Here is a 72,089-nt window from a genome sequence, read left to right as displayed (position 1 = left end):
ATTACATTTCTAGAGTAGCTCATAAAACTGAGAGAAACAGGTACTTATTAGATCTCTTATTATAAAAGGATAGTAACAGCTAGATGGATCAGGTAAGACATGTGGTAAAGTGTTGATTCTTCCATACCACCCTAAGTATGCTGCTGCTGCTGCTGCTAAGTCGCTTCAGTCATGTTCGACTCTGTGTGACCCCATAGATGGCAGCCCACCAGGCTCCCCCGTCCCTGGGATTCTCCAGGCAAGAACACTGGAGTGGGTTGCCATCTCCTTCTCCAATGCATGAAAGTGAAAAGTGAAAGTGAAGTCACTCAGTCATGTGTGACTCTTCGTGAACCCGTGGACTGCAGCCTACCAGGCTTTTCCGCCCATGGGATTTTCCAGCAAGAGTACTGGAGTGGGATGCCATTGCCTTCTCCATCTAAGTATGCTATGCTCCTGTATCTCAATGTGTTCACCATATCAAAAGCTGTCTATAAACCATCCTTTGGGGTTTCTACGGAGGTTTCATTACAGAGGCAAATTGATCAAATCATTGACTATAGGTTCAGTTTAACTTTAGTCTCTATTCTCTCCCTGGATGTCAAGGGAAATACCGAAAGTTCCAACCCGTCAATCACATAATTGTGTTCACTGACAATCAGTGCCCATTTTTAGGTTATATAGGGCTTTCTAAAATTTCAATAACTAGAAAAAGGTATCGATTGCTTTCAACACTTAGGAAATTCCAAGGTTTTAGGAACTCTGTGCCAAGGTCTGTAGATGGAAAGATCAAGAGCTACTGAAAAGAAGTCATCTACCAGCATTGTTACAAAACACAAATCCATGCCTGATGCACACAGAGGCCAAAGAAACAGAAATGTCAGAGTATGGAGAAGAGAAAGATTTATGCATGGCCAAGCAACAGGAACAGGAGGTTCATGCTTAAGACCCCCAAACTATCTCACAGTTTTGGGGGAAATTTTTTTATCGGCAAAAGTTGGGAGAGCGGTCTGTGACTCTCTTCGGATTGGTTGGTGGTAAGGTACTGTAATAGGAGAGAAAGTGGCAGGACAAAACTTTCGAAAGAATGACATCACCCAAGGACACAACATAAACCAATTAGATTCCAATGGGACCAAGGTGACAGACAAGACTAGACCTTGATCCTCAATCAGCAAGCTAAATGACACTCAGAGGGGCCATGAGAGTTCCAAGGCACTGTCAAAAGACCAAGGAGTGGGCCATTGCCCAATTCCTGGAAATCTCCACTCCTTCCCCCCAATAGATGGAATAACCCTCCCACTCATTAGCATATGAAGTTAGCCAGCCTGTAAAAATTAACCGTTGAACATTTTGCAGCTATACTTGCCCTCTGTGATTATCCACACTCTGTGGAGTGTGCTCCTTTCAGAATCTGAATAAATCCACTTCTTACCTATCACTTTGTCTTTCACTGAATTCTTTCTGTGATGAATCTGAGCTTCATTAGGTCATGAAATCAGGTACCATGGGTTTTGGCTGGGTTCGAATCTCAGAGTATGGGTTCAAATCCCAATCTGAGATACACAATTTCAGCAACGGTGGTGTTCTAGGAATTTTGTGCTCAAGCTGAAGTTACATTCTCCATCTAGATGGAGAAGAAAGGCAATGCCAAAGAATACTCAAAATATCAAACAATTGAGCTCATTTCACATGCTAGCAAGGTAATGTTCAAAATCTTCAATCTAGGCTTCAGCAGTATGTAAACCAAGAAATTCCAGTGGCAGATTTTATTTTTTGGGGCTCCAAAATCACTGTAGATGGTGGCTTCAGCCATGAAATTAAAAGACAATTGCTCCTTGGAAGAAAAACTATGACAATCCTAGACAGTATATTTAAAAGCAGAGACCTTTGCTGACAAAGGTCCATATAGTCAAAGATACAGTTTTTTCAGTAGTCATGTACAGATGTGAGAGTTGGACCATAAAGAAGGTTGAATGCTGAAGAACTGATGCTTTCAAATTATGGTGCTGGAGAAGACTTGAGGGTCACTGAAACGGCAAGGATATCAAGCCTGTGAACTTCAAGGGAATCAACCCTGAAGACTCATTGTAAGGACTGATGCTAAAGCTGAAACTCCAGTACTTTGGCCACTGACTCACTGGGAAAAACTCTGATGCTAGGAAAGACAGAAAGCAAAGCGAGAAGAGAGTGGCAGAGGACGAGATGGTTGGATGGCATCACTGACTCAATGGACATAAATCTGAGCAAACTCCAGGAGATAATGAAGAAGAGGGAAGTCTGGCATGCTGCAGTCCATGAGGTCGAAAAGAGTTAGGACACAACTTAGGGACTGAACGATGACAACAACCATGACGACCTAGGTTGGGCCTTATTTTCTTCAGAAAAATTCAAAGATTTTGTTATGTATATTCCTTGAGGAGGAATCAGGACTCTTCCCTAAGTCTGTACTATTGTTTCTTAATTTGACCTCTGTTTCTGCATTCTCTCTTTTCCCTGATTAGCAACTGTTTGAATCTGCTTTTTGGAACTGAGAGAGGGTCAAGGAGCTGAAAAAAAAAAAAATGTAATTAGTATGACAAGAAAGATAGATAGACTTTGGGACAGATAGATTTTCACGCCCAGGATGGTCTCATAGGTCCTGCTTAGTTTCAGTGCCCCCTTTTCTTTGCTGCTTCTCAATGTTGAGGAGAACATGTGTTGGGCAAGAAAGGAAATAACATATTGGTATAGAAGTTACTAAGAAAAGAAACAGAAAACTCAGGTGTAGGAAGACTTGGTTTCAGTTCTCTCTTGTCTTTCAAATTTCCTTAAATCTTTCAGGGAACTGGGAATACAGCCACTCTGGGTACTTCCTGCTAAAATGGGGCATAGTCTTGCCTCGGTTTGGGGAATGGACACTGAGTTAGAAATATTCCCAAGTTCTAGGTCCTGAATCTGAGGCTGGTATGGCTAAGCATCTATCCCTTTGTCCAGTAGTTTGGTGCAACAGACCCCATTCAAACTAACTTTAATAGGTAAAACAGATCTCATTCCCAGAAGAATTCAGGAGAATACATTTAAAGCCTAGTCTGAAGCCAGCACCTTGGGAAGACAAAGCCTTGTCTGTATCCAGCACCTTAGGGAGACATAGCCAGTGTTTTACCTAAGTAGATTTTTAACTTTTAATGTGGTATTAGCATATACAATAGTAGGAGTTATTGGCCACCACACGTTTTCTTTTTTTCCTGTTTACATCTGCTACAGACTCTTATTATTTAAAAGCATAATTGTTACAAGAAGAAACCTTCAACCCATGGGGTAGCAGCTACCAGCTGCCAGCAGACACTGCTTTGAGAATGGCTAGTGGCAACCCCTAGTCCAATACAGATCAGAAAACTCAGCAATACAGGAACATGTCCGAAATTACATCCAAAATGACCATCTAGTATTACCTTGTATGTCTGAACCATAGTTTCTCTATTTTGAGCTGTTATTACCTTGTATGTCTGAACCACAGTTTCTCTATTTTGACCTCAAATGAATTTCTTTCCTCAGCGACCAAAGCAGATGTACAATGCCTGTCTGAAAGGTCGCAAAACAGGCCACTTTGGTCAGTAAAGGTTAAATTAAGCCATGAATAACCCCAAATGATTTCCCCATACTTCAATATGTACAGGTTTTCCCATCTTGTCCTTTTTTAATTGCATGATTCTCAGTTGAAAACATTAATGATCAAAATATCCATCCTTCAATGCCAGAGTGAGTCAGCCTTTTTTCTTTGGTGTAGTCCATGTTCCTTGGTGCTAGGCCTCCTTTATATTTACCTAGTTATTCACATTAGGAGGAAACTGATAAGATATTGTGAAGAAACTCAGAGATATGTTCATAGCTGAACATTTTTGAGACTATAAATTGTATCTATTATATGCATTTGTCACACAAGCATTGTACATGTGTTTTTAGCAACAGACTATAAAAAAACAATGTCATACATAGTTATTTATACCGTTATGTAAAGTCAGGTCCATCTTGCTCACCACTCAAAAGTCAAGAAAGTGGCACAGTTGATGGAAAGAAGAACTTGCTGTATTTCAGATGCCAGCAACTGGGGGGACAGCAGACTCCTGTCCAAAGGCCAATCTCCTCGCTGAAAACTCAGTGGGAAAGAGCTTTTTAGGCAAAAGGTGAGAGCCATATGTAGAAACAGCACAATCAGTTCTGATTTCAAAGTCATCTTGAAATTGGTCATGTGGTGGTCTGACCAGCGTCATTTGGGTTGTTTTAACTATGGTTAATTTTCAGTTCCAGGCTTAGTTTGTTCTATTTCCTTGAGGCCAGTTCTCAAAATTGTGGCAGCTTTTGTCATAGTTACAGTCGGTCATCATGTAGTTAACCTCTTCCACCAAGTGAGGACTTCAGTATCTTTAAGACAGCTCAAAGGATATGGCTCAGAATATTATCTATAACCCTTGAGGAGGAACTAAATGTCCCTGACTATGCTTATTGGCCAATGTATTACCATTCAGTCTCCTTGAACTGTTTCCCTTCTGCAATTTATCACTTCTCTGTTTAAACTCCTTTTTTGGCTAAAGTTTTTCTACAGACAAAAGGCATGTGGAGGACATGGGTGATGGTGAGGGGGAAGGACCATAGGACCCTGCTCTGTTTCAATACTCCATGATAAAGCTACTAGGTAATTTTCTTTTTCTTCTGAATATTAGGGCAAAAGTGTGGCTACCACAAGAACGTCAACAGAACTGGGATTTAATATATATTGAAACATAATATTTTTCTTCTAATTATCTTCATCTCCATCAAACACAACTAAATCAACACTAAGTTGTTTCTCAAATAAGTCTGGTCTATGTCTATTGGCCACACGAGCTCTTGCACACTGGCTGTGGTGGAACTCCTCAGGAGTCTCAGACTGATTTCCCCAAAAGACCTCTCATGGTCAGAAAATCCATGTCCTGCCATCAGATTCTTCCTTGATGCAATTCTCTCCACTAGAGTTCCCCCAAATAGCAGTATTCCTGCACACGCCCACAGTAGTCCTTCCCATTCATTTGAAAAGGCTGCTCAGAACCCAATCATCCAGTTTCTGGAGGGACCAGGCAGAGAGAAAAGAATAACATTTCAATTCTACCCATAGAAGTGGTGATTTACCCAATTGTTGTAAGTCATAATAGCTTGAGGGGAAGGGCTTCCCTATATCTTGAACACTTAGATCAACATGAGTAATACTTCAGACAAAAAGCCATGAACCTTATAGCCATATTCACCAGTTTACCCAATAACTAATCCTTTCATTGCTAAGTCTGTTCAGTTGTGTCCAACTCTTTGCGACCCTATGGACTGCAGTCCACCAGACACCTCTATCCATGGGATTCTCCAGGAATGAATGCTGGAGTGGGTTACCATGCCCTACTCCAGGGGATCTTCCTGTCTCTGGGATTGAACCCACATATCTTATATCTCCTACATTGGCAGGCAGGTCTTTTACTACTAGTGCCACCTGAGAAGACTAATCCTTTCTTTAGCATCTTATAAAGCTACCAGGTTTTCCATTAGGATTCTTTAGTTTCTTGCCTAGTTTTGTATTATAATTTAAAATTTATTCAAAACATGTACTTGTCGAATTTCCTTCCTTCTTGAACATGAAGCACTTTGACAACAAGCATCAGAGTACAGTAATTGTCTTTAAATGACAAAGAGATTTAAAAACTTAAATACTTGATTGCAGTGCAATCCATAAAGATACTTGACTACAACATCCAGAATCATGACTGGTAACATCTCATCAGGACATACCAGATTTTTAGGAATTTCATGTAATTTTTAGAATATCTGTGTTAATAGCATTTACTCATACAGTATAACCTGAGCAGGCTTATCATTCATTTGATAATGTTTCCCTTGTCATATGGGCTTCCCTGGTAGCTCAACTGGTAAAGAATCTCCCTGCAATGCAGGAGACGCTGGTTTGATTCCTTGGTCAACAAGATCTACTGCAGAAGGGATAGGCTGCCCACATCAGTATTCTTCGGCTTCCCTTGTGGCTTAGAGGGTAAAGAAACTGTCTGCAATGCTGGAGACTTGGGTTTGGTACCTGAGTTGGGAGGATCCCCTGGTGGAGGGCATGGCAACCCACTCCAGTATTCTTGTCTGGAGAATCCCCATGGACAGAGGAGCCTGGCTGAAGCATTTCAGTTAGCCAGAGGTCAATTTTAGAATCTGCAAATGATACTTATTCACTTAATCAAAGTGAAAAGATTTCGAAAGCAAATACAGATCACTTAAAGGCAAGGAAACTCATACAATCTTTTCTCAAAAGCAGCTTTCTGAGAAAACTGTTCTTTTAACAAGAAACCAAATCCAATATTGTGTCAGACAACTATCAACAAAATCCATTTATCCAACTAAACTGAATCGAATCCTAGAGAGTCTTGGTCATGCACTCCTTGTCAGTGTTCCATTTCACGAACATTCTACAACTTTCTCTACCCATGTCACTTTGCCCCTTTGTTACTTTTTTCCATTCAGGAGCAACCAGCTCTAGGACGAAACCGTCTTTTGCCCCTTTAACCAAATGTAATGTAATTCCTTTCCTCATACCTTCGTTTATACTTTCCTTGCATACTGAAATGTTTCCCTTACTTAATACCTTTATTTAAATGTTTAAATTAGATTCCTCAACTTTGCAATGAGTACTAAGAAGTGAGCAATTATGATCTGTCTCTCACATTAACATTCTGTAGATTGCTAAACATAAATACCAACAGCAGTTTCTGAAACGTGTACTTTCTTATAAAGAATATCTCAGGATGACAACAAACATATACATTAAGAGTCCCTTATTTTCTCTGCAAGGAGAAACCAATTTTTGTTAATTAATGTTTCAGTATGTTATTTTCTTTGGGAGTGATCTATCTATTCAATAAACTCCTAGACAGTAAAATTACTTGCTGTCTTCATACAACTTACCCTGTCTTTTACAGCAACAACAAGAGCCTTTCTTCTTCTTTGAGCTCTAAATCATCTTTATACAGGAAGTCATGCCTATTTACTTATATGCAGAGTACATCATGAGAAACGCTGGGCTGAAAGAAGCACAAGTTGGAATAAAGATTGCCAGGAGAAATATCAATAACCTCACATATGCAGATGACACCACCTTTATGGCAGAAAGTGAAGAGGAACTAAAAAGCCTCTTGATCAAAGTAAAAGAGGAAAGTGAAAAAGTTGGCTTAAAGCTCAACATTCAGAAAACGAAGATCATGGCATCCGGTCCCATCACTTCATGGGAAATAGATGGGGAAACAGTGGAAACAGTGTCAGACTTTATTTTTGGGGGCTCCAAAATCACTGCAGATGGTGATTGCAGCCATGAAATTAAAAGATGTTTACTCCTTGGAAGGAAAGTTATGACCACCTCTGTCAAAAGCAGAGACATTACTTTGCCAACAAAGGTCGGTCTAGTCAAGGCTATGGTTTTTTCAGTGATCATGTATGGATGTGAGAGTTGGACTGTGAAGAAAGCTGAGCACCAAAGAATTGATGCTTTTGAACTGTGGTGTTGGAGAAGACTCTTGAGAGTCCCTTAGACTGCAAGGAGATCCAACCAGTCCATTCTAAAGGAGATCAGCCCTGGGTGTTCTTTGGAAGGAATGATGCTAAAGCTGAAACTCCAGTACTCTGGCCACCTCATGAGAAGAGTTGACTCACTGGAAAAGACTCTGATGCTGGGAGGGATTGGGGTCAGGAGGAGAAGGGGGCGACAGAGGATGAGATGGCTGGATGGCATCACTGATGTGAAGGACGTGAGTTTGAGTGAACTCCGGGAGTTGGTGATGGACAGGGAAGCCTGATGTGCTGTGATTCATGGGGTCACAAAGAGTCGGACACGACTGAGCGACTGAACTGCACTGATGCCTATTTACCATCATTTCTCTTGTCCAAATCTAAGTTCTTGACCAGGGCTCTGAAACATTTGTTTTTGACTTGCCTGCTAAAAATGGGTAAACTCTGATGGAGTGTCCTTCCTGATCCCCATGATACATGGCATTCCATGCAACATGACATAGGTACATGGGTACATTGCTCATGTATGACTAAGACTCAATTTTTAAAATACTTACCTTACCACACAGCTCCAAAATTTCAAGTTACAAACTATGTGGAGAGGTTGTTTTAGATAGACATTCCAAAACATAATTATTCTTATAGAGTTTACCTAGAAGCTCTTGCATCATTTGCATTGATTTAGTATCATCGTAGGGCTTCTCAGGTGGTGCTAGTGGTACTATGTGTAAGAGATGCAGGTTTGCTCCCTAGGTCAGGAAAATCCCCTGGAGGAGGGCATGGAAACCCACTCCAGTATTCTTGCCTGGAGAATCCTGTGGACAGTGGAGCCTGGTGAGTTCCAGTCCATGAGGTCATAAAGAGTTAGACATGATTGAGGCAACTTAGCATGCACTCACAGTATCATCATAGAAAGAAAGAAAGAAAGAAGGAAAGAAAGAAAGAAAGTGAAGTAGCTCAGTCGTGTCTGACTTTTTGCGACCCCATGGACTATAGCCTACTAAGCTCCTCTGTCCATGGGATTCTCCAGGCAAGAATACTGGAGTGGGTTGCCATTTCCTCTCCAGAGGATCTTCCCTACCCAGGAATTGAACCTGGGTCTCCCACATTGTAGGCAGACGCTTTACTGTCTGAGCCACCAGGGAAGCCAGTATCATCATAACAGGTTATTCTTCTGATAAGTTTGCAACAGATATAAGGTCTAATAAAGCTAGGTACAACAGCAGAATTATATTGGGTTGGCTAAGTAGTCATTTTTTTTTTGTCCATAAGATGGCTCAGATAGCACTTAGTTATCTTTAACTTCATTTGAAACAATTTTGCTAGATTGTAATGTGACAATATATCACAATCAATCATATCAGTGTGTATTAAAAAATCTTATCAAAATTGGTGAAGTTTTGTGTAGTCATTGAATATTAAAGATGGAAAAAAATGGTTTTTGTCATATTATACTTTATTACTTCAAGAAAGATAATACAACTGAAAAAAAAGAGAAAGATTTGTGCAGTATATGGATAAGGTGCTGTGACTGACTGAATGTGTCAAAAGCGGTTTGTAAAGTTTCATGCTGGAGATTTTTCACTGGATAATGCTCCACAGTTTGGCAGACCATTTGAAATAGATAGTGATCAAATTGAGACATTAATTGAGGACAATAAATGTTATTCAACCTGGGAGATAGCCAGCATACTCAAAATATCCAAGTGAAGCTCTGAAAATCATTTGGGTCAGCTTGGCTATGTTAATTGTTTTGACATTTGGATTCCACATCAGTTAAGTGAAAGAAAATTCTTGACTGTATTTCTGCATGTGATTCTCTATGTTGCAGCAATGAAAATATTTTGTTTTTTAAAAAAACTGTGATGGGTGATGACAAATGAATACTGTACAACAGTGTGGAATGCAAAAGTTTATGAGACCAGTGTAATGATCCACCATAATCAACAAAGCTGTTCATCCAAATTAAGTGATGCTGTGTATCTGGTGGGATTGGAAGGGAGTCCTCTACTATAAACTTCTTCTGGAAAACCAAACAATTAATTACAACAAGTACTGATCCCAGTTATATCAACTGAAAGCAACACTCTACAAAAAGCATCCAGAAATAGTCAACAGGAAACACATAATCTTCCATCAGGATAACACAAGACTGCTTGTTTCTTTAATGACCAGGTAAAACCTGCTACAGCTTGCCTGGAAAGTTCCAATTTATCTTCTGTATTCAACAGACCCTGTACCTTCAGATTTCCATTTATTTTGATCTTTACAAAATTCCTCTAATGGAAAAATTCAATTCCCTGGAAGACTGTAAAAGGCACCTAGAACAGTTCTTTGTTTAAAAAGATAGAAGTTTTAGGAAGATGGAACTATGAATTTGCCTAAAAAATGGCAAATAGTAGTGGAACAAAATGAATATGTTGTTTAATAAAGGTCTTGGTAAAAATGAAAAAAAAAAGTGTCTCTTATTTTTACTTGAAAACTGCAGGGACTTTTTGGCTAATCTGGTACTTAACATCAATAATTCTAAAGACATGACTATATTAATTGAACAAGTTTAAGCATGTTTCTATACAAGAACTGATTTAGTACTGAATACTTCCCAGATCCCATGGATCTGAATTCATCCTCATCAATTTTCTAAATATTCAGAGGCATTTAATTTGCAAGTGCTTACTTTTAAGTTCATTAACTAGAGTTTGATTGTGAGTTAATTTTCACATGAAGACAGAACCAGAGATCACATAGCTTTTCTGCCTGAGTTATAAAAAACCTCCCTGCACTCTATCATTTTTTTCCTTGAGTCTTAGGAATTAGAGATGATGTGCAAAAGTGTTCCTGAGAGCTCTGATAGAACATTTACATCAAGGCACAAAGGGAGAGAAATACCAACTCCTTTTCCTGGGAGTGTAGCTGAAGATCTCTTTGATTTTTGCAAGAATATCTTATAAGATGAAACAGAGCTCTAATCACCCACACTAAATTATTCACAGCCAAATAACAAATCAAAGCAATGCAGAAAGGTCTCTGAGAGTTGCAGTTCTCTAGTCCCTGAAAGGGATATTCCCAATGAATGCCCCATCAGAGACAAAGCTGAATGAATGAATGAATGATCAAGGCTAGTCCAAAAGGGAAAATCCCAACCAATGCTTTGGCGCATGTGAAGCCCAATGCAAAAGAGAGCTCTGTTACTAAACAAACTCATCTCAACTGGCCAGTGCAAATACTGATACACACACACACACACAAACAGCAAACATGGTAACAAATAAGCTACTGTCATACAGACAGAAAATCAGAGGACATGTAGTCTCAGGAGTCTACTTTCACACCCAGATGGAGACCTCAAATAGATTGGCCCATTTCTTGAAAAAGAAAATACCCAGAATGGCTCTCAGGGAGACCTGAGTGGCTCAGTTCCTGTCAGGGAAATAGCCCAGATGGAGTGGAGGGATTTCCCAGTGCTAGCTGGAGCAACTTAACCTCAAGTGGCACTGAAAGTGGACTGTAGTTTCAAATGTTTCCTGAATCCAAACAGCCTTTGTTGTGGGATGACTGATACCTATCATAGAGAGTCCCTTCCAATTTTCTGAGCAAAGTGAGCCCCAACATCTGCTAGGGACTCAGGGAAGGGGTTACTTCTAGTTGACCGGCCATGGGCACAGACTCCTGGCTGTCTCGCCAAAAATGTTACTGCACCTAAGTCCAGGTGCCTGAAGCACAGTGGGGCCAAACAAACTGAAATAGACTCTGGAGCAGAGCGAGGTTTTTGCAAGGCCAAGCAAGGAGAGCAGGTGGCTCATGCTCAGAAATCCCAAACTCCATGATAGTTTTGGTAAAAGTTTTTATAAGCAAAATTTTGGGAGAGTGCTGGAGGATGTGACTTTTTTCTGCTTAGTGATGAAGTAACAAGGTGATGTTTCAGACTCTTAGGCTCAGTCTGAAGTTGCCATCCTCCATTTAAGTTGGTAGCCTTATTTCCTGTGGAAGACTCAAAGATTTTGTTATGTCCATTCTTTGAGAAGGAACCAGTACCCTTCCCCAAGGCTGCCCTATTGTTTCTTGATTGCCTCTTCTTTTTTTCTGCGTTCCCTCCCTTCCCTGATTAGCAACTGTTTGGATCTGCTTTTTGGAACTCAGGAAGGTAAAAGAGGCTGAATGAAGTCTATTTCCTACAAATAAGGGACAGGGGACCGAAAAGCTTTTGTGCCCAGGAGGGTATCAATGTCCTGCTCAGTTTCAGTAGAAAATGTAATTTTCAAAATAAAAAAATTCCTATGGTTTAAGACAATTTTGCTCATATTACAAACTGTGATATTTATCACATTTAATTCTGAGATTTGGGCCAGATAGAGCAGTGCTTTAAATATCTGCATGAACATGATTATCAACACACACATACACACACTAATACACACACACTCACACAAGAATGGATAATGTGAGGTTAGAGAAATGAAGCAAGAGCGATGAGACAAGAAAGAGGGGCCATTGAGATTTATGGGCACAAAGTCCAGGATGGCTTGCCAAAATTGTTACCAAATGCAAGTTCATGTGCCTGAAGCAAATTAGGGCAAATGTAAGACTTTGAAGCAGAGGAAGCTTTAAACAAGGCCAAGCAAAGAGAATCAGTGGCTAGTACTCAAAAAAGTCAAACTCTTTGATGGTTTGGGGGAAAAGATTTTATAGGCAATATCTGGGGGGAGGATGGCAGGGTGTGTGACTTTCCTGTTTGGGGGTGAGGTAACAGGACAATGTTCCTGAAATCTTGTGTTCAGACTGGAGTAACCATCCTCCATCTGTGGTGATGGCCTTATTTCCTGAAGATGAACTCCAAGATTGCTTTGTAGCCTCTTTGAAGAGGAACTCTTCCAAAGGCTGCTCTAATGTTTCTTGATTGCTTCTTCTTTCTGTATTCCGTCCTTCCATGATTGATGTTGTTGTTCAGTTTCTAAGTCTTGTCTGACTCTTTGTGACCTCATGGACTTCAGCATGCCAGGCTCCTCTGTCCTCCACTATCTCTTAGAGTTTGTGCAAATCCATGACCACTGAGTCAGTGATGCTATCTAACCATCTCATTCTCTGTTGCCCCCTTCTCCTTTTGTTTTCAATATTTCTCAGCATCAGGGTCTTTCCCAATGTGTTGGATCTTCATATCAGGTGGCCAAAGCTTTAGTTTCAGCATCAGTCCTTTCAATGTATATTCAAGGTTGATTTCCTTTATAACCACTTGGTTTGATCTCTTTGCAGTCCGAGGGACTCTCAAGAGTCTCCTCCAGCACCACAGTTCAAAACCAGAAATTCTTCAGCACTCAGCCTTCTTTATGGTCCAACTCATATCTGTACATGACTACTGGAAAGATCATAGCTTTGACTATAGGGACCTTTGTTGGCAAAGTGATGTCTTTGCTTTTTAATATGCTGTCTAGGTTTATTATACTTTTTCTTTCAAGCAACAAGCATCTATTACTTTCCCTCATTAGTAACTGTTTGAATCTACCTGTTGAAAGTCAGGAAACAGAAAGGAGGCGACATGAAACCTATTTCCTATAATCAAGGAACAAGAGACAGAAAAGCTTCTGTGCCTAAGAGAATATCACAGTGTCCTGCTAGGTTTAATAGTAAATATAATTTTGATCTAAAAAATTACTATGGTATAAGACAATTTTGCTTAGATTATAAACTGCAGTATGTATTAAATTTAATTCTGGAATTTGATTCCTAGCAAAAAGAAATGTTTTAAATGAGTTTCCTGCATGTAAATAATTGTTGACACACAAACATATACACATTGACACAGACACAGACACACACAGACACACACACACACTCTAACACACAAAGGAGAATGCAAGGTTAGATGAGGCAAGAGAGATGTGATAAGAAAGAGGGATCATTTAGACACTTGCAGGAGATAATGACAAAGTGCCAGAGGAGATGGACTGTGGGGAGGGCAGTTAAATTGGATGGATAAACCAATGTAACTCTTCTAGATTAAAACAGAGTGGAAGCTGAGCAACTGTTTAATATTACTCTCTTATTTCACAGATGTGGAAATAAAGGGTTGGGGAGGTGAAATAACCTTTCAACATCACATGGTAGCTTTTCCAAGGTAATAAATATGAAAAAAGCTGAGTTCAAGGAGAACAGCTGAAAGTCAGAGACATGAAAATAAAATCTACAAGTGAAGGACTAGAGTGGAAATGAGAGGCAGGCTGGGAGCCCAAATGAGCGGGAGGAAAGTTTTTCTGCGATGTGCAATGTAGGTCAGAGATTTGTCAGTTGGAAGAGAGAGGAAGTTATTATAAGTGTAGTGAGAAAAAGTTTGCTGAATTAGAGATCAAACGCCAATTCTGAGAGTCAGAAGCTCTACTTCCCATTGAAATGCTGCTTCTGCCGCTTCTATTGCTAGCAGTTATCGTCCCAGGTGGTGACAATGAGGATGGTAAGAGTAACTCTCATATTCCCAGCCCAGGTGAGGAGCTCTGGACAAAAACATGCTGCATCAGCAATAAGGGTCTGGGCTCTCCTGTCTCCCGCCCTCTCCCCCATTCTGGAGGTTGTGGCTGGAGCCAGGAATGTTTAAGCCTCTATGTTGTTATTCAGACTCTGGGTTCTTTTCCATTCTAATTCTCTCTTCCTCCTCACTCTTCCTATCCTTTCACCACCACAGCATTCCAGGGGCCTACCTCCTTCCATCTCATCCAGATTTCGACGTTTGCCAACAGCACCTGGACTCAAAATCAAGGCTCAGGCTGGTTGGACGATTTGCAGATTCATGGCTGGGACAGTGACTCAGGCACTGCCATATTTTTGAAGCCATGGTCGAAGGGCAACTTCAGTGATGAGGAGGTGGCTGAGCTGGAGGAACTATTCCGAGTTTACTTCATTGAGTTCACTCGGGGAGTGCAGGATATTGTAAGTGAATTCCAGTTTGAATGTGAGTACAGTCCTCTGAACTGGGGAGATTCATGATGACTTTTCTCTTTCTTGGTTCAGACTTCCTCTGATCATGTCCTCTCCTTCCCTTTTTACCCAAGTGCGTGCATATACCCCATCCAGAGTATTCTCCCACTCTGACTCTACCTCCACCAAGTATCCCAGATTCTTCCTGTTTCTTGCACTCTTCTGTGATAGAGGAAATTCCTCTTTTGTAGCCACCTCCTGGTTGGTTTGTGCATAGCTTGCTTCTCTCAGATCCTAAGGAAAAAGCCCCTTTTCCTACCTTGTGCCTGAGTGAACTAAAGTGTGACTTCTCCAATCCATTGCTCAAGCAACTGTTGCCTGATCTCTTCTCTCAGTGTAACTCTCCCCTTCACCCTGGAGTGCTGCACTCCTGACTCCATCACGCATTGCTCCTCTTCTGCCCTCTTGCCCACCCAACTTCCTTACAAGAGCCCGTCTCCACCGTTTACCACATGCATACATTTCTGGAATGCTCATCTTTCTGGAAAGTCTCTGAGTACGGCAACTGGGTTTTGGGTCATCATTTCGTATCTTTGACTTTTCTCTCTATCCAAATCCGAAGTCCCATGTCCTTTCCCCATCTCCTTCTTTCTTGTGTGTTTTAAAATCACCATGTCTCTGTTTTCTTTCTTTATAGACCCATTTGTGATTCAGGGCATAGCAGGTTGTGAGCTGCATTCTGGAAAGGCCATACAAAGCTTCTTGAGAGCAGGTTTTGAAGGACTGGATTTCGTGAGCATCAAGAATCACTCATGTGTGCCTGAGCCAGAGGGAGGCAGCGAGGCACAGTGGTTTTGTGTTTTCATTACTCAGTACCAAGGCATCTTGGCTATTACAGACAGGCTCCTCTCAAAAACCTGCCCCCGATATCTCCTGGGTGTCCTCGATGCAGGGAAGGCGGAACTGCACAGGCAAGGTTAATCCTGTTTTCTCCCCAAGACTTTCCTATTTCACCTCCCACCACTTTTAAATTTAAGAGTAGGAGGTACCTATGAAGAGAGGGGTTTAATCAATACATTATTTGGTTTCCAAAGAAGTAGAAGAGATCACTGTCCGCACTTGTGGGTTTCTGACTCTGTATGCTCTAGATTAGAGACATAACTTGGTACTCTTTCTACCCCTTCCTACCCCAGTGAAGCCTGAAGCCTGGCTGTCCAGTGGCCCCACTCCTGGCCCTGGCCGCCTACTGCTGGTGTGCCATGTCTCAGGATTCTACCCAAAACCTGTGTGGGTGATGTGGATGAGGGGTGAGCAGGAGCAGCCTGGTACTCAGCGAGGAAACATCATACTCAATGCTGATTGGACTTGGTATCTCCGAGTAACCCTGGATGTGGCGGCCGGGGAGGCAGCTGGCCTGAGTTGTCGAGTGAAGCACAGCAGTCTAGGAGACCAGGATATCATCCTGTACTGGGGTGAGAAGGAACGGGGAATGTGGGAAGATGGTCCTCAAGAACAGAGAGAGGGCCTGGGGAAGGGGAGGGATTTGATGGGTGAGATATGGAGAGATGGAGGGAGATGGGGAAGAAAGAGAGACAGAGGGAGAGATAGGAAGGGAGAGGCAAAGAGAGAGATAGAAGTTGAGGTTTATTTCTGGGACTCCAGTGCTGAAGGAATGAAAATTGTGATCTAAGGTATAGAATAGGTAAGAATGAAGGACTATAGACTGGGTGCAATGCGGCAAGGAGAGACTAAGGGTGGCTGTGACTATATGACATCTGGGAATAAGAGGAAGGGAACCAACAATGTCTGTAAGCAGGTAATGGTGGTGCTGGCACTCAGGTGGGCAAGGAGGCCAGGAGAACTAGTGAATGGGTTTGAAGTGACATCCTTGTGTCCTCTCCATATTGCCAGGACACCCCACGTACATTGGCTTGATATTTGTGGCAATAATAGTGCCCTCCTTGATCCTCTTGATATGTCTTGCATTATGGTTTTGGAGGCGCTGGTGAGTTTTTATTTTTAGTCTTTCCTTTCTGTCCATTCTCTCACTCTTTCCCTCCATTTAGTCTACTACATCATTTTAGTCTCAGCATTTCCATCAGAACTTTTCCCCTTTCTGCCCAACTCACGTTTTTATGTAAATCTATTTTTTTTAAGTTACGGTAAAATATACATGACATAAAACTTACCACATTAGTCATTTTAAACATAGAGTTTAGTAGGATTGAGTACATTCACGTTGTACGCAACCAATCTCTAGAACTCTTTTCATTTTGAAAAACTGAATGTCTATGCCCATTAAGTCCCATTCCTCATTCATTGCTCTTCCATCCCTTGGCAACTTTCATTTTACTTTCTGTCTATAGAAATCTGACTACTTTAAGTAATTCTTATAAGTGGACTCATCACTATTTTTCTTTTTGTGACTGCCTTATTCCACACAGCACAGTGGCCTCATCATTCATTCATGTAGCAACACATATTAGAATTTCTTTCCTTTTTAAGACTGTATAACAAATTTTATCTATTTATCTCCAATGGAAGCTTGAGTTGATTCTACTTTTTGGCTGTGTGAATACTGCTGCCATGAACATAGCTATATAAGTATCTATGTAGAGTAATTTTGTTTGCTTCTGTTCTTTTTTATTTAATTAAAAAAAATTTTTTTTGGTCAGAATATAGTTATATAAATATTGTGTTACTTTCTGGTGTACAGCAAAATGAATCAGTTATACATATATCCACTCTTTTTAGAATAGAATATGTGGGAATAGAAATTCCCACATAGATCATTACAGAGTATTGACTAGAATTCCCTGTGATACATAGTAGGTCCCCTGTTAATTATCTCTTTTATATATATTTGTGCATATATGTCAATTCCAATCTCCCAATTTATCCTTCACTCTCCCTCCCCTAGTAACCATAAGATTGTTGTATAAAACTGTAACTCTATTTCTACTTTGCAGGTAAGTTTATTTGTATCATTTTTTAAATTCCACATGTAAGCAATGTCATAATTTGTCCTTTATTGTCTGACTGCTTGTGTTCTTAACAGGTCATATCAGACTATCTTATGATCCCTGACCATGTCTCCTTTCCCATTTGGAGCAATTACCCAGGAGCCCAGAAACTCAGGTTGACAGTCCAGGAGTCAATTTCACTATATTTCATCAAATAACCATCATATTTGATCAAATCAGTGTTCTGATAAGCTTTAGATAAATCATAATTTATATACTGGTGGAAAAATGATAAAGTGTACATTATAAGACAATATCATTAGTAGAATCCACACAGATTTCAGATGTGAAGTGTGAGAAAGAATGTATCTCAGACTAAATGAAATGATGTGCAGGACTAAATTGTGACATCCCTTTGGCTTCTTATTTTATAACATTTTTTTCACTCCTTCTACTGAAATATCATTTGTCAAAGTGAGCTAACTGTAACTATGTCAAGATAATTGTATTTGCAGAGATGACCAGCATTTTAACTTAATTTCGTTGTATCTGCTTGGATGATTTTCTATCTTGGAGAAGCTGAGCTCCTTCTTCCTCCAGGGAGCCTTCCTTGGTCCTACAGTAGAAGTAACCATCCCTTGACTGATGTCATGCACTTTCCTCTTTACCCAGAACATTGCAGTTCTTTATATTTTTCTTTTCCTTCTTATGAGTTCTTTGAAAGACAGTTCTTTGCAAGGCTTGCTCTAAGTGAATCCTAGGCAAGATCTCTTATGTATGTGTTTGTTTAGTAAAATAATCTGATTTGCTTGCCACATTAACAGTCTTTTTTTTTTTTAATCAAAATCATCTCCTTTTTTTCCTCTTTAGTTAATATTCTGAATTTTCCTCTTACTAAAATATATCATACTCTCCTTATTTCTACCCTGAACACTTCTGAAGAAAACTACTTGTGCCCATACTGTAACTATAGTTTGCCTGTAAAAATCAACCAGAGAAATATCTTGTTCATCATTATTCAGTGAGAATGAATGACAGACAGGATGTGGAAGGGGTAATGGTGCAGGTAGGTTGTTAAATATTCAAGCAAATGAGTCAAGAGGACTTTCCTTGTTCTCAGGGACTTTGATATCTTTGTTTTATCATGTCAATTTTATCTCTGACTTTTCTTTACATTTTCATTTTTTTTCCTATTTCATAGTTTTATAGAAACTCCTTCTTTTTTTTTTTTTTTTGCCATACCATCTGGCATGGAGGATCATAGTTCCTTTGCCAGGGATGTAACACGTGCCCCCTGCATTGGAAGCATGGAGCCTTAACTGGTGGACTACCTGGAAAGTCCTGATACTCCATTTAAAAAAATCCAAACTCATTTAAATTAAAACAGCAGATGGTATAGAATATGAGTATATCTTTTGTAGGACTTGGGAAAGGAGGTTAGAGAAAGCAGAAGTTTTGGAGAAGCCAGGGGTGCTGGAAGCAGTTCTGCCACCTGAATATTTTAGGATGATGTGGACTTTAGGATTAAGGCAGGTTAGGGAATGACTAAAAACATATTTTTTCCTCCTCTCTATTAGCATAGCTGGTTGTTTCTCCAGGATGCATTAAACTCCAACTCCAACCACTCTTACAGGATAGATATGCTGTTGTAGGCTTCACTGCACCCTCTGCTAAGGCCAGGGCCCTCATCAGTGTGTTTCTTGGAGTGTGGACTATGAATCAGCTGCAGCAGTAGTGCCCGTGAGCTTGTTAGAAGAAGAAATTTTCTGGCTCCCATTCTCTAAACCTACTGAAACAAAAAATCCTGGATGGGGACGAGAATTATGATTCCTAATATGTTTTTTTAGGTTATTTGGATGTACTCTTAAGTTTAAGAACCTCTCGTCTAAAGATTTCGCAAGCCCTAAACTTCTGACACTTTGGACTGAATAATTCTTTGATATAGAAGCTTGTTCATTGGACTGTAGGATTTTTAGCAGTATCATTGACCTCTATTCACTAGATGCCAATAGCACCTTCCCAGTTATAATAACCAAATATATTTTCAGATATTTTGAAATGTCCTGAGGGGGCAAAATTGACCCCAGATGAGAACGAAGATCTGAGGTAATGAACAGCATTTCACCTCCTCCTGCAATACTTGGTTGGAATAATTGCTGATCTGACCTCATGGAAGTCTATAGTTATATTTGGTGTTTGAGAAAGGAGGAACTCTCTCTTCCTCAAAGTTGATCTAGAATTTTGTTCCATGGGTAAAGCTGGCCCAGGAATGAGGTTCTCAAATAGAACAGAGTAATGACAGAGTCAAGGAGCAGATCAGTGGACTGAGCTACCTCTGGATATTTCAGTTAATGAGCACAAGGAGTTTTATTTTTCTTTGTAAAACAACTAAGTTAGAGTTTTATTTGCTTAAAAGTTCTTAGGTTATTCTGCTTTCTGGTGTTTTGCAACAACTGTCATATCCTCTCTACACCTTTCCTCTGTTTTCTTTCCTCTTCTCATTCTCCTCCTTTCCCCATGTTAGCCTTCCTCAGAGGTGGCTTCCTGAACTTATGACTTTCCTCTAAAAACAGGACCTTGGAAAATGTTAATTTACTCAGGAGTTTAACTATGATCTCTTGATGAGTGACTTTCAGAAATAGGTCTTAAGTCTTAAAATATGAAGGCTTTGTATGAGAGTATGTAGGCATGTGCATGTGTTTGTGTGATGTTTTTTCTTAATATACTGAAATATTTAAAAAAATTCTGCCTTTCTTGTCAGTATCTGTGTTAAATTGACTTATTAAGTTTAATATTTTATCTGTGGATCCTTTTGGATTTTCTGTGCATACTTTTATGACAACTTTAAATAAGAAAATTCCTATTGCTTCTTTCAATCCTCATGCTATCTTTGATTGAATTTTCTTGTCCAATTGTATTCATTATGAATGTCAATACACTGATGAATAGAACTGACAGCTGGCATTCTCATCTTTTTACTTGGATAAGAATTACTCAAGAGTTAATATTAGTTATAATAATTTCTATAATATTTCATGTATACTTTTTATCAGATTAAGAATACTTTCTTTCAAAGTTGCTAAATGTTTTTTTTGTTATATTATGAATGGCTAGGGGCTTATTCTGCATTTCTTGAGATAACAAATTGCCTATATCTTTCTTTTACTTTTAAAGCCATGAATCACACTTATTGATTCTCAAATGGCAAAACAAAAGTGTGTTTCTAAAACTTATTTTGTTTGTAATATATTATGTGGATTCAGTTTGCTAATATTTTATTTACAATGTTTAGTTTTTTAAAATTCTTATAATTTTCTCAAGAATTATTTCATTGAGAGTTTTTTGCCTCATAAATTGAGACATCTTTCCTATGTTTCTATCTTCTAGGAAAGTTTTTATTTTTTTTATTTCATTTTTCATATTTAAAAAAAAAATTGGAGGAAGTGTTTTAAGTTTCACAAATAATTTTAAAAAATAAAACTATTTTTTCAAGTTGTCTATTTCTTTTTTGTGTCGACTTTGGTATGTTATGTTTTAGAAGGCTGTGTACATACAGATGGCCAAGAAGCATACAGAAAGATGCTGCAAATTGCCAATAATTAGAGAAATGCAAGTCAAAACTGCGATGAGGTACCACTTCACACTAGTCAGAATTGCTATCATAAAAACAACAACAAGAACAACAAAAACACAAATAACAAATGCTGGAGAAGGAGAGTGTGGGGAAAAGCAAACCCTCATACATTTTTGCTGGGAATATAAATTGGCACAATCACTATTTAAAACAGTATGGAGGTTCCTCAAAACAACTAAAATAGAGTTGCCATGGACTTCCCAGGTAAAGAATCTGCCTACAGTGAAGGAGACACAGGAGATGTGGATTCAGTCCCTGGACTGGGAATAACTCTTGGAGGAGAGCATGGCAACTCATTCCAGTATTCTTGCTGGAGAATTCCATGCACAGAGGAGATAGGCAGGCTATAGTTCATGGGGTTACTAAGGGTTGCAGCTGCTGCTGCTGCTAAGTCGCTTCAGTCGTGTCCGACTCTGTGCAACCCCATAGCACACATATGGTACATATATACAATGGAATACTATTTAGTCATAAAAAAACAATGAAATAATGCCATTTGCAGCAACATGGATGGATCTAGGGAATTATCCTACTAAATTAAGTAATTCAGAAAGAGAGACAAATATATGATATCACTTTTATATATGGAATCTCAAATATTACACAAATGAACCTATCTATGAAACAGAAACATATTCACAGGCATAGAGGACAAACTTGTACTTTCCAAGGGGGTGTGGGATGGGGGAGGAATGGATTGGGACTTTGGGATTATTGGATGCACACTAAAATATAGAATGAATAAACAATAATGCCAAGAGCACAGGGAACTGTATTCAGTATCCTGTGATAAACATGAAGGAAAAGAATATAAAAAAGAATGTATATATAAATATATAATTAAATATATAACTGAATCACTTTGCTATACTGCAGATTTTAACATATTGCAATAAAATAAATCAAAAAAAATTTTCCAAGTTGTTCAAATTTCTAATTTACCATTGGCTTGTGCATGATATCCTTTTGTCATGTTAATGTCTATTAATATGTTTCCATTCTTAGATTTCTTAAATTTGATTAATTTCCTAGAGTGGCTCACAGAATTCAGAGAAACATTTACTTATTAGATTACATATTAAAAAAGAACAGTAACAGCAAAATGGAAGATACATAGGGTAAGATATGGGTTTAGGTTGTGGAGCTTCCATGCCCTTTCAAGCAAGCTATTCTGTATTTCAACATTTTTACCAAAGTGATACTCTCCAAACACCATGTGCTGTGCTTAGTTACTCAGTCATGTCTGACCTTATTGCAACCCCCTGAACCATAGCCTGCCAGGCTCCTCTGTCCATGGGGATTCTCCAGGCAAGAATACAGAAGTGGGTTGCCATGCTTTCCTCCAGGGGATCTTCCCAACCCAGGGAGGAAACCCAGGTCTCCCGCCTTGCAGGCAAATTCTTTACTAGCTGAGTCACCAGGGAAACCCCAAACATCATTCTTTTGGGTTTTTATGGAAGCTACATAGGCAAAATTAATCAAATCATTTGCTATCAGGATGAATTCAATCACTAGTCCTTCTCTCCCCATATGTCAAGGTGTGAGACTGAAAGTTCCAACCCTCCAATAGCATGGTTTTTTCCACTGACAACTCTCTTCATCTTTAGGTTTTCTAGGGGCTTTCCAAAATTACCTCATTAACTAACAAAATATGACTTGATTATTCTCAACATTTAGGAAATTCCAAGGTTTCTAGGAACTCTGGCCAGAAATGGGGACCAATACCATCCATATATGCTTTTTATTATAAATCATAACATTGAATTATATTACTAATTTCTTGATGTAGATGTTAATTTGTAGCCATTATTTTCTTATATGTGCTTTTAAAGCTAATAAGTTCCTTTAAGCATGGCTTTTGCTACTTATTAGAAATATTAGAAAGTGTGATATACCATAATGTCTTTATCATTTCAATACATTTTCTAATGACCACTTGGACACACTAGTTATTTACAATTTGTATTTCTGAATTTCCAGACATGCAGGAATTTTTGGTTATATTTTTCATCATTGATTTTTTAGTTTAATTCCACTTGTCAGAAAACATTTTGCATGATTTTAAACACTTGAAATTTATTCCCATTGCTTCATGGAAAAAAGAAAACATGTCATACATTTAGCTTTATTAAGGTATAGCTGATATATTACAAATTTAAAGTGGATATCTTGATGAGTTTGGACACATGCCTGCATCCATGATATCATCACCACAACCAGGGTACTAAATATATCCTTCACTTTCAAAAGTTTCCTGTGTTCCCTTGTGTTTGTTTTTGTTTGGTAAGAACACTTAACATGAGATCTATCCTCTTAGCATATTTTAAAATGCACAACACTATACTGTTAACTATAGGTATTATACAGTGGATCCCTAGAACTTAGCCATCTTGCGTAACAGAAAATTTATATACCATTAGAAGTCAATTTCCCTTTTCTCCCTCTTCTGTCCCTGGCAACTACCATTTGATTCCCTGCTTCTATGGATTTGGCTATTTTAGATATTTCATATAAGTGGAATCATACAGTAATTGTCCTTCTGTGACTAGTTTCTTTCACTAAACATAATGCCTTCTAGGTTTATTCATGCTGTTGCAAATTTCCTTCTTCATAAAGCCTGAATAATATTTCACTGTTTAGATATACCTCATTTTTTACCCATTCATCTGAATAAATGTTTCATATGTACATAAAAAGTAAACATATTTTTTGTTGGTAAATTAAAAAAATAAATATATCAATTATCTTATTTATTAATTGTGTTGTTCAAAACTTATACATACTTGTAGATTTGCTTTTTCTATTTTACTTACAAGAACATTAAAAGAACTCACCATCATTCTTATACTTAAAAAATGTTTTTAAAAATCAGGTTTTGCTTTATAATTTTGAAGATGTATTTCCTAGATGCGTAAATGTTTGAAATGTTATAGCTATTTTTGTTATGCATTTCCTACTTTATACCTTATAATGCTTCCTTTTCTCTAAGGCTACTTTGTCATATCTTAGTATAAACATGCCAGTTTCCTTTTGGCTAGTGTTTTCATAATATATCTTTGCCAATGGACATTTAGGTTGCTTCCATGTCTTGGCGATTGTAAACAGTGCTGCAATGAACACTGGGGGACATGTATCCTTTCTGATGATGTTTAAGTGGCCTCAACTTGGAGAGCCGATTTACAAGGAAAAGTTAGTGAGTAGTCAATGATGTGGTTAGAAGAGGTGACAGGAGGTCCTAAAAATCTTAGTAAAATTAAAAGCATAAATTAAACAAACATGATCCCACACAAATAGGATATGCAATAAATAAATTAAAAATGGGGGAAAAGGTAAGTCTTCCTTACAGAAAAATCTCAGACTATCTGTATAGGAACTCCCCTTCTAGGATGTGGAATTTGATTCTCTGCCTTAAATGCGGGCTGAACTTAGTTTCTCATTTCCAGTTCATAGAGTGTGAGAGGTAAAGTAGTAACCTGGGTGGCAAAACCTGGCAGACACAGCATTAGTTGAGTGAGCTGGATTATCACTGCCAGTCATAAATCATGGTACTATCATGTGCCCCAATATGGTGTGATGAGAAGGGACTGTCACATCTGTTGTATTCTTGCCTCAAACTTGCAACCCCAAACTAATCATGAGAAAATATCAGACAATCCAAAGTGGGAAAATTCTACAAAATATGTGTCCAGTGCTCTTCAAAATCGTTCAGGACTCAAAAACAAGGGAAGTTGGAGAAGCTGTCACAAATTGGAGAAGACTAAAGAGACATGATAATTAAATGCAGTGTGATATCTTGGATACGAAGTCCAAAAAAAAAAAAAAAACAACCAAAATAAGTAGCCAAAGTTCATAAAGTATATTAACTGGTAAGAAGGTCTACAAAAGCACTTGCCACAAGAAATAGCACTTGCTTTGAGGGTCTACACTCTATGATATAAACTAAGAACAACTAAAAATAAATTTCCTGGAGTATGAGCAGTGAAATAAAAATTTAAATTAGAAATACATGGACAAGATGTTGATTTAACAGGAATGAAAAATATAAAAGATGAATTCTAGTATTAAATCTTCTCTTCAAATATTTCTCATTGAAAGCCTTCATGAACCTAAGAAGTATCAACTACCCTGGCTGGAGATGCTCAGAGAAAAGGTACTCAGGCTAAGGAGAAACCAGCCTACACAGTGGCCAATTCACCTTCTGCTGTATTTCAAAATAGTGCAAAGAATTAGGAAACAGTCATCTTAGCCATAGAATATGAGCTATCATGGACTGGGTGGTGTGGATGGAGTAGGGTAGTGTGTTGAGGAGATGGATCCTCCAGACTCCCTAAATGAAGCACTGCAGTCAGCAGTCAAGTGTGTCAGGGGTTCCAGCCTGGGCTGAACCAAGAATCAGACATGAAGAGAAGGTCTGAGTAATATGTGGGCTAGACACATTTGAATCACAGAAAGCCATAGGGATATAGATAAAAACTAAATAGACATTTCTCCAAAGAAAACATACAGATGGCTAACAAACACATGAAAAGATGCTCAACATTACTCATTATCAGAGAAATGCAAATCAAAACTACAATGAGGTACCATTTCATGCCAGTCAGAATGGCTGCAATCCAAAAGTCTACAAGCAATAAATGCTGGAGAGGGTGTGGAGAAAAGGGAACCCTCTTACACTGTTGGGGGAATGCAAACTAGTACAGCCACTATGGAGAACAGTGTGGAGATTCCTTAAAAAACTGGAAATAGAACTACCTTATGACCCAGTAATCCCACTGCTGGGCATACACACTGAGGAAACCAGAATTGAAAGAGACACGTATACCCCAGTGTTCATTGCAGCACTGTTTATAACATCCAGAACATGGAAGCAACCTAGATGTCCATCAGCAGACAAATGGATAAGAAAGCTGTGGTACATATACACAATGGAGTATTACCCAGCCATTAAAAGGAATACATTTGAATCCGTTCTAATGAGGTGAATGAAACTGGAGCCTACTATACAGAGTGAAGCAAGCGAGAAAGAAAAATGCCAATACAGTATACTAAAGCCTTTGACTGTGTGGATCACAATAAACTGGAAAATTCTGAAAGAGATGGGAATACCAGACCACCTGACCTGTCTCTTGAGAAATCTGTATGCAGATCAGGAAGCAACAGTTAGAACTGGACATGGAATGACAGACTGGTTCCAAATAGAAAAAGGAGTATGTCAAGGCTGTATATTGTCACCCTGCTTATTTAACTTCTATGCAGAATACATCATGAGAAATGCTGGACTGGAAGAAACACAAGCTGGAATCAAGATTGCTGGGAGAAATACCAATCACCTCAGATATGCAGATGACACGACCCTTATGGCAGAAAGTGAAGAGGAACTAAAAAGCCTCTTGATGGAAGTAAAAGAGCAGAGTGAAAAAGTTGGCTTAAAGTTCAACATTCAGAAAACTAAGATCATGGCATCCAGTCCCGTCACTTTATGGGAAATAGATGGGGAAACAGTGGAAACAGTGTCAGACTTTATTTTCGGGGCTCCAAAAATCACTGCAGATAGTGATTGCAGCCATGAAATTAAAAGACACTTACTCCTTGGAAGAAAAGTTATGAGCAACCTAGATAGTATATTCAAAAGTGGCGACATTACTTTGCTGAGTAAGGTCCGTCTAGTCAAGGCTATGGTTTTTCCAGTGGTCATGTATGGATGTGAGAGTTGGACTGTGAAGAAGGCTGAGCGCTGAAGAATTGATGCTTTTGAACTGTGGTGTTGGAGAAGACTCTTGAGAGTCCCTTGGACTGCAAGGAGATCCAACCAGTCCATTCTGAAGGAGATCAGCCCTGGGATTTCTTTGGAAGGAACGATGCTAAAGCTGAAACTCCAGTACTTTGGCCACCTCATGAGAAGAGTTGACTCATTGGAAAAGACTCTGATGCTGGGAGGGATTGAGGGCAGGAGAAGAAGGGGACGACCGAGGATGAGATGGCTGGATGGCATCACTGACTCAATGGACGCGAGTCTGAGGGAACTCCGGGAGTTGGTGGTGGACAAGGAGGCCTGGTGTGCTGAGATTCATGGGGTCGCAAAGAGTCGGGCATGATTGAGCGACTGAACTTAACTGAACTGAACGGATATGTATGGAATTTAGAAAGATGGTAACGATAACCCTGTATGCGAGACAGCAAAAGAGACACAGATGTATAGAACAGTCTTTTGGACTCTGTGGGAGAGGGCAAGGGTGGGATGATGTGGGAGAACGGCATTGAAACATGTATAAATCATATATGAAACGAATAGCCAGTCCAGGTTCGATGCCTGATACTGGATGCTTGGGGCTGGTGCACTGAGCTGACCCAGAGGGATGGTACAGGGAGGGAGGAGGGAGGGGGGTTCATGATGGGGAACACGTGCATACCTGTGGCGGATTCATGTTGATGTATGGCAAAACCAATACAATATTGTAAAGTAATTAACCTCCAATTAACATAAACAAATTTATATTAAAAAAATAAAATAATAAAATATTATTGTTTTCAGTTTAAACTGCTCAGTTTAGACGGTTGTTTCTTAAATTGCTATACTAGACATTGAGAATAGAAAATTTCCACCATCCAGCTAGTTTTGTTAGACAACACTGCTCTAAGATGTGGTTGTTATTGTTCAGTCGCTCACTTGTGTCCAATTCTTTGTGGGCCCATGGGCTGCAGCAGCCAGGCTTCCCTTTTCTTCACTATCTCTGGGTGTTTGCTTAAATTTATGTCCATTGAGTCAGTGATGCCATCCATCGCACCCTCTGTCATCTCCTTCTCCTGCCTTCAGTCTTTCCCAGCTTCAGGGTCCTTCCCAAAGAGCGGGCTCTTCGCATCAGGTAGCCAAAGTACTGCAGCTTCAGTTTTAGTATCAGTCCTTCCAATGCATATTCAGGACTGATTTCCTTTAGAATTGACTTGTTTGATATCCTTGCAGTCCAAGGGACTCTCAAGAGTCTTCTCCAGCACCACAGTTCATAAGGCATCAATTCTTTGGCATTTAGCCTTTTTTATTGTCCAACTCTCATATCCATAGATCAGTTCAGTTCATTCACTCAGTTGTGTCTGACTCTGTGACTCCATGGGCTGCAGCAGCCAGGCTTCCATGTCCATCACCAATGCCTGGTGCTTGTTCAAACTGATATCCATCGAGTTGGTGATGGCATCCAACAATCTCATCCTCTGTTGTCCCCCTCTCCTCCTGCCTGCCTTCAATCCTCCCAGCATCAGGGTTTTTTTTTTTTTTTTTTTTCCCCCAATGAGTCAGTTCTTCACATCAGGTGGCCAAAATATTGGAGTTTTAGCTTCAGCATCAGTCCTTCCAAATGAATACTCAGGACTGATTTCCTTTAGGATGGACTGGTTTGATCTCCTTGCAGTCCAAAGAACTCTCAAGAGTCTTCTCCAACACCACAGTTCAAAAGCATCAATTCTTCAGTGCTCAACTTTCTTATTAGTTCAACTCTCACATCCATACATGACTACTGGAAAAACCATAGTTTTGACTAGATGGACATTTGTTGCCAAAGTAATATCTTTGCTTTTTAATAAGCTGTCTAAGTTGGTCATAGCTTTTCTTCCAAGTGATTTTGGAGCCCAAGAAAACAAAGTCTGTCACTGTTTCCATTGTTTCCCCATCTATTTGCCATGAAAAATTGGGACCAGATGCCACGATCTTCGTTTTTTGAATGTTGAATTTTAAGTCAACTTTTTCGATTCTCCTCTTTCACTTTCATCAAGAGGTTCTTCAGTTCCTCTTCACTTTCTGTCATAAGAGTGGTGTCATCTGCGTATCCGAGGTTATTGATATTTCTCCCAGCAATCTTGATTCCAGCTTGTGCTTCATCCACTCTGGCATTTCAGATGATGTACTCTGCATAAAAATTAAATAAGCAGGGTGACAATATACAGCCTTGACATACTTTCCCAATTTGGAACCAGTCTGTTGTTCCATGTCCAGTTCTAATTGTTGCTTCTTGATCTGCATACAGATTTCTATGGAGGCAGGTAATGTGGTAAGAGGCATCTTGGCAAGATGGCAGAGTAGAAGACATGTGCTCATCTTCTCCTGCGAGAACTCCAAAATTACAACTCGCTGCTGAACAACCATCAACAGGAGAATGTTGGATACCACCCAAAAAAGATACCCCACATCCAAGGGCAAAGGAGGAGCCCCAGCAAGATGGTAGGAGGGGTGCAATCATGTTAAGAATCAAACCCCATACCTGCCAGAGATGCTTGGAGAGCTCAAACAAAACCTTGTGTGCATCAGGACCCAAAGACCCCACGGAGACTGAGTCAGACCCATGTCTGAGTCTCCTGCAGAGGTATGGGCCAGCAGTTACCTGCCACAGGGGCAGGAGCTCTGGGTGCAGCTACCTGGGTCATGCAGCTTGTGGCATAAGCCCTCTTGCAGGAAATCACCATTTACCCCACCATAAAGCCACTGAGCAGACGACCCACAAACTGTGGAACAATTATACTAAAGAAATTCTTGCACTGTTAAGAAAGTTCTAGGGCCCACAACAGATTTCCCAACCTGGGGATCTGGTAAAGGGACTGAGAGCCCCCAGGGAATTTAATTTTGGAGGCCAGTGGGATTTGATTACAGAACTTACATATGCCTGGGGAAACAGACTCTTGGAGTGCACAAACAAAAAATTTTGTGCACCAGAACCCAGGAGAAAGAAGCAGTGACCCCAGAAGAGACTGACCTAGACTTGCTTGTTAGTGTCCAGCAATCTCCAGTGGAGACATGGGTTGGAGGAGGCCTGCTGCAGGGTCAAGGGCACTGAGCAGAACAGTGTGTGCATGGGGCCTTTTGAAGGAGGTCACCATTATCTTCATTACCTCCACCATAATTTGGTCTCAGGTCAAAAAACAGGGAGGGAACACAGCCCTGCTCATCAACAGAAAATTTAAATAAGAGTTTACTGAGCATGGCCCCGCCCACCAGAACAAAACCCAATTTCCCTCACAGTCAGTCTACCCCATCAGGAAGCTTCCATAAGCCTATTATCCTTACCATTAGAGGGTGGACATAATAGAAACCACAAACACAGAAAACTAATCAAACTGATCACATGGACCACAGACTTGTCTAATTCAATGAAACTATGAGCCACCAAAGGCTGATGGGTCATAGTGGACAGTGCTGACAAAATGTGGTCTACTGGAGACGAGAATGGCAAACCATTTCAGTATTCTTGCCTTGAGAACCCCATGAACACTATGAAAAGCAAAAGGATATGACACTGAAAGATAAACTCCCCAGGTCGGTAGGTGCCCAATATGCTACTGGAGATCAGTGGAGAAATAACTCCAGAAAGAATGAAGAGACAGAGCAAAGGCAAAAACAATACCCAGTTGTGGATGTGATTGATGGAATAAAGTCTGATGCTGTAAAGAGCAATATTGCATAGGAACCTGGAATGTTGGGTCCATGAATCAAAGTAAATTGGAAGTGGTCAAACAGGAGATGTTTTAGGAATCAGTGAACTAAAATGGACTGGAATGGGCAAATTTAATTCAGATGATCATTATATCTACTACTGTGGGCAAGAATCCCTTAGAAGAAAATGGAGTAGCCCTCATAGTCAACACAGAGTCTGAAATGCAGTACTTGGATGCAATCTCAGAAGTGACAGAATGTTATATGCTTGTTTCCAAGGCAAACTGTTCAAAATCACATCCATACATGCCTATTGAAAAACCATAGCTTTGACTATATGGACATTTGCAGGTAAAGTAATGTCTCTTTTTTTTAATACACTGTCTAAGTTTGTCATTGCTTTTCTTCCAAGGATCAAGTGTTTTTTAATTTCATGGCTGCAGTCACCATCCACAGTCATTTTGGAGCCCAAGAACATAAACTCTGTCACTGTTTCCATTGTTTCCCCATTTCTTTGCTGTGAAGTGGTTGGACCAGATGCCATGATCTTTGTTTTTTGAATGTTGAGTTTTAAACAGCTTTTTCACTCTCCTCTTTCGCCATCATCAAGAGGCTGTTTAGTTCCTCTTCACTTTCTGCCATAACAGTGGTATCATCTGAATATTTGAGGTGACTGATGTTTCTCCTGGCAATCTTGATTTCAATTTGTGAGTTATCCAGCTGGCATTTCACATGATGTACTCTGCATATAAGTTAAATAAGCAGGGTGACAATATACAGCCTTGACGTACTTCTTTCCCAATTTGGAACCAGTCCATTGTTTCATGTAAAGTCCTAACTGTTGCTTCCTGACCTGCATGCAAGTTTCTCAGGAGGCAGGTAAGGTGGTCTGGTATTCCTATCTCTTTAAGAATTTTCCACAGATTGTTGTGATCTACACTGTCAAAGGTTTAGTGTAGTCAATGAAGCAGAAGTAGATGTTTTTCTGGAATTTTCAAGCTTTTTCCATGATGCAACAGATGTTGGCAATTTTATTTCTGATTCCTCTGCCTTTTCTAAATCCAGTTTGTATATCTGAAAGTTCTTGTTTCATGTACTGTTGAAGCCTAGCTTGAAGCATTTTGAGTATTGCTTTGCTAACATGTGAGATGAGTGCAACTGACAATAGTTTGAGCATTCTTTGGCATTGCCCTTCTTTGGGAGTGGGATGAAAACTGAACTATTCTAGTCCTGTGGTCTAAATGTTCCAATCCAGATTTTTATTTATAATAAAAATAATAATCCAGATTATTATTTCCAATAATCCAGATTTTAGTCCTGTGGTGCTGGGTTTTTCAAATTTGCTGGTATATTGTTAATCACATCTGTTAATCACACTTTAACAGATGTGGTTAGCATAGCTGAAAATTTAATACTACTTAAGATACATAAGAGAAATGAAAGTAAACGTGAGGAGAAAGACATGGATTTCCATTTGAAATTAGCGCTTTGAGGGCTTCAGAGCATACTGTATATTTTGGGGCAAGTGAAACCAGCTCATATCAATAGTCATGACTGTAATGGCCGATGTTACTCTGTGTCCTAGGACATGGAAGAAAACTAAGAAACTGCACACAAGTTTTCAAAAGGTGAAAGCTGGATGAACTCATTGATAACTTCATGGAAGAATCACACAGGTGCTGTTAGAAAAAAATTCCTTAAGATTGTGGGGAATCTGAAGGTAATCTAATAAGAGGTAAGAGCAATGATAAGAGCAAGGTGAATCAGAATGGTCAAGAGACTATTTTGCATTCTGTTATTGAAATTATCTAGGATAGCATTGGCTTCTTAAATTCACATGAATGGAATCATTATCTAAATGGAAATCGCCTTGAAAAAGAATTAGACCTCAGAGAGAAAACACCACTGAACTTTAGAATTAGATTTGAAAGGAAAAGAACTGGGATATATAAAAATTTTGAAAATCAACCATAAGAAGGAGCTGACTGTGTGGGCAGATTTGGAAGATTAAATAATTGGTTAATAGAAGAATGGAGTTTAGAAATGGTCCAACTGTGTGATCATATTGGACAGTCTGAGCACTTTCTCTTCTGTTTCCTGTACCTTTGAAGAAAGAGTAACACCATCCGACTAAAAAATGATATTTTATTATACAGTGGTTGGTTGGCTATTAAATGCTTGTAGCTATGATGGGAATTGATGTTACTTTATACATTCTGTTAACATTTTATTAAATTGGCAATGTTTATTCTAATATCATTAAAGTTGTAAATCAGACTTCTTCAGAGGAAATATAGGAAGGTCACCTGGATAATACAGAGTTTTCAATAGCAGCAGATTGAACACCTCCTTACATTCATATAAATGTGTTAAAAAATACCGTTTTAAATTAATTCTAGGTGATTTCTCCCCATCATTGTCTTACGCAGAACGATTTCTTTATCTAAGATGACAACTTGTCATTTATTTCCGGGGAATTTTTAGGCTTGGCAAGAAGGTTAACAAAAGGGGATCTGTGACTGTGATTGTGGGACAGCCCCAGGGGAATATTCCCCCTCATCTGTGAAGCAGAGGAGGGGGAATTTCATCTGAAAGGAGGCCTGACTGCAAACAGTAAGCAAGCAAGGAGGAAATAATCATACCATTTGTTGTTGTTCAGTTGCCCAGACGTGTGCAACTGTTTGCTATCCCGTGGATGGCAGCTTGCCAGTCCTCCCTGTTCCTCACCATCTCCCAGAGTTTGCCCAAGTTCATGTTCATTGCATGAATAATGCTGGTATCAGTAATATCATATTATGTGCCAAAAAATTAAAGCTGGCTAAATATTTTTCTTTTTAGAATTTATCTTCTGCATGATTTTATTTTAGAAGAAATCTTGTGGTTTTGTTAATCGCTGTGGGATTGTTGTCAGAAATTTCTTGCTGCTTTGCTCGGTTCATTGTTGGGACTTGTGGCTTCAGTAACCTCAAAATTGAAACTGGTGTGTGGTTATCTCACCCATGTAACAATATGATTTCTTGTGGAATAGTAAAATGATTTTCTTCGTCAACATATTTGCTTTATTTCATTTTGTGAATGATTCTAAAGTTCTTCAAATTAGTACAATTACTTGCAGTATGTTTGGTACATGCCATTTAAGTCTTTTGACTATATATTGTTTTTTGTAGGGTAGTATGTATTCTCTTTAGTACCTATGTATGTCTATAGACCATAATGGTACATTTATGGAACAATATATTGCTTCAAGAGTATTTATAGAGAAGAAATATTAAAAATAAATGACCTAGACATTCACTCAAGAAACAAGTAAAAGAACCATAAAATGAATTGAAAAGTGAAGAAGAAAGGAAGTCAGTATAAAGGTTGTATCTTTAAAATAGAAATTAAAGTATAATAGAAACTACCAAATGAGACTCAGACATCTTTTTTTTTTTTAAAATAATAATATGAAAATAAACTCAGGAAGGAATGATAAGCAAGATAATGCACAAATGAAGAACATTGTGATTTAACAAGTGGGTGTTACTGGATACAGCTAAGAGTTAAAGTAAGAGAAAACTATGGATAACTTCATTTCAGGTCATTTGAAGTCAGAATGAGATGGAAATTTTTGTTGAAAATTATAAATGATTCAAATAAGACCCAAGAGAAAGAGATCCCTTAAGTGTTACCATAAGCGTTGAAATTGATGGCAAAACTGACTAATCCATAAAACTTCAGGCTCTTAATAATGATCAGTTTTAAGATATATAAAGTAATGAAAAACAAAAATTGAAGTCATTTCATGAGGCTAGAATATCACAACACAAAAACCTAGCAAATTGACAAGAAGACTTGAAGATAAACAAAGCAAACACAAAACCAAAGCAAATCAATAAATGAAATATCCAATAGCTATTATCCAATTTCACTCAGGAGCTTAAGTAAATTTAGATACTACATGTAGAGTTTTTACTAGGATTGTAAGAATAACACAAGAAAATCCATTAATGTGATTGTTTATATCATCTCACTATATGTCTGATGAAACCCTCAATAAAATTAAACATATATTGATGAAAAAAAACCTTACCAATTTTGGAATAAAAAGGGGCTTCCTATACATGGTTTAGTTTCGCTATAACCAACATGCAGCAAATATACTTAGAAACAAAAATTTATGAGATTTAAACATTCATTTTATTTATTATTTATTATTTTTTGATGCTACTGTGACTGCATGAAAAAGTTTCCCTATTACAGCATTAATTTCTCCTTTTTAGTTTTCAGTGTACATGTCTTGCATTCCTTTTATTAAAATTTGTTCCTCTGTATTTTATTCTGTTGAGCCTTTTGTAAGTGAAATTGCTTTCCTCACTTCATTTTTGGATTCTTGATTGTTAGCATATAGAACTACAATTGATTTTGGTATATTTATATTTTGTCCTACTAGGAATTTATTATACAGTTTCAATTTTTTGATTTACTTAAAAAAATTCTCTTTAATGATATTCTCTATTTGCTGCATCATTTTTGTCACACTCTCCTTAATTCTTAAACATGGTGTTTAAACTTATTTATTTAAACTTCAACTTATCTAATGTTCGTTGTTTTATAGCTTTGAAGTTTTTCTACTATGTCTAACACTAGAGCAGCATGAAAGACAATTTCTATTGATTTCTTTCTTTTCCCTGTGTATAATCACACTTCCCTCTTTTCATGGTTCCTTTTTTTGTTGTTGAAAAATGGATACTATATTAATAGACAGTGTGTGGGTTCTGATGGCCCCATGTTACTCTTTGTTCCTGTCATTGTTTGTTGCTTCATATGTTTGCTTAATGACTTGCCTGGGTGGGCTAATCCATACAGTCTAACTCTCCCACAGTATTCAGTTACAGGTGTCTCTGTTAACTTTTTTTCTTTCTTTCCTCCTTCCTTCCTGTCTTTTTTGTTTCTTCTCACAGCATGTATACAAACCTCATCTTCATCTAGGGACCTGCAGAATGTTGAAGTTGGTTGTTTCTGGTCTTTTTGACCATCATTCAGTGTTTCATACGTGTGCATCCTTCCAGACTGCTAGGGATATGTGGCAGATTAGTCATATCCTACTCATAGGTATCTTTGTAAATTTTCCGGCTAACCTGAAGACTTGTTGCTCCATCCAGTGTTATACCTCCAGGCCAACTGGGAAGTTAAACTTTCACATCTCTTTTCTTTCAAGTTTGCTAGTTTAGTGATGCCCCTGGTTTTGGGTGATCTCTCTACTTCTCTCTAAATGAAGTTAGCTACCTTCAACAGGGAAGCTTCTCATTTTCATGGACTTCCCTGCCCTAGTAGAATGGTACTGTGCTTACAAGTTCAAGAGTTTTTCTCAACACTTTTCAATTTGTTGTATAACTTGGACCCATTTCCAGAGACTCAATGTAAAATATTGACAAGTTTTATCATTTTTGGGGGGGAAGAGAATTAGCCAAGATCCTCAGTCCACCATTCTGGAAGTTCCCCATGCTAGAGAAATTAGGAGGTCAAGACTGTTGCAGCACCTCTTAGTCTTCATGGTATTAGGATGCTTTCTGAATATTCCCATTTATTTATGGTTTAGTGTCAGGAACAGAGGCAAAAAACTTCAGCAGAAGCCTGGCTGAATGTTTAAAAGACCTTCAACTCTACTGCAGAAATGAGCAAATCATTGTAAATCAACTACATTTCAATTAAAGAAAAAGAGCTTTGGAGGTCTCCTGAATGGTGGTGGGTGTAGCATAAGTGAGTTTTAGCTCACAGCTGCTTAAGATGGTGACGGTGAGGGAGGAAGTCCCTGTGTTACCCAGATGTAACATAAAAGCCCATCATTCTGAAACTGTTGGCTGTCCAGCACACCTGGTACTTCATAAATGAATAGAACAATGTGCTCTGACACATTCATTACTATTTGAGACTTGCAGGTGCTGTAGGCTGCTATGAGTGATTAGCAGATGCAGAACCCTTTGACTATGTTACCTAGATGTAAACCTGGTGCAAATTTTACTAGTGTACACTATGGGATTCAATGCACAATCATGTCCAAGTGTCTTTTGTCCATTGACGGTAAAGTGTCTGCCTAAAATGCGGGAGACCCGGGTTCAATCCCTGGGTCAGGAAGAGCTCCAGGCGAAGGAAGTGGCAACTCACTCCAGTACTCTTGCCTGGAAAACCCCATGGATGGAGGAACCTGATAGTCTACAGTCCATGGGGTCACAAAGAGTCAGACACGACTGAGCGACTCACTTTCACATTCTTTCAGGAAAAATTATAGTTGAAATATAGAAAAGGATTTTAATGATATTTGAGAAATGGTATATTGTGAAATACATGTGAATTGTGGCTGGTTCAGTTTCTCAGATGGGACACAGTCCCTGATACGTATACCAGGTCTTTGCAATGACTGTGGTCTGTTTCCCAGGCTAATGCCTCTGTTCCCCCAGAATGCAGGTGTGTTTCACTTTCTGGGACTCTTTCCTTGATCTCTCTTTGTCCATTTTTCTTGTCATTTCTCATCATTGCATTGTGTACTTCTAAATTCAGTGCTTATGACTACTGTGTTTATATATTCATTGATATTCACAGTAAACTCCACCAAGACACAAATTATATTCCTCCTTCCTTTCCCTTCTCTTTCTCAGCTCTTAGTGAAATGCTTGGTATATAGTTAAGTTCTCAATAAATAATGAGTCAAGCAAAGAATGAATAAATGAACATATTCAAGAGACCTGAACATTTTCTATGACACAGATAGTTATTAATTTAACTTAAAAATACAATTAGAAAGTGAGGGACAGATTTACATGCCATCTACACTTCTTTCTATGGTACCATTGTTGCAGTGTTGTAGGTCAGGAAGCAACAGTTAGAACTGGACATGGAACAACAGACTGGTTCCAAATAGGAAAAGGAGTAACAAATATTATTACCCTGCTTATTTAACTTATATGCAGAGTACATCATGAGAAACGCTGGGCTCAAGAAGCACAAGCTGGAATCAACATTGCCAGGAGAAATATCAATAACCTCAGATATGCAGATGACACCACCCTTATGGCAGAAAGTGAAGAAGAACTAAAGAGCCTCTTGATGAAAGGGAAAGTAGAGAGTGAAAAAGTTGTCTTAAAGCTCAACATTCAGAAAATGAAGATCATGGCATCTGGTCCCATCACTTCATGGGAAATAGATGGGGAAACCGTGGAAAGAGTGTCAGACTTTATTTTTTGGGGCTCCAAAATCACTGCAGATGGTGATTGCAGCCATGAAATTAAAAGACGCTTACTCCTTGGAAGGGAAGTTATGACTAACCTGGACAGCATATTAAAAAGCAGAGACATCACTTTGCCAACAAAGGTCCGTCTAGTCAAGGCTATGGTTTTTCCAGTGGTCATGTATGGATGTGAGAGTTGGACTATAAAGAAAGCTGAGCGGTGAAGAATCGATGCTTTTGAACTGTGGTGTTGGAGAAGACTCTTGAGAGTCCCTTGGACTGCAAGGAGATCCAACCAGTCCATCCTAAAGGAAATCAGTCCTGAATATTCATTGGAAGGACTGATGTTGAAGCTGAAACTCCAATACTTTGGCCACCTCATGCAAAGAGCTGACTCATTTGAAAAGACTCTGGTGCTGGGAAAGATTGAAGGTGGGAGGAGAAGGGGAACACAGAGGATGAGATGGTTGGATGGCATCACTGACTCAATGGACATGAGTTTGGGTAAACTCCGGGAGTCGATGATGGACAGGGAGGCCTGGAGTGCTGCAGTCCATGGGGTTGCAAAGAGTCGGACACAACTGAGAGACTGAACAGAACTGATTGTTGCAGTGAAAAGGAAAGAAGAAAGAGGAATGAGTTTTTCTTTCACTTTCCTGAGAACAAAGAAGATAAACAGAACAGTGAGCAAACCTGAACAATCCCAATTTTTAATTTTAAAATAAATAAAATAACTGCTCCTGACACTGCAAGTCTGTAACTAAGTTAGTTTGCTTTTCTGCCTCCTAACTCTAAAAGTCTGTCACTAAGTTTGCTTTTCTGCCACCTAACTCTGAGGGAGCTACAACTCACATTTGTTCTTTTGACTCTATGCTAAATACATCCTGTTTTGGTATTTACCCTTATAATACCCTTCCCCTTTGCATTTGCATATCAAAAATTAGCCTCGGAGCCATTAAACAGCCAGGCTCAATTACTGGGTTCCTGTGGCTGAGACGGTAAAGCGTCTGTCTGCAGTGAAAGAGACCCAGGTTCGATCCCTGGGTTCAGAAGATCACCTGGAGAAGGAAATGGCAGCCCACTCCAGTATTCTTGCCTGGAAAATCCCATGGACCCCGGAGCCTGGTAGGTTAAAGAGTCGGACACAACTGAGTACCTTCACTTACACTTTGATGCCAGTACATGACTGTCTTTGAAACAAGGCAAGAGAAAGAAATCAAGATCCTAGCACCTTTGTTACTCAGCACCTACTCCTGACTGAGAGCTGTTGCCTTGTATAAACCCCTGGACTTCTCATGGGGGAAGGCACAGTTCTTGAGGCATGAATCTACTGTGTTCCCCTCTCCACTGGCTGAGAATAAAACACACCTTTTGATTTTTTCCAAAAATGGAGGAAATCTGTCTCCATATTTTTCATTTGTTTTGGTAGGCAAATAAAGCCTATCAAATTTTGATAGATTTTGGCCCTCAACATCATGTTCTTGGCAGGTTCTGTGTCATCCATAGCACCCCATTGCAACAATCCATGTACCATGAAACACCTGAGTACCTCCATCTGGAAGCTTATTCGAACATGAACCAATCTGAACTGTGCATCTCCATGCCATCCTCCCAAGACTTGTGCTGCCTGCCTTCATGAATGGCCCTATTTCTCTCCTCCTGGTCGCACTTTGTTTGACTACTCCTGATGACCTCCAACATATCTTTGCTATTTCCATTTCTCTCTATTCTCACTGCTCCTGCCTTTGTCCAGGTCACTACAATCATTGGCCATCATTGTCTCATCATTCTTTAGTACAATCTCTAGTGAATCTCCTTGGGATTTAGAGAATTTTCCTAAAAGGCATTTTAATCACAAAACTCCCATGTTCAAAATCCTTCAGTTGCTTGAAAAATGAGACAGTTCTTCAGGATGACTTAGAGAATCAGAGTTTACTAACATCTCCCATTTTGTCTCTTTTCTCTGATCCTTAAGCTCTAAAGTCCACTTTTCTCCTATAAGTCCCTAGGCATCTTCCACCTGTTTTAGCATTAACTTTCTAATGTTCTTTACTTGCGCTCAGGCAATTACTCCTTTCGTTATTCTTTAGCTAAAAGAATTAGGATCCTATTCTTTATTTTTTTCAGATAAAGTTGAAAACAAATGTTTCAAATCTACCTGACCTCTCTGTAGAACTGGGAGGCTGCTACTCAAAATATACCCCTGACCTCCTCTGCTTTTCTGTGCAGGTGATGCAACTGATTCTTGTTTGTAGCAAGAACAAAAGAGGTGATATTTGCCTTAGGTCTAAGGCAGAAAGGCACTAAATCCCTGATCTGCTACTCCTGTAAATATACTGCCTGTTGCCTGTTTTCAGGCTAGGTTGTCTCCCCGGGTAAACATGTCATTCTGCTAAGAGAGAAGTTTTGGATTATGTCATATGACAAAATGTCTTGAGGCCTAAAAGTCAGTAAAATTAGGGGCAGTAAATAATCTACTTAGTTAAAATTTTCTACATTTTCATTTATATTTATAGTTTTTGCAGGCATCCTCTTATATTCGTATTATTTTGCTTCTGGATATATTTTGGTCTGTGGATTTTGAACCATTTCATTTGCTTTCATTTTATAAGGACTTTAAAATTTCTCTTCAGCAGTTGGATCCTTTATTTTCCAACATGATAATGGATTCATTCATCTTTTATTAACACACATTTTAAAATATTTTAATTGCTTTAGACATCTGAGCTAAATGTGCTCTCTGCCAGCTTGATTTAATGCAGTTTTCTATAAACATGATTGAAACGATTTTTCTGACTTTATTTTATATTGTGCTGTTATGATAAATAAAATATAATTTGAAGTACAGTAATCCTTATTTCTCTTCTTTCTTTTCATTTCCCTTCTCGGGTCTTGATGAATTAATATGAAATTTAATTCCTTGAATATTATTACTTTTTCTGAAATAGTAAACAAATGTGTTAAATTTTACAAGTTCATTTTAAACACTTACTTAGACTTAACTACATATTTTAAAAGTAACTTTAAAATAATCTTGTTTATGTATATATATTTTTTGGCTGTGCTGGGTCTTGATTGCTGTGTAGGCTTTTCTCTAATTGCAGCAAGTAAGGGCTACTCTGTAGTTGGTGCATAGGCTTCCCATTGCAGTGGTTCCTCTTATTGCAGAGCACTGACCCTAGGGCACTCAGTGTTCAGTATTTGTGGCACATGGGCTCAGTAGTTGTGGTTCCTGGGCTCTGGAGCACATGCTCAATAGTTTTGGCACACAGGCTTGATTCCTCTATGGCATGCGGGGATCTTCCCTGACCAAGAATCGAATCTGTGTCTCTTGCATTGGCAGGTGGATTCTTTACAACTGAGTCACCAGGGAAGCTCTTAAAAATCATTTTATATTAATATTCTTGTGTCATTTCTTGAGTTCTTTGTTGTCGTTGTTGTCCAGTCTCTAAGTTGTGTCTGAGTCTTTGTGATCTTATGGACTGCGGCATGTCAGTCTTCCCTGTCCTTCACCATCTCCTAGAATTTGCTCAAACTCATGCCTATTGTGTTGCTGATGCCATCCAACCATCTCATCCTCTGTCACCCTCTTTTCCTCCTGCCCTCGATCTTTCCCAGGAACAGGGTCTTTTCCAATGAATTGGCTTTTTTGCATCAGGTGGCCAAAGTACTGAAGATTCAGCTTCAACATCAGTCCTTCCAATGAATATTCAGGGTTGATTTCCTTTAGGATTGGCTGGTTTGATCTTCTTGCTTTCCAAGTAACTCTCTAGAGTCTTCTCCAGCACCACAGTTTGAAAGCATCAGCTCTTCAGTGCTCAGACTTCTTAATGGTTCAACTCGGAGGCAAATTTTGGTTTTACTCAGTTTCATAAAGGAAGTTGTGTGGTATATTGTTTGACTTCCTGAGGGTTCAAATATGGCTTAACTTTGCCTTCATGGGGGAATGATAATTTGCCTGAATAAAGTAATTTAGAATTATCTCATTACCTCAGAGTTCTGAAATATTTCCCCATAGCATCGCACATGAGGAGTCTGAAGCCTGTGTCATTCTCTTCTTTTTAAGTAGCCAGTGTCTGTCTAAAACTGTGAATTTATTTATTTATTTATTTTTGTCATCTTTGGAATTCAGGAACAATACCAGGATGAGACTGAGTGTGGATCTTTTTCCACAATTATGATCACTATTCAGTAAGGTTTATAGTAAAAGTAGACATTTTAGTTGGGTTTTGTTTTGTTTTCTCCAAAGAAATTTCTTCTCTGAACCTAAGTGTCTGGCAAATTTGTTTGGCACCAAGTGGGCACTAATTGAATGTCAGATGAATGGCCAAACAGAGGAAAGATGTTTCAACTGCCTTCAAGCTGCTATAGCAAATGCCAATGAAAGGAAGCAAAATAGAGACTCAACTCAATAATTAATTCTCCCATGCATACTACAATCCCTTAGAGTCACTTCCCTGCCTTCAACAAAGCTCTTCTCTTGTCAACAACCACCAAAGAGGACACCAGTGCTCCCAGGCCATGCCCACCCTTCATAGCCAGAGCCAAGCTTGCTCATCATCAGTAGACACACTCAACTCATTTGGGGTAAAGATGGGTTCCAGGGCCCCTGGATACTTCCCACAGACCCACTCACACAACATGACTGGAAATCCACCTGCCTCCCAGCTCACGATTTCCAGGTTAAATTCAGACATAGACCCTTCAACAGTGACAACTAGTCTGACCGGGACAACTGAGCAAAGGGCATTTTCTATAGATTATATGATATAATTGTCACTACTAAGAAGCAGTATTGTCACTACTGCTTCTTTTTCATTGTGGGTGATGAATGAGGTTTGCCTGTATCCTAATAGCTACACTCAAAATGTCTAGTGTTTTCTGGCAATGATTTTGAGAAGAGCAGAATGAAGGGCCGAAGGGGACTGAGATGAGGTGGAGCAGGCAGGACAAGTGAGAGGAGTGAGTGTCGACTCCAGGGGGAAAGCAGTTAGTAGGAAAAAACAGGAAAGACCAAGAAGAAGGGGACAGGTAGCCAAGGGGCATACAGGAGGAGGAGACCACAGAAGGGTGAGGGGTGAGGAAACTGCTGGAAAGGCCACTGGGCATCACTGATCACCTTCCATCACTTCTTTTCAAAGAAAAAGACATTGAGAACCCGAGTATGGACTTGATTTCTCCAAGGCTAATAGATGCTAAGTATTCCAGCCAAATCACAGACCATAGCCTTTCTTCAGAAGCCAGGACTGGCTGCAGTAGAGGCGGTCAGGAGGGCATAGGCACACGCAGAAGAAAATCAGGAAGTCAGGTAGTGGGCGAAGTGGAGGGGAAGTGAGAGACCGTGTGGGAGGCCTGTGACTGCCAGAGGCTGTAGGGTTTCTCAGGCAGGGAAGTTGGCAGAGGGAGAGGTTTCTGTGTTGGTGTACCAAGGGAAGTCAGATGAGAGGGCGAGAGGGTAAAGAGGGGAACTGTGTCTGAGTTCTGAGGGCAGCTTGCCTGTGCAGGCATCCTTCACCTAAGAGAGCTTCAATGCTGCTTCTGCTGCCTCTGCTCTTCAAGGGACTTCTCTGCCATGGGGCAAGCACAGTGGGTAAGATGATCCCAGGTGGAAAGATACCCTTGGCTGGGAACTGCAGGGTGGAGAGGTTCTGGGGAGGACCTAGGGGAAGGGAGTAATGCACCTACAGGATGCCCTTGGAGTCTGTATATCATGTTAGTCCCAAGCAAAGTATTCTTTGTCATAGTCTCAGTTAATCTGCCTGATTCTGGGGAGAGGATGCTGGCCCAGAGGCAGAGGCTATGGGAATATGTGCAACCTGTGTAACCATCTCCATGCATCCTCTCCTCTATGGGGCCAACGTTTCCCATGCTTTCACTCCCTCTCTCAGATCCTCAGGTTCCAGGACCCCATCATCTGGCTGCAGAAGAATCCCCCTCCTTCTGCTTGATCCAGATCTCCTCCTTTGCCAACCACAGCTGGACGAAGACCCAGGGCTCAGGCTGGCTGGGCGAGCTGCAGACTCATGGCTGGGATAGTATCTTGGCCACCATCCGCTTTCTGAGGCCCTGGTCCCAGGGTAACTTCAGCAAGGAGGAGCTGAAGAGCATACAAGCACTCTTGCAGCTGTACTTCCACAGTTTCCCACGGGAAGTGCAGGCCTATGCCAGTCAGTTTCAGTTTGAATGTGAGTTCCTTAATCCAAGAGAATGTTCTCTGGAAGGCTCTGATCATCTTTCAAAGGATAGAAAGAATGTGCACGTTGACATTGTTCCTTGTCTCCTTTTGGGCACTGTCCCTCCTCTGCTGACCCTTCACCACCACTCCCACTCTACTTTTCCCACCCAATACACATAGCTCTCACACCTGTAAAAATACCATCAGGTTCTAGACCTCAAATAACTGTCTGTTCTTGATCTTCTGCCCAGCACCCTGGCCTCAGAGTCAGCCTTTCCCAACCAAGATTCTGCCCTCCTTTCTTCCATGTTTACAAGTTTCTGCCTGTACCTAACCACTTCCCAGTCTGCTCTTTCAGTTGATGTCCTTTATTTCTCTAACAGCCTTCCGTCTAGCCCTTCCCCTTAATTATTTCAAAATACCTTTATTATCTCAAAATTTTCTTCCCACAAATTTCCTCCCCTTTTCCTGTCACACCTCTGGCTTTCCATGTGATCCCCCAGCAAGTTTTCCTTCCTTTAAATCTCTAGGTTGTCTACTTTCCTTCCCTGTAATTTTTTCCATATTGATTCTCTCTTCTTTATCTACCCGCAGACCCCTTTGAGCTCCAGGTATCATTTGGATGTTTAATTCATACTGGGAAGGCTTTGGAAACCTTCTTAAATGGAGCATATCAAGGATTAGATTTCCTGAGTTTCCAAGAAAATTCCTGGAAGCCATTTCCAGGAGCAGGAAGTCGAGCTGAGAAGGTCTGTAGGGTGCTCAACCACTACCGAATTATTAAAGAAATTGTGCAGAAGCTTCTCAGTGACACCTGCCCTCGGTTTCTGGCAGGAATCCTTGAAGCAGGGAAGTCAGAACTGGAAAAACAAGGTGAGCCCAACTCTTTCTCCCCTCCTATTCCTGGTGTTTCAACACCTGTATTTGAGTCTTCTACTCTTTATCAACCTTTTGAAACACATAGTAAGAAGCTAGAGGGTGAGATGTTTGGGTCTAGAATTGTTTCCTAGAAAAGAGAAAGAAGTGATTATTCAAACTCCTTAAGGAACCCTAAGTCACTAAGCTGTAGCCTAGGGTGCCCTCCTAAATCCTATTTCTCCTCCTCTTTCCTCTCTAGTGAAGCCAGAGGCTTGGGTGTCCAAAGGCCCCAGTCCCGGGCCTGGCCGTCTGTTGTTGGTGTGCCATGTCTCTGGCTTTCATCCAAAGCCCATATGGGTGATGTGGATGAGGGGCAAGCAGAAGCACCCAGGGACTCGGCGAGGTGATGTCCTGCCCAATGCTGATGGGACCTGGTATCTCCGAGTAACCCTGGATGTGGCTGCTGGGGAGGCATCTGGCCTGAGTTGCCAAGTGAAGCACACCAGCCTAGGAGGCCAGGACATCATCATTCACTGGGGTGAGAGAGAACGGGGGTCTGCTGGGAGGTGATAGTCTTCTCATAGTAAAAACAGCTAATGAGTGAGGAACTTAGAAAAATGGCCAGAAATGCTATGCACAAGAGGATATTGGCGGGGGGTGGCAGGTGGGGGGGGGGGATCCATAGAAAGAAGGGTGGAGCATGACAGAAGTTAAATTTTAAGAAAATGCAAGAAGAAGATTAGAGGTATTAGAGAGAGAAAAAAAGAAGGACCTGATGATGTGATGAAAGAGAGAAAAAATGGACAGACCAGAGACACAGACTCAGGAGGAATTGAAATGAGGACTCTAGAAAAGACAGATGAAAACTCTGGGGAGGTCCCACCACTCTGAAATGAGAAGCATTAACTGTGGTAGAAGAGAGAGCACTTTATAGACTGACTTTCTTGTTTTATCCCCGCCTAGGTGGATACTCCTTCTTCTCGTTATTGATCTGCTTAATTGTAATAGTTACCTTGGTCATGTTGGTTATAGTTGATTCTTCATTTAAAAAGCAGAGGTGAGTCTTGTCTTGTTTTGTCTCTTTAGCTTCTTATCAGCTTATTCCTTTTTTTTCTCCCTTTCTCCTTTCTCTGATTTCCCTTATCTGACCGAGATCTTCTTTTCCTTCCACAGCTCAAATCAGGATGTCTTCTCTATCTCCCACCCTGCCTTTCCCACAGGAGCCAAAACCCAAGACCCCAGGAATTCAGGACATCAACTCTGCTTGGCACAGGAATCATGGATCAAAAACAGACTCTTAAAGAAATGGAAAGACAGACTAAATCAACTCTAGTGTCATTAGTTTTACCCTCCACATAAAATCCCTTCTGCTTCTGTTTAAACATGATTCATAGCTCTAAACAAAGCATGATTTTGATAAAGCAATTTGTTCTGTCAGAGACCTGACCCGCACCCTTTTGAAAATCTTTTTCTTCCCCTCCCATCTTCCAGAATATCTTTCTACTTCAGCCACATGTTCATCACTATTGATCCTTTAAATTTTAATTCAGATGCCTCTTTCTTAAGAACTTCCCTGGATAGTCCAGGGGATAGCTCTTCTTTATACCCCAAATTGGACTGTTCTTCCTAAATACACTCATCTCTTCCTACTCCAAACAGTAATTTTAAAATTTTTGTGTTTTTCTCTCATTTGCTTGAAAGCAAGATTTACGTGTTTGTATTTGTGTGCATGATCAAAAGCCTCACCTGGTTCATGGCAGATTGTGGGCAGGTAACCTGTGCAGTTGTTGCCATCTCAAAATCCTGTTCATTTTCGAAGGAGATACTGCATTTTCATTTTATACTGGCCTCACAAATTATGTAGCTGGTCTGTCCTGAGAGAGATCTTTCTCAATAAATACTGACTGAAATAAATGTATTGTCAAATAAATTGTCTTAATCCCTTGCCTTTCTGGCATCTCTGCATCATTTGGCTATGTTCTTATTAAAACTCTTTGTCTGTCTCCCGCAAAAGGTGAAGGAGGCAGCTAAGTGTTTCAGACTTCATCGCTGTCATGATGTTTATGCGTCTTCAGAGATATTTAAAGAAAATAGTAACACATGAGATTTTCTATTGTCAAAGAGAGGGTAGGGTTGGACTGACATTCCTACTTCTCTGAGATTATGTATTACTATATATGTTTTTGTGGATATACATATTCAGGGGATACATTCATATTTTGGGAAGTTAGGAACAGAACATGGAGACTGAGGATTATTTTTATGGACAAAGCCAAGCAAGGAGGGGATACATTGATCAGATGCCAGCCTAGTTACATTTATTTTCTTTAGCATTTTGATTTATTGTTATTATTATTACCTATACTTTATTTTCCTCTTAATTTTTAATATGGATATTAAAATTATGTAATTGCTTTAATTGAGATTCATTTGGTGAGTCTGTTGGAGGTCAGAAAGCTATTAAGGCGTAGTGTTCATACTGATGTCCAGTTGACGTCTTCCCTTGGATGGAGTAATTGAGCAGATTGCGTAGATTTTTTTAGTAGGAACTTAATACTCCATATGGGGCATTCCCAAGTGTCCCGTGATCACTTATCCAAGCTGTACTCTAACACATGAACAACATATTAAAGTCAGTCCTTTCCATATTGAGAGTTTATCAACTTCTGAATGCAGAAGGCATAAAAATAGCTTACATAGAGGCAGCCACCGGATTTCAGAGAGGAAGGCAGAATTTTAAAGGGCTTTTGGAGCAATAAATAATGAAATTCCATCACATGGTAGAAGGTCCTTCTCTATCAAAATGAAGATGTGCAAGTAGGAAACTTTCAGTATCTAACTCAGGTGTGCAATTTAAGTATAGTTATGATATCTCCTGTTTGAATTCAATTTTTCCCCACTACCCTAATTTTTTGGTCACCATAGTTCTTGAACTTCTTATATGGATCAGGCTAACTTCTCTTGTCCCACATCTAATCTTTCCCCTACTGGATATTATGCTTCTTTGACAGTAGACTTATTTCTGTCTTTTATTAACACAAAATTCTTTTGACTTAAGGCACGATTATGCATATTTCTCCCTCCATCGGGACCATTCTTCACTCAGATCTTACATGGATTATTTTGGGACACCTTTCAGCTCTAAGCTCAAGCGTTATAGAGAGATCTTTCCTTAAAAGTTTAGCTAAACATAACACCTCAGTCATATCCTGATTCAATACTGAATTAGTAAAAACTATCTCATTTATTTTTATGTATTTACCATCATTTTCATCTGAAATTTAAGCACTGTGACATCATAAATTTTATCTGTGTTAATGAAATTTGTATGATAGTGCTTAGATTGGGTACAAATAGCCTGATATAAAGGGAATGATTAAAAATACTTTTGTTGAATCAACAGATGATATAAGCTTTGACTAGCTAGAAGAGATCTTAAAGTCAGCAGTCTCTATCTTATTAGCCATAGATTTTCAGGCACTAATATGTTTCTGAAGTGCAGTTCTAGTGTCACTGAAAGGTGTAAGTGAATCTTTTTTTTTTTTTTTTTTTTTGGTGAATCATTGATATTGTGCAAAGATGGTAAAATGACCATTGTCAGCTCTCTCTTTTCTTCAAGTTATTGTCTTTACAATGTGTCAAGATCTCAAGCCACAGATAAGACCTTAAGAATGAAGGAGGAGAGCTTGGGAAAATCTTGTCAGAGTCCTTCATGCTGTGAGTGACAAGTCCAGTTTACCATAACGTGCTACTCTGGATTTCTCTGCTATTGCATTTTAATGATCCCCAGGGAATCTCTTAAGGAAGGATGAATATTGTATTTAGTGGCTTTCAGGAAACTCTGGGTTTTTGAACACAAAACCTTAATGCATTCTAATTCTACTTTCAACAAAGTACTATAGTTGAGAAGTGGGTATAAATTTGGATGAGGCACAAGATATACCTCCAGAAGAAGATGGATCTAGGATGCCTGCACATATGCACCTATCAATAAAACTGATATCAGTTCAGTTCAGTTTAGTTGCTCAGTCATGTCTGACTCTTTACAACCCCATGAATTGCAGCACACCAGGCCTCCCTGTCCATCACCAACTCCCGGAGTTCACTCAGACTCACGTCCATCAAGTCAGTGATGCCATCCAGCCATCTCATCCTCTGTCGTCCCCTTCTCCTCCTGCCCCCAATCCCTCCCAGCATCAGAGTCTTTTCCAATGGGTCAACTCTTCACATGAGGTGGCCAAAGTACTGGAGTTTCAGCTTTAGCATCATTCCTTCCAAAGAAATCCCAGGGCTGAACTCCTTCAGAATGGACTGGTTGGATCTCCTTGCAGTCCAAGGGACTCTCAAGAGTCTTCTCCAACACCACAGTTCAAAAGCATCAGTTCTTCAGCGCTCAGCCTTCTTCACAGTCCAACTCTCACATCCATACATGACCAATGGAAAAACCATAGCCTTGACTAGACGGACCTTAGTCGGCAAAGTAATGTCTCTGCTTTTGAATATGCTATCTAGGTTGGTCATAACTTTTCTTCCAAGGAGTAAGCGTCTTTTAATTTCATGGCTGCAGTCACCATCTGCAGTGACTTTGCAGCCCCCTCCCCAAAATAAAGTCTGACACTGTTTCCACTGTTTCCCCATCTATTTCCCATGAAGTGATAGGACCAGATGCCATGATCTTCGTTTTCTGAATGTTGAGCTTTAAGCCAACTTTTTCGCTCTCGTCTTTCACATTCATCAAGAGGCTTTTTAGTTCCTCTTCACTTTCTGACATAAGGGTGGTGTCATCTGCATATCTGAGGTTATTGAGATTTCTCCCAGCAATCTTGACTCCAGCTTGTGCTTCTTCCAGCCCAGTATTCCTCATGATGTGCTCTGCATTTAAGTTAAATAAGCAGGGTGACAATATACAGCCTTGAAGTACTCCTTTTCCTATTTGGAACCAGTCTGTTGTTCCACGTCCAGTTCTAACTGTTGCTTCCTGACCTGCATACAGGTTTCTCAAGAGGCAGGTCAGGTGATCTGGTATTCCCATCTCTTTCAGAATTTTCCAGTTTCTTGTGATCCACACAGTCAAAGGCTTTGGCATAGTCAATAAAGCAGAAATAGATGGTTTTCTGGAACTTTCTTGCTTTTTCCACAATCCAGCAGATGTTGGCAATTTGATCTCTGGTTCCTCTGCCTTTTCTAAAACCAGCTTGAACATCTGGAGTTCACGGTTCATGTATTGCTGAAGCCTGGCTTGGAGAATTTTGGGCATTACTTTACTAGCATGTGAGATGACTGGTATAGATGGGTTCAAAAAGAGCCCTGAGAGGTGAACATATGATCACATTGCCAGAAATACCAGCTCAACAGGATCTGGGAAAGTTTAAAATATTGGTTCATGAAATTGCCAGGAAAGCTCTGCGTCATCACTGTAGTATAAACTTTTGGGCTGGGTAATTTAATCTGAGCTCCTGAGTGAGGATCTAGTATTTAAACGCAAAATGTGTCACTTAATCACTCAGAAATGTCATCTAGTTCTTTCTGTTACCATATCATTCTGGATGGAACCCTGGAAGATTGGACTTAATGTTCTAGACTCAGGGGTGGGTTTTTCCACAATTAAGGATAATACTTTCCATTCCTGCAAGCTATAAGACCAAGAAGGTAACCTGTTTTGCTGACAGTGCAAACCTGGGCCTTACTGTATTCTGTTGTGTACACAAATGCAGTAGAAGCAATAGGAGATGGGTTTGGAAAAAGAGATGGATGTGTTGTTCTTGGTTGTTGGTAAATTTCTCTATGAATAACATTAATTGTTGGAGGCAGGCTGCAGTAGGACTGAAAGAATCAGAATATGCTGGGGTCCAAAGTCAGAAAAACACTGAGACCATATGCCCTTGTCAAATCATGGGCTTGGAGAATGTTTATCTGAAATCTTCTGCCTAATGAATGCAGTAAGCTGAGGATGGGAAAGATTTGAGTAAGTGGTGCAACATAAACTGAAACAGGGATGCAGGCCTTCAGTTTTCTCACTTGCAGATGAAAAAAGATATTCACACAGCACCTGCTTGGAAGCCTGTGCTCAAGGGGAGAGGTATTGTTAAAAGTCTCTTCACACAACCCACAGACAGTATCTACTATAGATCTCAGGGACATGCGATTTACTCTTAGGGAATTAAACTAGCTTACAAATTTTCTTCACCAATCATTTTTCTTTTCTTATTTTCTTCTGTAATTTCATCATATTACTAGTTTTTCAAGATCACAAGTTTATTCTCTTTGGTTCATCATTCTTCCTGGATAGCCAGTCTCCAAAGCCTACTTTATAAGTTCACCTATGTTCTATTCCCTTTTCCATAATCCTGAGCTAGGCATGAACACCATTGCCAAAAATGTAATACAAGTCATTCATCCCATTATCTATAATGGGATGAGCACAACTTGAGCATTAGCTCAATTACTACAGTCAATGAGAAAAGTACCCATTTTATGGTTAAAGCTGACTGGATGATAGAATACACTTAAGTGGAACCTGTAGTAGGCTAAACCCTTTACTACACACTTTATACATATTAACTCATGGAGTTCTCAGAACAATCCTGAGCTAGGTACTATTAATGCCATTTTATAGATGAGGATACATAAATGACTAAGTGAAAGTTGCTTGGTCATGTATGACTCTATGTGACCACACGGACTATACAGTCCATGGAATTCTCCCGGCCGAATACTGGTGTGGGTAGCCTTTCCCTTCTCCAGGGGATCATCCCAACCAAGGGATCAAAACCAAGGTCTCCCACATTGCAGGCTGATTTTTTACCAGCTGAGCCATAAGGGAAGCCCCATGGGGATACATAGGCCCATAGGATACATAGGCCACATAACTAATAAGTATTACAGGTAGTTTTGCTTCAAAATCTATGCTGCAGACTACACTGCAGACTCAACAAATAATTATGGGACATTTACCATGTGATTGATGCTATGATATGTAGTTATATACAGCAGAGATCCAAGAGTAAAATACCCTTACACATAGAACTTACATGGTAGAGGGCAGAAGGGGCAGACAACAAATAAATAAAATAATTATATGTAAAGTCATGACATATGCTTCTGATTATATTCTTTGCAGCCAAAGATGGAAAAGCTCTATACAGTCAGCGAAAACAAGACCAGGAGCTGACTATGACTCAGATCGTGAACTCCTTATTGCCAAATTCAGACTTAAATCGAAGAAGGTAGGGAAAACTACTAGACTATTCAGGTATGACCCATCAAATATCTAACAGTTATACAGAGAGTGACAAATAGATTCAAGGTACTAGATTAGATAGACAAGGTGCCTGAAAAACTATGGACTGAGGTCAGTTGTACAGTAGGCAGTGATCGAAACCATCCCCAAGAAAAAGAAATGCAAAAGGGCCAAATGGTTGTCTGAGGAGGCCTTGCAAACAGCTATGAAAAGAAGAGAAGCAAAAGGCAAAGGAGAAAAGGAAAGATATACCCATTTTAATGCAGAGTTCCAAAGAAGAGCAAGGAGCGATAAAGTATTCCTCAGTGATCAATACAAAGAAATAGAGGAAAATAATAGAATGGGAAAGACTAGAGATCTCTTCAAGAAAATCTGAGATATCAAGGGAACATTTCATGCAAAGACGGGCACAATAAAGGACAGAAATGGTATGGACCTAACAGAAGCAGAAGAGATTAAGAAGAGGTGGCAAGAATTCTCAGAAGAACTATCCGAGAAAGATCTTCACGACCCAGATAATCACTATGGTGCGATCACTCACCTAGAGCCAGACATCCTGGAATACGAAGTCAAGTGGGCCCTAGGAAGCATCACTACCAACAAAGCTAGTGAAGGTGATGGAGTTCCAGTTAAGCTATTTCAAATTCTAAAAGATGATGCTGTGAAAGTGCTGCACTCAATATGCCAGCAAATTTGGAACTTGGCAGTGGCTACAGTATCGGAAAAGGTCAGTTTTCATTCCAATCCCAAAGAAAGGAAATGCCAAAGAATGCTCAAACTACAGCACAGTTGCACTCATCTCACATGCTAGTAAAGTAATGTTCAAAATTCTCCACCAGGCGTTAGCATTATGTGAACTGTGGACTTTCAGATGTTCGAGCTGGTTTTAGAAAAGCAGAGGAACCAGAGATCAAATTGCCAACATCCGCTGGATCATCGAAAAAGTAAAAGAGTTCCAGAAAAACATCTATTTCTGCTTTATTGACTATGCCAAAGCCTTTGACTGTGTGGATCACAAGAAACTGTGGGAAATTCTGAAAGAGCTGGGAATACCAGACCACCTGACCTGCCTCTTGAGAAACCTGTATGCAGGTCAGGAAGCAACAGTTAGAACCGGACATGGAACAACAGACTGGTTCCAAATAGGAAAAGGAGTACATCAAGGCTGTATACTGTCACCCTGCTTATTTAACTTATATGCAGAGTACATCATGAGAAACGTTGGGCTGAAAGAAACACAAGCTGGAATCAAGATTGCCAGGAGAAATATAAATAACCTCAGATCTGCAGATGACACCACCCTTATGGCAAAAACTGAAGAAGAACTAAAGAGCCTCTTGATGAAAGTAAAAGAGGAGAGTGAAAAACTTGGCTTAAAACTCAACATTCAGAAAACGAAGATCATGGCATCTGGTCCTATCACTTCATGGGAAATAGATGGGGAAACAGTGTCAGACTTTATTTTTGGGGCTCCAAAATCACTGCAGATGGTGATTGCACCCATGAAATTAAAAGACACTTACTCCTTGGAAGGAAAGTTATGACCAACTTAGACAGCATATTGAAAAGCAAAGATATTACTTTGCCAACAAAGGTCCATCAAGGCTACGGTTTTTCCAGTAGTCATGTATGGATGTGAGAATTGGACTATAAAGAAAGCTGAGCACCAAAGAATTGATGCTTTTGAACTGTGGTGTTGGAGAAGAGTCTTGAGAGTCCCTTGGACAGCAAGGAGATCCAACCAGTCTATCCTAAAGGAGATCAGTCCTGGGAGTTCATTGGAAGGACTAATGTTGAAGCTGAAACTCCTATACTTTGGCCCCTTGATGCGAAGAGCTGACTCATTTGAAAAGTCCTTGATGCTTTGAAAGATTGAGGGCAGGAGGAGATGAGGGTGACAGAGGATGCGATGGCTGGATGGCATCACCAACTCGATGGACATGAGTTTGGGTAAACTGCAGGAGTTGGTGGTGGACAGGGAGGCCTGATGTGCTGTGGTTCATGGGGTCGCAAAGAGTTGGATGCAACTGAGCAACTGAACTGAACTGAACTGACATATGCTCTAATTAAGGAATGAATTGCGGGAAGGGGATCAAAAGGGAAAATGGGCTATTATTTTAAGATGATGGACAGAATGTGGCACTCAAGAAGATGGCTTTTGAGGAGAGACCTAAAGCAAGAACAAGAAACAAGCCATGCAGTATTTATGGGAAGAACATCCCAAGGCAAGGGAGCACAAATAAGAACAACATCACACATTGGAACGTTCTAAATCCAGCACAACTGTACTGGAGTAAGTGATGAGGAACATAGTAGAAGATGAGGCCACTGAATTGAAGTCACATCATAATGGTGGCCTATGAGTCACAACATTGTGATTGAAAGTCATTGGAAAGTTTTGAATTAATGTGTAGTACTTTTTAGGTGAAAGGACACGAGTCCTTAAACACAAATACTGTCTGGTCTCACCATTGTTGCTGTTTAGTTGCTGTCATGTCTGACTCTTTTGTGATTCCATGGACTGTAGCCCACTAGGCTCCTCAGTCCTTGCGATTTCCTAGGCAAGAATACTGGAGTGAGTTGCCATTTGCTTCTCCAGGGACTCTTCCTGACCCAGGGACTCTTCCCGACCCAGGGATGGAACCCATGTTTCCTGCATTATAGGCAGATTCTTTACCACTGAGCCACCAGGGAAACCTGGTCTCACCATTAGATGACTATAAAATGGGGCATAATTTTATCTAGCCCCAAATTGCAGTGATCCTTATCTGCTTAGTGGGTGCAGACTTACTAAAAGTGCACCTCACCTATGCTCACAGAGCAGTCTTTCAGCATCAGTTACCAAGTAGCATCTTGTTTTTTCCTCTCTAGTTTATGCTTCCACTTGTCAACAGTCTGCTACCCAGAAGGTTGCTTGCAGGAGCGTCATAGCTTCCAAGAGCATTTGTGCAATCTCAGGTACCTTTTGCAGGGATGCTCCATACAGAGGCATGATGTACTTACTACTCTGTTCTTCTTTTTTCTTTTTCCAGAGGGATTGCAGACCTGATGATGCCTTAATTTGATTTCTTTATATTATTTTTAAAGATTATTTTCCATTTACAGTTATCACAAAATATTGGCTATATTTCTCTTGTTGTATGACACGTCCTTGAATCTGTCTTACATTCAGTGGTTTGTACTTCCCACTTCCCCACCCTTATGTTGCCCACCTCCCCCCCCCCCCCCCACCCCCTACTGGTAGCCAGACACCAGCTTGTAGTTCTCACTAGCCACTAGCTGGTAGTTCTCAATATCTGTGAACCTGCTCCTTTCTTGTTATATTCACTAGTTTGTTGTGTTTTTCAGATTCTATATATAAGTGGTGCCTCACAGTATTTGTCTTTCTCTATCCAACATTTCACTTAGCATAATACCCTCTAAGTCCATGTTGCTGCAAATGGCAAAATTTCATTCTTTTTTAAGATTGAGTAGTATTCCATTGTGTATATGTACCACATCTTTCTCCATTCATCTGTTGTTTGACAGTTAGGTTGCTTCCATACCTTGACAATTGTAAATGATGCTGCTGTGAACATTGGGGTACATGTTGGACTTCCCTGGTGGCTCAGAGGTTAAAGCATCTGCCTGGAATGCTGGAGACCTGGATTCAATCCCTGGGTCAGGAAGATCCCTTGGAGAAGGAAATGGCAACCCACTCCAGTACTCTTGCCTGGAGAATCCCATGGAGGGAGGAGCCTGGTAGGCTACAGTCCATGGGGTCGCAAAGAGTTGGACACCACTGAACGACTTTACTTTCTTTCATCTTTTCAAATTAGTTTATTTTTTATTTTTTGGATATACTGAGGAGTGGAATTGCTGGTTCGTATGGTAGTTATATGGTAGAGTGAAAAAGCTGGCTTAAAAGTCAGCATTCAAAATACTAAGATCATGGCATCTGGTCTCATCACTTCATGGCAAATAGATGGGGAGACAATGGAATCAGTGACAGACTATTTTCTTGGGCTCCAAAATCAGTGCAGATGGTGAAGGCAACCATGAAATTAAAAGATGCTTGCTCCTTGGAAAAAAGCTATGGCAAGGCTCAGTTCAGTTCAGTTCAGTCACTCAGCTGTGTCTGACTCTTTACAACCCCATGGACTGTAGCATGTCAGGCCTCCCTGTCCATCATCAACCCCTGAAGCCTACTCAAACTCATGTCTATCGCATCGGTGATGCCATCCAACCATCTCATCCTCTGTCTTCTTCTCCTCCCACCTTTAATCTTTCCCAGCATCAAGGTATTTCCCAATGAGTCAGTTCTTCACATCAGGTGGCCAAAGTATTGGATATTCAGCTTCAGTATCAGTCCTTCCAGTGAATATTCAGGACTGATTTCCTTTAGAATGGTCTGGTTGGATCTCCTTGCTGTTCAAGGGACTCTGGAGAGTCTTCTCCAACACCACAGTTCAAAAGCATCAATTCTTCAGTGCTCAGATTTCTTTATAGTCCAACTCTCACATCCATACATGACCGCTGGAAAAACCATAGTTTTAACTAGATGGATCAAAGTAATGTTTCTGCTTTTTAATATGCCTCCTAGACAGTGGCATACTAAATGAATTAGCCAAATATTTTAGAAAGAAGAGTTAACTATGCAAATTAAATATTCTGAGACATATATTCTGATATTTCTACTAATTATATTAAATACTAAGGATTTTTGTATAATAAATGTAATGAATGCTATAATATAAACTTTTACTAATAGTAACAAAATAAATACATCATAATGATAGCATAATTGCTCAAGCAATGTCAGCTTCTCAAAAGTTAAAAAGTGATTTCTAGAAAGAAATTTAGAAAAAGATACAAACGATAAAGATTTAAAAATTCCATGGTACAATAATTAGAATTTTCTTCTTGTCATTTGAAACACTGGGTTTGACTCTTGGTGGATGTTGAGCCAAAAGACACAAACAAAATGAAGATTGGAAAGAGGAAGTATTCATTACCTTCAGGAAGTAAGGGGAACACCAGGGATCTTTTCCAAAGAAACTCCCATCTCCCTGAACAGCAAAATCGGGGAAGTTTTAAGTTAAGGGTACATGTACATTCATAAGTGGACTTGGGTAGTTGACGGAGCTCAAGTTTTAGTTGATTGAAGTCACAAGAATCAGAAAAGGTCAGTATTATCATCCCTTAGGTTTCAGTTGATCTGGTGGTTGAGTGTCCAATGGGGTTTAAATTCTGCAAAACAGAAACAAACTGGGAATATTTACAACTGATGTGTTATCCTTGCTATTGTTATTCTCTTGCCCATTTGCACTTTGTTCTTTAGTTCCCTTAAGATCATTATCATGGAGACCTGTTCAAGGGCAAGAATTGTGGCCAGGCTTAGATCATAAAATAGCTTAGGTCAAAAATGTTTTCTCTAATATCAAGAAAGCCATTCCTGGTTCTCTTTTTCTGAGTCCTCCTACCTTATCTGTATACATTCTCAGATAGACTCAGCTGAATCTGTATTACTTTAATCCATATCCTTATTCATATAAACTCCCATTAAGTTTTCTTCTAGGATTTGCCTTCCTATTATTTGATTTTTTATCAGTTTCATATATTCAAGGCTTTATAATTAGTTGTCTATTTAATGCCTAATGTATAGAAGGATTGTGAGGGCTTAATGTTTGAATATATTCATGTCATTGCTGAAATGACTTTAAGCCAGTAAAAATTCTAGAGAGTTTCCCACTGATACACAGTAGCCTCATTGAACCATAAAAATATATATCAGCAGGTTCATATTCAAACTCTGTGATGCCAGGTGCAGACATTAGGTCAAAAGAAAAAAAAAAAAAACGAAACAAATGAGGTACAACTTTGCCTAAAGTTGAAATAACATAAAAAAAAAAAAAAAGAAAGAACATTTTCACTCCTCAACAACTAACATGAAAGCACAAAACTGTGTCAAACAGAGATCTGAAAGAACACAAGCTCTAATTTTCAACATTGCCAGGGAATTTCCCCTTGCCAATCTGTAAACAAAGCTGATGACCCAGTTCACTCATTTCGTACTTTAGGGATGTTTTATTTTGACACCGAGAGGAGTTTTTGGTAGGAGTGAGCTATAATATTGTCATATTAGCGAGGCATAACTGGGTCTAATATAGACAGTGAATTTAAGAGGTCAATAAAGAGACATTTTCCCTGATTACTATGTAAACTGAGAAAGGACTGAATTAAAACAAGGACAGAAGATTCATCCTGGCTGCACAATTTAATCTAAGTGAGAAGTTAAACGACACATAATTGGGGGAAAAAAATCAGTTTGTATCTAGACAAAGAAGAGTTATTTCTATGGATTCTTAGTGTTTGAATTAATCTTTCAATTATATGGAGCGTTCTTCCAAATGAATTTTTAGTTCACGTGATGTTTCCTATCAACTTAAGCTGAAAACATAATAGCTACCTCTCTTAATCTGCCTGAAATTATTGTGTTGGAAATGACCGCTGGGAGAAATGTAACTCATAGGAACAGAAAGTAGAAAGCAGTCAGGGGCTGGAGCTTCTGACTTGAAGTGGAAAATTTCTGTTCAATGGGCAAAAGTTTCAGTTATACAAGATAAAAAATGTCTAGGGTTCTGTTGTACCCTTAACTCTTAATACACTTGAAAATCTGTCATAAGGTTAGACTGCATGGTACGTATTTCTTATCAAAATTTTTTAAAAAGACACATGCATAAAAGACGTCTCTAAAAGTACGTATTGCTTGTTGCTTCAGAGTAGTGTTACTGCGGTGAATGCATGTGTTCACCCCAATGCAGTGCGTATAATACACTATGTAGAGACACAAGTGTAAAAGATGCTTCTAAGAGTCATAGCTGTGTATATGAATCAGCACTGTGCTATTTCAGTGACAGATGTGTTCATTATATTGTGATGTATGTAATAAACCATGTGAAGACATGTTTTTTTTTAAAAAAGGATATCAGTGGCTATGGATCAGGAGTTGATATATTTTTTTCTTTTTTGAGTAAATTTGATCCTAGATGGTTTTTGAGTATAAAGATTTATTTGATACCAATGTGTGAAACTTGACTACAGACTAATTTTTAGTGAGAACCAATTGAATTTGCAAAATATTTTATTACTATTCACAAATATGCTTAACATTTTATCTTTTTTTTTTCTGATATTAATCACAAAATGACCAGATGAGTAGACTAGTTCATGAGGGGAGTGTGTACATAAAGGAGAAAACATTGTTTTTCTTCAGTTTTTAATTAATTTATATATTTTTTAGTAACTGATTTATACCGCTGCTGCTGCTGCTGCTGCTCGGTCACGTCAGTTGTGCCCGACTCTTTGCAACCTATAGCCTGCCAGGCGTCTCTGCTCTCGGGATTCTCCAGGCAAGAATACTGGAGTGGGTTGCCATGCCCTCCTCCAGGGGCTCTTCATGACCCAGGTCCCCTGTGTCTCCTGAATTGCAGGTGGACTTTTTGCCCACTGAGCCACATGGGAAGCCCAACTGATCTATAATACTTTATTAATATTTTAGCACAGCAGTCCACAACCTTTTATGCAACAGACGGTTTTGTGGAAGACAATTTTTCTACAGACCTGGAGGAGGGAGGTGGGGATGGTTTGGGGATGACTCAAAAGCACATTGCATTTATTGTGCACAATATTTCTATTATTATTACTTTGTAATATATAATGAAATATATACACAACTTACCATGATGTGGAATCAATGGGAACCCTGAGCTTGTTTTCTTGTTCCTAGATCCCTCACATGCACACTTCACAGTAGGGTTCAAGCTCCTATGAGAATCTAACATCACCACTGATCTGACAGGGAGTCGAGCTCAGGTGGTGATCAGAGCTTCAGGGGGCAGATAAAAATATAGATGAAGCTTTGCTTGCTTGCCTGCCACTCACCTCCTGCTGTGTGGCCTGGTTCCTAAGAGGCTATGGACCCGTATGGCATTTGTAGCCTGGATGTTAGAGACACCTGTTTTAACACTAAGTAAGATGACTCTGTGTGTGTGTGTATATAAATATATATACGTGTATATATATTTAAAAGTAGGGGAGGCTGACCATCCAAGAGGACAACTAATAGAAATCGGCTAGGGATTTTTTGAGTTCTGAAAATAAGTTTAAGAAAAGGAACTTGTGATTGAGAGGATGAGGCAGACTTAAAACAGTATAGAAGGGTCATTTCTTTCTAAAACCTATTTGGTCACACACACAAAAAAAAAAAAAAAAAAAAAAAAAAAAAACCCCACAAAAACAGATAAACTCTGGCAAACTTAGGTCATTGGGCCTGACATATAGCATGAGGGAATTAAACCTGTACTCCATGATGCATGGGCTCAGACTGTAAAGAATCCTCCTGCAAGGTGGGAGACCTGTGTTTGATACCTGGGTTGGGAAGATCCTCTGGAGGAGGGAATGGCAATCCACTCCAGTATTCTTGCCTGGAGATTCCCCTTGGATAGAGGAGCCTAGTGGGCTACAGTCCATGGGGTCACAAACAGTTGGACACAACTGAGTGACTAAGCACAGCAATAGCAGCATACTGTATAACCAGAGTCTGAATTAGACAGTTTATTTGCTGGGATATTTTCATTTGAGGTGAGAGTAGTTATCATTAATGAAATATAATTTAATGTTGAGCTCTCATAAATTATTTATTTGTACTCTCCTCAATCATCTAATACAATATTATGGATACAACCATATCAGAATTTAATATTGGAGTCACAGTCTTGCAGTGTTTAATTGATTCCTTAATTGACTTATGCACTCACATCATAATGGAAATGAATAGCAGCATCCTCACTGGTGGTAGAATGCACAGACTATTTGAATGTTTGACTATGTGAGGTTAGATGAGAACTAATTATAGAAAGGGCTTCCTTGATGGCTCAGCAGTAGAGAATTTGCCTGCCCTTGCAGGAGACATGGGCTTGATCCCTGGGTTGGAAAGATCCCCTGGAGAAGGAAATGGCAACTCAGTCCAGTATTCTTGTCTGGGAAATCTCTGGATAGAGGATTACATTCCATGGGGTCACAAAGAGTAGGACACAACTTAGCGATTGGATAGCAATAATTATAGGAAAGCCAGCTTCCCAAAAATGAGCTCATGGAAACTCGAATTTTCAGCACTTTTATGCTCAGGTAGTAAATGAAGAGGGATTTCCCTGGTAGCTCAGATGGTAAAGAATCTGCCTGCAATGAGGGAGACCTGGGTTTGATCCCAGGGTTGGGAAAATCTCCTGGAGAAGGGCATGGCAACCCACTTCAGTATTCTTGCCTGGAGAATCCCCATGGACCAAGGAGCCTGGTGGGCTACAGCCCATGGGATCGGAAAGAGTTGGACACTACTGAGTAACTAAGCACAGCAGTAAACCAAGCGTTTTGATTGAGAATTAGAAGATTCAGCAGGAATTAAAACACCATTCATGTCTGAATTCACAATTATATTTAAATTCCCAATAAACAACAAATAAATTTTTTGGTATGTCCCACATGATATTTTGGGAACTCTTAAAGTCATTATTTATGTTTATTCAAATTTAAAATTTACTGGGGCATCTTGTAATTTATCTGGCAACTGCAGACTAATTCCACAAGAATTAGGATATAAATGCAGTCATTTTTCTAGAAGAAAGAAGAATTCTGGCTCCTAGCTAGTTCATTGTCTGGGCTTCACAAACTGAATTCTAGGTTCATTTGAAACAGGATTATTATAATACTGTAAGAGCTGCTTACTTATGACTTATTCTGTTTCAGTTTTATGCTATACAAGCTATGACATCACTGCTGTTGTATTTTTTTAGTAGATATATTTATTGTATTTTACTGATTACTTCAGTAATTTAATAATTGCAAGTTTTATGAAAATATCATATTAATAAAATTACAATTATCTAAATATTAGAATAAAACATGAAAATAATTATTTGCCTCTTTTCCACAGTCTCCTCAATGTTCAGTGTGTACAGCTCTAAAGGTCTCAGGAAAATTAACATAAGAATATCATAATTTTTAGTGCTTCTTTAAGAACTACCAGGCTTTACTTGGAGTTTCTAGCACAAGTCATGAATCTTTGTGCTCTCAAAATTTAAAAAATCTCCTTTTATCTGTAAATAAATCTATGTTTCCATGAAATTAAAGACAAAAAATATCTTTGTGTACAGCGAGTGGCAGGAAAAGTTGGTGGTCTTATGTTCAAATTGCCTAGAACTTTATAGCTATCATATAAAGCTATGACATAAAAAACTAGAGTTTTCTGTAGTTTGTATAAGATGCAGATCAAAGTAAAACCTATTAGCTTTGAAAAATGAGAGAGAAGACCCTTGGGATGCTAAATCATATTTTTGTTCTTAATATCAATGGAAAAAAGAGATCAAAATAGCTTTGCTGATCTAGTCTACTGAGATTATAGGTGGATCACATAATTAATTGAATAGTAGATAAAAATCCTAAGACTCAGACGTGTAGAGTAGTGGTTAGTAGCTACCGCCCACATTAGAGGAAAGGAGGGGGAAGCCAGGGCTATACTGGAAGCAAGGTTGCCTTTGTGTAAGAGAATGGAGTAATCTAGAGAAGAAAAGATGACATATAACCTACATTCTTGTTTCCAATATCAGATTTTTCAATAGCAAATATAAAACTCTAATCCTGGCAAATGATTTTGAGGAGTTTATTTCTGAAACTCTCTTGAGTCTCTGAACTAGTCCCTGTATACTGATCTTTCTTTGGCACAAGTTTTCGTTGAGAAATCAATGCCTATCAAAAATTTCAGCTTTGTTAATCACTAATCATTGTTTCTGTACCTGTATTTCTTTGTCTGTTTGCAGCTGCTTTCAAGTTCAGAGTTTCTGTTTCTGTAGAACTTCCCATCGTGTCTGACCACTGCATCTCTATTTGCCCCAAATATACTTGAGAAGGAAACACAGCTGACTTTTTTTTGTTACCTACAGTCACGTCCTTGTTTTGCTGTTCACTGAATGCAAAGATGGATCTCATGTTGTTTCTTTGTTTTAAATCTTCTCAATTTATTTCCATAGTTACTGCTTTGTTCTCTAGAGAATTTCTTCAGGTTCAGAATTTATGGTAGAAACACGCTGAACATTGCTTTCATGTCTTTTTCTGAATGAATTGATTGATAAACAGTCAGTTTAAGCCTCTTCTTGCCAAAGCTGTTCTTACACTATTCTGATAGCTAGAGAAAGTTTTTCAAGTGTCCAAATATAGAAAGTGCTGTAATATACCAGTCCATTGTTCTGCCATTTCTAAAAACATACTCCTCTTCATTGACACCAAAGCTAGGGTGCAGGATGGATAAGCACAGGCCATTCTTTTCTCCAACCAAAGGACAAAAAGCAAAGAACTACAAGGGAGGCCCGGGGGGGGGGGGGGGGGGTTACCTTTGCTGTCAATTAATCCTCATAATATCCCCAGTTTCAGAAAAGAAAACTAAGATATAAGAAGATTTAACTATTTACTTAAAGAAATGCTGCTGAGATAAGAATGTGGATTTGTGCTATTTTTACTCCATATCTAGTGCTTTCTTCACAAGGTCTTCATCTCTCATCTCTAATCTACTCTGTCTGGATTTTAATACTGCTGACATTGAACACTAACTTGAACCTATGGCCTCAGTGATGAATAAGCATATAGTTTTTTAAATCAATATTTTGAAAATATTTTGCTTTACAATATTTCTGAGGTTTTCTTAAAACTTTTATTTTTAAACTTTATATAAGTGTGGATTTTTCTCTAGTGTTTTAAATTTATAATATATAGAATATAATTGATATTACTTTATAAAACATTTATTTTCCATTGCTCCTTTTATCCAACAATTATTTAATAGCATTATAAAATTGTCAGATGCAGGAAGCATTTTGCTATCATCAATTTTTGTTGTTGTTCAGTCACTCAGTTGTGTCTGACTCTTTGTCATCCATTAATAGTTTATAATGTAGTATTAGGAAGTAAGTTTGTACTATGACATTGTTTGGCATTATTTTTCTTTTGACTTAATAGCCAATTTTTATAAGTATGTTGTGTGCCTTGAAAAGAACATATTCTTTTACTATAATACAAAGTTCAATATATAACTATAAGATACACTTTACTACATTTTCTGTTTATATTTCCTAAATCGGTAGTTATGTATTGTTGATCTGTTTTCATCATAATGGTTTATTAAAGGTACCCAGTATTAGTGTATCTTTTTCTCCTTGTAAATCTCTTATTTCTTCCTTATGAAATTTGCACCTGTGTTTGGGGGCACATAAATTCATATCTATCATGATTTCATTGTGAATTGCAACTTTTAGCTTTGGAAATATCTTTTGTCATTGTTTTTGTTGTTGTTAACTTAATGTTCTTGGCCCTAATTTTAAGTTGCCAAACATCAAGAACATAATCCTTGCTTTTTCTGATTTGCTTGTGCTGGGTATAATTTCCCTTCTCTTCACTTTTTTGGCTTTTTGCATCATTTTGTTACAGATGTGTCATATAATGCATAGAATTAAATTCTGCTTTGAGAGTATATATATATATATATAAAATCTTAGTCTCCTTTTCTTAGGCACTCACTATTTGTTTGATCAGTTTTAAGTGATAATTATTGAATATCATGTTATTTATGCAGCAATAAGTAAACTTTACCTTCTTCACCGTTTCTCTCTTCATTTTCTTAATTTTTAATGTGTTACTTTTTATTTTTCAGGTACATATCATTTGCACACTGCTCGGATCTATGGTTAGGTATATGTATTCTATGTCCACCACTAGTCTTTTGGCCAAAAGACCTACCAGACATATCATGGTGAATGGATCTCTTCAACTAATGGCTTCATCAAAAAAAGTTACTGGTTTTCAGATTCCTGCAGTGTGTGTTAGTTTATCATGTTTACAACTATTCCCAAATCTCTAGTATAAGAATTTAGTATGGCTGTATAAGAAATTCCTCCTTGAAATCTTCCTTCTTTCAATTTCTTCGCAATCTCCATTTTTTTCATCATCATTTTGTATTGCTGCCAAGAAATATGATTTCCACATGATTTTCTTTTTATTGTTAATGATCAGTATTTTTGTCATGACTATGAATAGAGTGAAAGTATGACAGATTATTTCAATGTATAGATGCAGATATTTTATTTCAGGGAAAATTTCTTAGCAGTTTTAAATAATTGAATTTGTTTTATAGAGACTCCACTACTATAAATAAAGGATCTGCATTATCATTCTTCTATGTATATCACTTTCTGTATAATTCTTTTAAAGTATTTCTCCATTTTGTTTTATTACACTTAATTAATGTTGGCTAGTGTTGCTAGAATTTTCATCTGTTTGAGGCTGTTTTTGTTATTTTCTTTTGTCATATTTTGTTTTAGAGATGTGATTTGCTGAAATTTAGGAAATATATTCATGATTTGATTTTTTTTCAAGTCTTTAAGTTTACTCTGTTATGTTCCAATGTGTTTTATATCACTTTTTTTCATTTTTTACTAATCCTTGATCAAAAATAGATTTCCCTCCAATGAATGTTAGCATAATGAATAAAAAAAAAAGACTCTAAATGATTTTTGTTTCTATACTTTAGAACTTGGAAGGATGTTGGTATAGATTAAGAAAAACAATTGTAATTTAAGATAATATTAATTAATGGGACTCTGTATGACAGAAAATATTCTTGTTTAAGAGAAACATTGAATAGGCAATCTAATTTTACACCAAAAAACAAAACTGGAAAAAGAACCAAAAAAAAACCCTGAAATTAACAGAAAGAAATAAATCATAGTGATCAGAGCAGAAATAAATGAAAAGTAAATGAAAGAAATAATAGTAAAGATTAATAAAACAAAAAGCTGGTTCTTTGAGAAGATAAACAAAATTGATGAACCTTTAGCCAGACTCATCAAGAAAAAGAGAAGAATCAAATCAACAAAATTAGAAATCAAAAAAGGAGAGGTTGCAACAGACAATGCAGAAATACAAAGGATTATAAGAGACTATTATGAGCAATTATATGGCAATAAAATGGATAATCTAGAATAAATGGACAGATTTTCAGAAAAGTTCAATCTTCCAATACTGAACCAGGAAGAATTAGAACTTATGAACAACCCAATTACAAGCACTGAAATTGAAATTGTGATTAAAAAAAAAAATCTCCCAAAAAACAAAAGCCTAGGACCAGATGGAGAAGGCAATGGCAGCCCACTCTAGTACTCTTACCAGGAAAATCCCATGGGTGGAGGAGCCTGCTAGGCTGCAGTCCCTGGGATTGCTAAGAGTTGGACAGGACTGAGCGACTTCACTTTCGCTTTTCACTTTCATGCGTTGGAGAAGGAAATGGCAGCCCACTCCAGCGTTCTTGCCTGGAGAATCCCAGGGATGGCAGAGCCTGTTGGGCTGCCGTCTATGGGGTCGTACAGAGTTGGACACGACTGAAGTGACTTAGCAGTAGCAGTAGGACCAGATGGCTTCACCTGTGAAAACCGTAAAGATACTATCAGAAAACTGCTAGAGCTAATCAGTGAATTTAGCAAAGTTGCAAGATACAAATCAATACACAGAAATCACTTGCATTTCTATATACTAACAACAATGAAAAGTCAGAAAGAGAAATTAAGGAATCAATTCCATTCACAATTGCAACAAAAAGAATAAAATATCTAGGAATAAACCTACCCAAGGAGACAAAAGAACTGTATACAGAAAATTATAAGACACTGATGAAAGAAATCAAAGATGACATAAACAGACGGAGAGATAGATATTCCATGTTCCTGGGTAGGAAGAATCAATATTGTTAAAATGATATACTACCAAATGCAATCTACAGATTCAATGTAATCCCTATCAAATTACCAATGGCATTTTTCGCAGAACTAGAACAAAAATTTCACAATACATATGGAAACACAAAAGACCCTGAATAGTCAAAGAAGTCTTGAGAAAGAAGAATGGAGCTGGTGGAATCAACCTTCCTGACTTCAGATTACTACAAAGTTACAATTATCAAGACAATATGGTACTTACATAAAAACAGAAATATAGACCAATCAAGCAAGATAGAAAACCCAGAAATAAACTCACACACCTATGAGTACCTTATTTTTGACAAAGGAAGCAAGAATATACAATGGGGCAAAGATAGTCTCTTCAATAATTGAAGCTGGGAGAACTGGACAGCTATCTATAAAATAATAAAATTAGAACACTTTCTAACACCATACACAAAGATCTAAATGGATTAAAGACCTAAATGTAAGACCAGAAACTATGAAACTCTTAGAAGAAAACATAGGCAGAACACTCAATGACATTAAATCAAAGCAAGATCCTCTATGACCCACCTCCTAGAGTAATGGAAATAAAAGCAAAAGTAAACAACTGGGACCTGATTAAACTTAAAATCTTTTTCCCTGGAAAAGAAATTATGAAAAAGGTGAAAAGACAATCCTCAGAATGGGAGAAAATAATGGCAAATCAAACAATTGACAAAGGATTAATTTGTAAAATATATAAACAGCCCTAACAACTCAATATCAGAAAAACAAATAACCCAATCAAAAAGTGGGAAAAAGACCTAAACAGACATTTCTCCAGAGAAGACATGCAGATGGCTAACAAATACATGAAAAGATGCTCAACATCGCTCATTATTAGAGAAATGCAAATCAAAACTATAATAAGATATCACCTCACACTGGTCAGAGTGGCCACCCTGAAAAAGTCTACAAACAATAAGTGCTGGAGTGGTTGTGGAGAAAAGGGAACCCTTTTGCACTGTTGTTGGGAAAGTAAATTGAAACAGCTACTATGGAAGACAGTATGGAGATTCCTTAAAAAACTTGGAATAAAACCACCATATGACCCAGCAATCCCATTCCTAGGTATATACCCCGAGGAAACCAAAGTTGAAAAAGACACATGTACCCCAATGTTCATTGCAACACTATCTGCACTAGGCAGCACATGGAAACAATCTAGATGTTCATCAACAGATGAATGGATAAAGAAGTAGTGGTACATATGCACAATGGAATATTACTCAGCCACAGAAAGGAATGCATTTGGGTCTAAGAAGGTGAATTAACCTAGAGCCTATTATGCAGAGTGAAGTAAGTAAGAGAAAGAAAGATAAATATCATATACTAATGCATATATATATATGGAATCTAGAAAGATGGCACTGATGAATTTATTTGCAGGGCAGCAATAGAGAACAGACTTATGGACACAGGGAGACGGGAGAAGAGGATGAGATGTATAGAGAGAGTAACATGGAAACTTATATTACCATATGTAAAGTAGACAGCCAATGGAAATTTGCATTATGTCTCAGGGAACTCAAATAGGGGCTCTGTATCAACCTAGAGGAGTAGGATGGGGAGGGAGATGGGAGGGAGGTTCAAGAGGGAGGAGACATATATACACCTATGGCTTACTCATGTTGATGTCTGACAGACAGCAGAAAAAATTCTGTAAAGCAATTATCCATCAATTAAAAAATAAATAAATTATAAAAAATTCTTGTTTTCCCCAATTATCAAGTATTTATGTTTATTTATTCTTGCTAGAATAGAAAATCAAAGGTAGCCTATATATATTTTTTTCTTTCTTTCTTACAACAGAAAATGCTATTGCAATCCCATCTCCAATTTGTCTTGCTTTCCATGTCTCATAATTCACATGCAATATTTTGTCTAAGGGCAGTTTATGTGTAAGAATTCAACTACTCTTTCAACAGACCATGTTTTAAATTAAGCATAGGAACTATACATGTATCTATAAATACAGATGAAGATGAGTAAATGAAGAGAAAACAAAAGGTAGAAGGGATGATTCTGGTCACTTAAGAAAATAGTTTGCTTGTATATTTGTTGTTGTTGTTCAGTTTTCATTTGTGTGTGACTCTTGACTTATTGTGACCTGATGGACTTCAGCACTCCAGGCTTCCCTGTCCTTCACCATCTCCTGGAGATTGCTCAAACTCCTGTCCATTGAGTTGGCAATGATGCCATCCAACAATCTCATCCTCTGTCATCCCCTTCTCCTCCTGCCTTCGATTTTTCCCAGCATCAAGGTCTTTTCTAGTGAATCAACTCAAGTCTTCACATCAGGTGGCCAAATTATTGGAGCTTACTGGAAAAACCATGGCTTTGACTATATGAACCTTTGTCAGCAAAGTGATGTCTCTGTATTTTTAATATGCTGTCTAGGTTTGTCATAGCTTGGAAGAAATTCCAAGGAGCAAGCCTCTTTTAATTTTTTGGCTACAGTCACCATCCACAGTAACTTTGGAGCCCAAGAAAATAAAACCTGTCACAGTTACCACTTTTTCCCCATCTACTTGCCCTGAAAGGGACTTCCCTATAGCTTAGATGGTAAAGAATCTGCCTGCAATGAAGAACTGGGTTTGATCACTGAGTCAGGAAGATCCCCTGGAGAAGGAATGGCAATCCAATCCACTATTCTTGCCTGGAGAATCCCATGGAGAGAGGAGCCTGGTGGGCTACAGTCCATGGGGTCACAAAGGATCAGACAAAACTAAGTGGCTAACAGACACACATTTGCCATGAAGTGATGAGTCCAAATGTGAATGTTGAGTTTTAAGCGAGTTTTTTCCCTCTCCTCTTTCACCTTCAACAAGAGGCTCTTTAGTTCCTTTTCACTTTTTGCCATACGGATGGTGTCATCTGCATATCTGTGAAGTTGTGAGGTTGCTCAGTCATGTCCGACTCTTTGTGACCCCATGGACTGTAGCCCACCAGGCTCCTCCATCCATGGAATTTTCTAGGCAAGAGTATTGGAGTGGGTTGTCATTTCCTTCTCCAGGGGATCGATCTGAGGTTGTTGATATTTCTCTTGGCAATCTTGATTCCAGCTTGTGCTTTATCCAGCCCTGCATTTTGCATGATGTACTCTGCATATAAGTTAAATAAACAGGCTGACAATATACAGCCTTGATGTACTCCTTTCCCAATTTTGAACCAGTCCATTGTTTGAGGTCTGATTCTAACTGTTGTTTCTTCTCCTGAGAGGTTTCTCAGGAGGCAGGTAGGGTGGTAACGTATTTCCGTCTCTAAGAATTTTCCAGTTTGTTGTGATCCACACAGTCAAAGGCTTTAGCATAGTCAATGAAACATGAAGCAGAAGGAGATGTCTTTTTGGAATTTCCTTGCTTTTTCTGTGATCCTGTGGATGTTGGCCACTTGATCTCTGGTACCTTTACTTTTTCTAAAGGCAGCTTGTATGTCTGGAAGTTCTCAGTTCACGTACTTCTGAACCCTAGCTTGAAGGATTTGAGCATAATCTTTTGAGCCAGTGAAATGACTACAATTGCATGGTAATTTGAACATTCTTTGGCATTTCCTTTCTTTGGGATTGGAATGAAAACTAACCTTTTCCAGTCCTGTGGCCACTGCTGAGTTTTCTAAATTTGCTGGCATATTGAGTGCAGCACTTTAACAGCATCTTCCTTTATGTCTTTAAATAGCTCAGCTGGAATTCCATCACCTCCACTAGCTTTGTTCATAGTAATGCTTCCTAGGGCCCACTTGACTTCACACTCCAGGATGTCTAACTCTAATCTAGGTGAATGACCACACCATCGTGGTTATCCAATTATTAGCATATTTGCAGTCAAATCCCCTTTTATTCCCATCCCATCCCACTAATCCACTTTCTGTTGATACAGAATTCTCCTTCCTCGCATTTTGTACAGATATGGTAGTCCTTTGTACTTGCCTACTTATATTTAGCATAATGTTTTTGGAGGCAATTTCTGTTGTAGTAGGTACCATATTTCATTTCTTTTTATTGCTGAATAGTATACAGTTTTATGGCCATACCTGATTTTGTTTATCCATAAATTTATTTATAAATTGATAGACCATTTTCTTTTCTTAGCCATTATGAGTAATGCTATTATGAACCTTCACATAGAAGTGTTTGTGTAGATAGTATTCACTTATCTTTGGTGTATTCCTAGAAATACCATTTGGTAAGTTTATTCTCCAGTACTTTGGGCACCTCATGCAAAGAGTTGACTCATTGGAAAAGACTGATGCTTGGAGGGATTGGGGGCTGGAGGAAAAGGGGACGACAGAGGATGAGATGGCTGAATGGCATTACCGACTCGATGGACGTGAGTTTGAGTGAACTCTGGGAGATGGTGATGAACAGGGAGGCCTGTCTTGCTGCGATTCATGGTGTCGCAAAGAGTCAGACACGAGTGAGTGACTGAACTGAACTGAAGTTTATTCTTACCTGTAGACGAAGCTGTCAAACTGTTTACAAAAATATGCATAATTTTACACTCCCACACCAATATGTGAAGGTTTCAGTCTCTCTATATCCCTACCAGCACCTTTTAGTGTCTGTCTGGTAGCTCAGGGGTAAAGAATACACCTGCCAGTGCAGGAGACTCAGGTTTGATCCCTGTGTTGGAAGATCCCTTGGAGAAGGAAATGGCAACACATTTCAGTGTCCTTGCTGGGAAATTCCAGGGATAGAGGAGGCTGGTAGGCTGCAGTCCATGGGGTCACAAAGAGTTGGACACAACTGAGTTACTAATGATCTTAAATGCATTTTCATGTATCTATTATGTGCTAATATAGTTTGATGAAATATCTACCAAAAGTTGAGCTTTCCAGGTGGCGCTAATGGTAAAGAATCCGCCTGCCAATGTAGGAGACATAAGGGAATGTGTTCAATCCCTGGGTTGGGAAGATCCCCTGGAGTAGGGCATGCAAACCACTCCAGTGTTCTTGCCTGGAGAATCCCACGGAGAGGAGCCTGGAGGGCTGCAGTCCATAGAGCTGCAAAGAGTCAGACACGACGGAAGAACTCAGGTGTGCTACTGAAAGTCTTCACCCATTTTTTAAATGCCATGTTTCTCTTATTACTTAATTGTAAACATTATTTGTTTATTTTGGATACAAAGCCCATCTGATATGTTTTGCAAATATATTTTTTTCTATGTGTGATGTTCTTTTATGTTTTCATAATGGCTCCTTTTGAAGTGTATATTTTCTGACTCTAGGTTCTACCCATTGTCTATATGTCTAACTATAGATAAGTGCGATACTTTCTAGATCACTGAATATTTAGATTAAGCTTTGAAGTC

At 39.0% G+C, this 72,089-nt stretch overlaps 2 protein-coding genes across 2 annotated transcripts; both read left to right on the top strand.

The window, feature by feature from the left end:
• Window positions 1-13,878: 13,878 nt before the first annotated feature.
• Window positions 13,879-17,528, top strand: LOC128044876 (T-cell surface glycoprotein CD1b-3). The gene is made up of 6 exons (XM_052637290.1): window positions 13,879-13,987; window positions 14,216-14,482; window positions 15,146-15,424; window positions 15,642-15,920; window positions 16,360-16,453; window positions 17,507-17,528. Exons 1-6 carry the CDS (start codon window positions 13,927-13,929, stop codon window positions 17,526-17,528), a joined length of 1,002 nt encoding a protein of 333 aa, XP_052493250.1. The 5' UTR covers window positions 13,879-13,926.
• Window positions 17,529-43,196: 25,668 nt separating this feature from the next.
• Window positions 43,197-46,033, top strand: LOC128044710 (T-cell surface glycoprotein CD1e, membrane-associated-like). The gene is made up of 6 exons (XM_052637112.1): window positions 43,197-43,257; window positions 43,556-43,852; window positions 44,437-44,715; window positions 44,960-45,238; window positions 45,664-45,757; window positions 45,874-46,033. Exons 1-6 carry the CDS (start codon window positions 43,197-43,199, stop codon window positions 46,031-46,033), a joined length of 1,170 nt encoding a protein of 389 aa, XP_052493072.1.
• The last annotated feature ends 26,056 nt before the right edge of the window (window positions 46,034-72,089 follow it).

Source organism: Budorcas taxicolor, chromosome 3, assembly GCF_023091745.1.
Source record: "Budorcas taxicolor isolate Tak-1 chromosome 3, Takin1.1, whole genome shotgun sequence".
Taxonomy (NCBI): Eukaryota; Metazoa; Chordata; class Mammalia; order Artiodactyla; family Bovidae; genus Budorcas; species Budorcas taxicolor.
Note: the sequence above shows the minus strand (reverse complement) of the source record. Positions and strands in the feature narration are given on the sequence as shown.

What these genes read in the sequence shown, in the direction of transcription:
- LOC128044876 (XM_052637290.1), top strand. Translation starts at nt 13,927, where the DNA reads ATGCTGCTTCTGCCGCTTCTATTGCTAGCAGTTATCGTCCCAGGTGGT. An exon ending in GGCGGAACTGCACAGGCAAG is followed by an intron (nt 15,425 to 15,641) that starts GTTAATCCTGTT and finishes TTCCTACCCCAG; the next exon opens with TGAAGCCTGAAGCCTGGCTG. An exon ending in GGATATCATCCTGTACTGGG is followed by an intron (nt 15,921 to 16,359) that starts GTGAGAAGGAAC and finishes CCATATTGCCAG; the next exon opens with GACACCCCACGTACATTGGC.
- LOC128044710 (XM_052637112.1), top strand. Translation starts at nt 43,197, where the DNA reads ATGCTGCTTCTGCTGCCTCTGCTCTTCAAGGGACTTCTCTGCCATGGG. An exon ending in CCATGGGGCAAGCACAGTGG is followed by an intron (nt 43,258 to 43,555) that starts GTAAGATGATCC and finishes TCCCTCTCTCAG; the next exon opens with ATCCTCAGGTTCCAGGACCC. An exon ending in GGACATCATCATTCACTGGG is followed by an intron (nt 45,239 to 45,663) that starts GTGAGAGAGAAC and finishes ATCCCCGCCTAG; the next exon opens with GTGGATACTCCTTCTTCTCG.